We start from the raw sequence: 72,089 nt of genomic DNA, 5'->3' as shown, positions 1-72,089 counted from the left end.
ATTCCTTTTTCTTTCCATCTCTTTTTCTCCAAGCATCTAATAATGTTCTTGATTTCTGTGATTGTCTGCAATGGCAAAATAACAAGCCTTTATTCCTTTTTCAGGCTTACTTTGGCATTAAATATGGCCTTTGGACCTGGATAAAGGCACGTATCGTTTAAGTTGCCAATAAACTTCACTTGAATGTCTTAAACAAGCAAAAAAAAAAAAAAAAAATCAAAATATTGGGTTGTTGCTGTTGTTTTAATTGGGCCATGCTTTATTTGCATCTACTTGACATCCTCTGGCAATTCTCATGCTGCTAAGATTGTATCACATGAGATCCCTTTCATTGAGAAGTACACTTTCCCATTTAAATAATATCTCTTTGTTAATGCCTAATGCATGGTTCATGGACTTCAATGTTATTTGAATGTTCATGATAAATGAGCGCATTGATTTCCTTGTTCCTCTATTTTTGTGACATGGCCATTTTTTATCTAGGTTTGATCCTTTCTGATTTTAGATTTGGCCCTAGCTTGGACCTAACTTTGATCCCAAAACCTATTTTTTGTCGGTAGGTGCTACTTCTAACTCGACTCTAGTATAAGTGCATTTCTTGTTTGTCTTTGTATGAACTCCAAGTTGATGACATAATTCCCATTCCTTCTTCTCGCTGTTTGCTTTTTCAAAATAAATACATGATCATTTTGTCATTCATTCAAGATGAAAGATCACCATGTTATGAAAACTATTCGCAATTATAAAGATCCCTAATTACAACTCCTTCCTGTTCTCATATTCAAGGTTCTAGTTTTCATGCAGTTTCTGCTTGATTAAGAAGTTCATTTAATTTGCTGGAATCATTACATTTTCTGTCAAAAGGTTTTTCCAAAAAGTTTCTTCTACAAATTCTGTTAGGCCATAGGCTATTTGAGGGAAGATTTATGATTGAATTTAAGTTCTGTGCCAAGAAAGTCAACACAATTTTCAATCATTTATTCCTGTTTAGATGGTGATGAGCCATATATTACCAGCGCTAGAGATAGTGATGTTTGGTTTGCTTTGGAAACAAGGAAATATCTAACCATTTCTCACTGTTCTTTGAAGAACCAAGGGTGCTTTTCCTGTGATAGGTCATATCCTATATATCGTCTTAGAACTTAACCCATTTTTATCCTGTTCACCCTCCTCCAATGAGTGTGTTGCCATTTTTATCCTGTTCACCCTCCTTCAATGAGTGTGTTCTTTGACTGCAACATTTCAAGACCTGAAGGTGGAAGATGCTGATAACTTCATAAGTGATCACCTGGATAGATTCTTAGGAATTTTGGTGAAGTAGTATAGAATTCAACAAATTATTTATAAGATGAATGAGTATGCATATGAGGACCTTGTGATGGATATTAAATGAAACAAAGAGACAGGAGATACTTATTTCCTGCACTAGGCTTGACTCGGGTCGGCCCAACTTTTGGCATGGTCGGAAACTAATAGAGCCAACTATCTTAGCTGTAAGGTTGGATTCATGATTTTCTTCTTCAAGCATGTAAGAGGACCAATCATTCTTACATCAAGACAACACATTTGGCACATAAGAATCATTTGTGGAATGTTAGAGGAAATTGTTTATCTACCAATTTGGAATGTTAGAGGAAATTGTTTATCTACCAATTAGACATTGTAGGAGTTGTTTCTTCTTTTTATTTTAAGAATCACAAAATGTATTTGAGATGTTGATTCTTTGGCATTGTTCTAGTAGAGCCAACTATCTTAGCTGTAAGGTTGGATTCATGATCCTCTTCTTCAAGCATGTAAGAGGACCAATCATTCTTACATCAAGACAACACATTTGGCACATAAGAATTATTTGTGGAATGTTGGAGGAAATTGTTTATCTACCAATTTGGAATGTCAGAGGAAATTGTTTATCTACCAATTAGACATTGTAGGAGTTGTTTCTCCTTTTTATTTTAAGAATCACAAAATGTATTTGAGATGTTGATTCTTTGGCATTGTTCTGGAGAGGTCATGGCAGATGCCATGGTGGTTTAGACCCAAACCCTCCCATATGGTAGCCAGTATGGTGGGTCCAAGGCGAGCTTCATAGGCCTCTAGAGTGTTGAGCCAATTCCAAGTTGATTTTCTTTTTCCACTTTTATCATAATGGTATAACAAAGCACAATCTTCTTCTCCCTCACTTCTAACCATTTGTTTTTTTATTTATTTCTAAATATTTACTTATTTATTTATTGCCACATCTAAATACATAATATATTCTATTTTTGCATGCATATGAGCATATCATTCAGATTGATTCTGTATCTCATATTCATGTCCGTGCTTCATAGCTTGGGACTTTTGAGGGAAATGAATATGTTTACAAAAAAAATCCCTTTAAAAATTAGAATATTTCGATTGATAAGTTAAACTCTGTTGTTTAGAGCATTGTGTCTTCTTTACTTTGAACAAGTTCAGAATTATTCTGAGTCTTCTCTTAAAAAAAAAAAAATCCTAATTGAGATTGGCTTGCTGTGCTGGATTCTGCCCTATGAACTTGCCACTTTACCCTCTATTATTTAAGTTATGAAGATTCTCCTAGTAAGACAAATTGCAAAATAAGAAATCTTTTTTAGCATTTGTACACCATGATCACATCCAGTCTGACAAATGCTTTTAGGACTCAAGATGTAACATGATCTGAGAACCCTTGGAAGAGTAAAATGAAAAGGATGCATTGATCAGGTCTTTGATGAATATGACTATGAATATATTTTATCTTGCAAGGAAAAATATAGGGCATCACTATGTATTGACTGGATTTCTCTCCAAATGTCAACAATAGGGCATTGATAGCTCCAGATGGTAAGATTAAGTTTCTGATCTTGTCATCATGTTCTGCTGAATCAAAAAATGCTGATCTTTTTTTTTTTTTTGTAGCTATTTACTGGAAATTATTATTCAGACTTGCATTAATCATGATCAAACTCATGAAAGATGTATTAGGGCCACACATGATATTTGTGTACTTTGTTATGGAGGGGTGTACATACATGGAGATACTATGAAAGTTATTAAAATGTGTTATTTTCATTAAAATGTTGAATCAAAACTTATATAAAGATATGGCATCTTTGACTAGAAACTTGTCTCAAACAATCATGATCGTTGTCATTGTAAGCATCAGTAGAACAGGGCAAAAATTGTTGTGTTCTTGCATAATTCAGATCTGACTGTGGACCAGTGTAAGTCCTCTCTTTGTTTTGTTCGCATTTTTTTTCTCTTTTGAAGGAAGTGGTTGTTTAGTTCTCTACTTGCAGTATCTCAATGAATGAAGAAAACAGGCAATGAATTTAGATACACATGCAATATCACATGAATTATTCATGCCTCTTTTATCTTTTGCATAGTTGCTAAATGTAATGCCTATATGGAAGTCTAAGGCCAAATACAAGAAACCTTTATATTGTCAAGCCACATTAAACTCTGTTAAACATATTTAATTTGAACATGAATGCAACTGTAGAAAATCATACAAAATACACATTATTATAATGTTGCTTGTCATTTCCAACAAGGATCTCATATAGGTAGATGAAGCTGAAAGAGAGAGCCTAGTCAATGGCAATCCATGCCAACAAAGAAGACGAGGAAACAAAGAAGAAGAAGAAGGGACTGCATCTGATGGGGAATTCATAAAAGTAGAGAAGGAATTAATGGATGTAAAAGAAAGCTCCTACCTGCTCAAACCAATAGCAGAAGTAGAAGAAACCCTGCGTGGCGCTAATCTGGATCTGCAAGCAATGGAAGAGAAAATAAGAGCACTTGAGCTCCAGCTTGAAACTGTAACTAAAGAACTACAACATTCAGAATCTGAAAAATCCTTGCTAAAATCTGAGGTAGACCTAGCAAATGGGAAATTAGAGAAAATGAACAAGTACTGTGAGGAACTTGAACTTGATGGGAAGAGGATGAAAGAACAAATTTTGGAAGCTGAACAGAAGCATAATTTGCAGCTTGAATCACTCCAAGAAGCATTGAGATCTCTAGATATGAAGCAAAAGGAGCTGGTTGATGTGAAGGAAGCATTCCATGGATTGTCTGTTGAGATGGAGAGCACAAGAAAGAAGATGGAGGAGCTTGAATCAGAGTTGGTGTTGTCAACAGGCGAGGTGCGTAAATTTGAAGAACTTAGCAATGAGAGAAATACACATGCAGAATTAGCATCAAAGAGAGCCTTAGAGTTCGAGAAGATGCTGGAACTGGCAAAACTGAATGTGAAGGAGATGGAAGACCAGATGGGTAATTTGCAAGAAGAGCTGAAGGGATTCCACAATAAGATTGCAGATAATCAGCAAGTTGAAGAAGCACTTAGAAGTGCAGCATTGGAGCTTTCAGTGGTTCAGGAAAGTTTGGAGCTTTCAAAATCACAAGTGACAGATTTGGAGCAGAAGCTTGTTACTACGGATGCTGTTATTCGTGAACTGACACAAGAGCTAAACCTCCATAAGGCTTCTGAACACCAAATGAGAGAGAATGTGCTTGAATTAGAAAATATGCTCTCTGCCACCAAAGAAGATCTCCAAGCGAAGCTTGTGGACTTGGAGGAAGTGGAGTTCCAACTTCGAGGACAGATGCAGGAAAAGGAAATGGTTGAATCTAGCTTAAAAACCCAAAACATGGAGATATTAGCTCTGCAAGAGGAATTGGTTAAGTTGACAGGTGAAAGGGATACTCTTCAAATTGCTGTGGCTGACCTTAACACAAAAGTGTCAATGAAGGAGGAAACTTGCAGCCAGTTAGAGGCTAAGTTGAATCTTTCTGACCAGAACTTCACTAGAACAGACTCACTTCTCTCAGAAGCATTATCATATAAAGAGGAGCTGGAACAAACTCTAAAATCTCTCAAAGGGCTCCATCAAGAGTCCAGCATAGCTGCTAAGACTGCAACCCGGAGAAGCCTTGAGCTTGAAGATTTAATGCAAGCATCAAATGCAGCTGAAGATAACCTGAAAGCACAACTGAGGGAAACTGAAGTGAGATTGGCATCTACTGAGAAGCAGAAAATGGAGCTTGAGCAACAACTAAACCTTGCAGAAGTGAAAAACATTGATGCAGAAAGAGAAATTAAAGAACTCAGTAAGAAAATGACAGAGCTCGTCGCTCTGCTAAAAAATGCTGATGAGGAAAGTGCACTGTCAAAATGCCATTTTCAGGCATATGAAGATAGGATCAGCCAATTGGAATCCTCTTTGAGTAACTCTTCTTCTAGAAACTCTCAGTTTGAACAGGAGCTGAAGGATCTTGCCAAAAAATGTGCAGAACATGAGGATAGGGCTACTGCCATGCATCAGCGCAATCTCGAACTGGAAGAGTTAGTTAATGTATCTCATTCCCAAGCAGAGGATGGTGCAAAGAAAGTAGGTGAATTAGAGCTATCATTGGAAGCTGCTAACTACCGAACACAGGGGCTAGAACAACTGCTGAGCACCACTGAGGCAAAACGTAGGGATGCTGAGGTGGAATCAAAGCAGTACGGTAGCAAAATTTCTGAGATTTCTGCAGAGCTAGAAGCATTCCAGACAAAATCGGCAAGTCTTGAAGCTTTGCTGCAAGCTGCAAATGAAAAGGAGAGGCAGTTGACAGATATGTTGAACATCATTACTGTAGAAAGGAAGAATCTTGAAGACTTGGCAAACATTTCTGGTAAAAAGCTCTTAGAAGCTGAAAATTTGATTGTGGTCTTGCAAAGTGAGTTGAAATCTGGACAAGAGAATCTTAGAAGTGTTGAGAAAGAGCTTGAGGCTTCAGGTGTTAGAGAGAACGATATACTGGAGAAGCTTAGATCTGCTGAAGAAAAGTTAGAGCATCGACATAAAGAAGTAGAGCAAGCTGTTGCAAGAAACTTGGACTTAGAATCATTACATGCGTCTTTGGCCAAAGACTCAGAATTAAAACTTCAAGAAGCAGCTGTGAGCTTTATGCAAAAGGAATCAGAAGCTAAACAGTTGAATGAAAAGTTGAAGTCTCTTGAAGAGCAGGCAGCATTTTATCAAGATCAGGCAACTGAGGCAACTGAAAAAGTGGCATCACTGAAAGCAGAATTGGAGGCAAATGCCATAAAATTGGTTGCTCTTGAGAGTACTGTTCAGGAGCTCAAGCAAAGAGTCTCTGAAGAATATCTGAAAGCTGAACAGTCAGTTTCTGAGAATGAATTGTTATCTGGGATGAACTCAAAGCTCAGAGAGGACCTGGAAGCTTATCAGTGCAAAGTTAATGAACTTAATGAGTTGCTGAATTTGATACATGATGAGAAGGAGGCAACTGCTGAACAACTGGCTTCTCATGTGAAAACCATAGCAAAATTAACTGATGAACATTCAAGAGGCTTGGAACTCCAATCAGCAACTGAATCCCATATAAAACAAACCGAAGTCCAACTACATGAAGCTATTGAGAAGTTCACACAGAGAGATTCTGATGCCAGAAACTTGCATGAAAAACTGCTTGCGCTTGAAGCTCAGCTAAAGTCTTTCGAAGAACAGGTCAGAGAAAAAGCTGCTGTTGCAGAAAATCGGAAGGTTGAGCTAGAGGAGGCTCTGTTGAAGTTACAGAACATGGAAGGACTTGCTGAGGAAATGCAAAGAAAGGTCGATCATTTCAGATCTGAGAATGAAGATTTAGAAGGTACAAATCTGAGTCTGTCTCAGAAGCTGGCAACATATGAGACAAAAATGGATGAGCTACAAACAGCATTGAACATAACCATTGCGGAGAAAGCAGATGCATCTTTACAGCTTCGTTCTTCAAGGAAAACACTAGAGGATCTGATGCAACAATTTGATTCTGAGAAAGAGAAACTCCAATCCCACGTGAGTAATTATATACATCCATAATTTTCATATTGCATCTTTATAGAGTCAAACTTGTGGATATTGAAATTGAAGTGTGGTTTATTATCCTAAGAACATGTTGTACCATATAAAATGTTTGTACAAAAGCAACTGAACAAGAGAAATGTATTAACATAAGATATGCTATCGCAGATTACCTCTGTTATCGAAGAAAACAACATGCTCCACGAAATGTATCAAAATGCTAAGAAAGAACTTGAAGCAATTGTAGTCCAACTGGAAGGACAGTTGAATGCACAGAAAGAAAGGGAAGCCTCTCTCAATGCTGATGTGGGAAATCTCAAGGCAGAATTAGCTGAAAAATCTCAGATTCAACCAAAGATTTCACAACTTGAGCAACAACTGGTATTGTCCGAAAATAAATATATGGAGAAGGTATTCTTTTAATTTTAAAACTAGTTCTTGTTTCAAAAAGAGTAGGTTTATAACTATAAAGACCAGTTACTGAGACTGTGTTTTTCTATGGGCCCTTGTCTTTTCAGATTGAAAGCATGCAGTTGGCAGCTGCTGAGAAAGAAGCAGTGCTAACTTCTAAATTGAACGAGCATGAAAGCACACTCCATGAGAGAGATGCGTTATATGAACAGCTGAAAGCAATCCAAAAGGAACTAGATCTTGCTCACAAAACCATAACAGAGCAGGTTCCTCTTTCATTATAGTATCAAACTGATTTCCTGTTTGTCTTAGTTATCTGTCAAATGTGAGCAACCATCCATTCGATAGCAAGTCATTTTTAATGTTGATTTTAGTTGAAAGTTGATAATTGGTAGGAAAAAAGATTGTGAGAGGGTATTGTGTCAGCTCTGGTCGCCTATATAGTGTACTCATCAGCTACGATTTTAGATATAGATGCTAGCAGGATATAAAAGGCAGTCTAGTCATGAGGCTCCCACCACTGTGAGGTCTGGGGAGGGTCAGATGCACACAGTCTTGCCCCTGTATAAGGAGAGGCTACTTCCATGTTTTGAACCTATCACCCTCAGGTTGCAATCAGTGGCAGATGCATCCTAAGAAATGGGGGGTCAATTGACCCCACCACAAAAATTAAAAATATTAAACATATGCATATACATATATACATATGCTAATAAGAAAAGCCATAATTGACCCATTAATTTTATGAACTGATCCCATATCTCATGTAAAATTTTGAAAAAGTAAAGGATAAAAAAGATCACATAATAAAAATAATTATAATCCACATTCTTTCTCTTTAATAACGCACATGTGATGTCCTACCTCTCTCCCAAAGTTTCCAACCCTATCCGTCTACCTCTAATATTTAAATTCCATATCAATGTACCACATCAAAAGATAAAAAAAAATATTTATCACCTACATTTTCTCTCTCAGTGTTGTTAAAAGGCCTAGGCGCACCTATGCGCTAGGGGTCCTGGAGCCTAAGCGCAAGGTGTTGGCGCGCACCTGAGAGAAGTGAGGCACCAAAAACAGAAAAACAGAGAACTAGTTATAGGCAAGAATTCCAGCAAGTAAAAACTAGCATTCTGTTATTAAAAAGTAAAAATAGAAAAAAAAAATCTAACTATATGCAAGAAGTCTAGCATGTAAACATTAGCTCTAATCCAAAAACAATCAAATAAGTGCTTTCTAAATTCTTAATTGGCTAATTCTCCTCCTCCTCCTCATCATCATCAAGCAAACCAGCTTAATCATTTTTTTTCTTCTTCCTCGACATTATCTTTCTCATACTCATCATCTATCTCTTCCTCTGATTCATCTACAAGCTGCACTTGGGATTGTCTACTAGGGATTGTCTACTAGACTTGCAATTTCAAGAGCTTTATGTAGGTTTTTAAAGCCCGTTTGACTTTCAATAATGTCTTTCCAATCCCAATTTACTATAATTACCTTTCCTATATACTATAACTGATATTTCCTATATCTTAGAAACTAAAAATTAATACTTGCTGGAATCATATGTACTATAATTGACCTTTTCTATGTACTATAACTGACTTTTTTTATGTACTATAATTGATCTTTCTTATATACTATAACTGATCTTTCCTATGTACTTGACCTTTCCTATGTACTATAACTGATCTTTCTTATTTTTTAGAAACTAAAAATTAAGAGTATAACTGACCTCATTGCACCTCTGAACAGTGCAGAGGCGTGCGCCTGTGGGTTGTTGCATCATTTAGGGGGTACAGAGGTGACGGCCCCAGTGCAGAGGCGTGCGCCTGTGGGTTGTTGCATCATTTAGGGGGTACAGAGGTGACGGCCCTTGTGCCTAGCACCTTTTGTGCTTGAGGCACACCTTAATAACACAGTTTCTCTCTTTAATGACTCACATATCCCACCTCTCTTTTCCTAGGCACACTTTTAATAACACAGTCTCTCTCTTTAATGACTCACATATCCCACCTCTCTTTTCCTAGGCGCACTTTTAATAACACAGTCTCTCTCTTTAATGACTCACATATCCCATCTCTCTTTTCCTCTCTCACTCCATTTTCACCCTCACCCTCTCTCTCTCTCATTCTTTCTTTCTTTTTTATTCATTACTTCTCTATTTATTTTTTAATGCTCCACCTTAACCCAATGGTCCCTATTCATCCATCTCTTATATTTAAATCTCGCATCAATCTACTTTTCATGCCCTAATCAATCCAAATGTAATAGAAAACCATTTGTTCTTTTTGTCTCTTTCTCAATTTGAATAAGATATGTCTCTTTTAGCTTCTTTTATTTTTATCTTCTTCTTTTTCTTTTACTCATATCAAATAAGATTTTGCTACGATGCTCCTTTATAATATTTTATTATAAAGAATATTTAAGATATTATATATTATTTTTTATATATTTTATTATTTAAAAAATAATATTTTTTTTTCTTCTTTCTCCCCCTATGGCTCCTCCACCTGACTGCCTCCCTCTGCCTGCGGCTTCTTAGTATTCTTATTATTTGTCTTTTATTTTATATTGATCTCACAAAGCAAAATTTTTGGATCCACCACTGGTTGCAATGGAACAATTTTACTGTTCCGTCAAGGCTGACCCTCATAAATACTAAATACATGAGGGTATATGTTGATTAAATTCAAGTAAGCTTTTGCTCAAAGATTGAACAAGATTTTTGATAGATAAGTCTTACATGATTAAATATTTTAAATGGGTAAACAGAAATTAAGAACTTAATCTGCTGGCCGGGATGTATTTTTAATAGACTAGGTTCATTGTCAGATTTTAATGGATAGTGTCTAGCCTCAGATAGAAGTGCATTCTTTATTCCTCCTCACATAGCAAATAGATAGGAAGAAAGTTCTTTATTCCTCCTCACATAGAAATTAATTAGTAATTTAATGTTAAAAAGCACGTTTGCATCAAGTGGGGAAAGAAAAGTTAAGACTTAAGAAGGAAATTGTCATCAGATGCTTGCAGAAAATTAAAAATAAAATAAGACACATTCCAATGGTGTGTTATTGGCATCAACTTCTGGGAGGGATTGCTCTAAAACTTCTATAGCATTGGAGGTTAAAGTGAGAGATAAACCATTTATTTGTCTTAGGGAAAAAAATCCTGAGCAACAAATCTAGGAGCAAAGGAAAGAGTTATGTGACATTTTTGGGATGAGGTGGATGAAAAGAGTACAAGAGATGCTATATGAATAAAGGATGCTTTTCAGGTTGAGATTTGCAGCGCTAGACGTAGAATAGCAATAATGAGATCCTAAAAGCTTTTCAGAGAACACGGTTGAAAAGAGCTTGGAGATAAGAGTCCAACAGGAGATTTAATCAAGTATTAGAGCACATGTTTACAATCTAACCATACCAACTGTTGAGCCATCATTGTGGACAGGGGACCCGAGCTCATAATCAGAAGAGGAGCCGTTGGTCCTGATCCGGCAAAAAGTATTATTCGCTTTGGCCATGCAGGCCGCACGGCTTTGCCCCTCTGGGCTTTCAGCCCAAAAGGCGCCTCTTGAGGGAAGGGTGGACTCCAATCTTATATAAAGCAGTGTACCTCTGACTCACAGCTGATGTGGGACTAAAGTCCCCCCTCAACAGTAGCCTCTCTAGTCAGAGAGACACTATCTATCGGAGGGCCCCACGATGGGCGCCAGTGTCGAGCCATCGTTGTGGACAGGGGATCCCGAGCTCATAGTCGGAAGAGGAGCCGTTGGTCCCGACCCCGCAAGAAATATTGTCTGCTTTGATCATGCAGGCCACACAGCTTTGCCCCTCTAGGCCTTCGGCCCAAAAGGCACCTCTTGAGGGAAGAGCGGACTCCAATCCTATAAAAGGCGGTATACCTCTGACTCACAGCCGATATGGAACTAAAGTCGCCCCCCCCCCCCCCCCCCCACTCCCTCCTCAACACCAACAAAAATATTCTAAGAGGTACAGCATCATTTTATTAGCGTTTTCGAATTAAATCAAGTCTCCAATACGTTTTTGGTTAGACTATTTTCACCCAAGGAAAAATAAAGGCAAGCTAACATGCAAAGCACATGTATGTGAGTCTAGCTAGATGATGATAATAGAGTAAAATTCCATCTGATAGTACTTGCGCCAAAACCTATAGATGCAAATGTATTCTAGGCTGTATGGTGGACACTACAAGGGACTTACTTTTGAGGAAACTTCAGAGTTTCTAGGATAAGATGATTAAGTTATTGAAACTCATTAAGATGAAATGATCATGCAGATGAAGACTAGACTTAATCCAACTTAGAAGAAAGGCTTTAAATATCTAGGGAAGGGTTGCAAAGTGGAGACCTAGGAAAAGCAAGATGGAGTTGGTGATTAGGATCTGGACTATAGCCTGTGATGATTATGGATTAGCATTAGATAGAAACCAATAAGAAAAATTTACAGGAAATATGGAACAAGGTTTGTGGGTTATGATCACTATTTTTAAGTCAAAGCATTAACTGCAACATAATGATGTGACTATATTTTTATTATTTTCTTCATTTTTTTTGTGTTTTTTGAATTCTTTCGAAGCCCGTCAACCATCAGCTTATAAGCAAACCTGAAGTGCATTTTATTTTTGACAGAAAGAATTGGATTTGATGAAGGAGCTGGAAAGGGAAGCTTTGATGAAGAATTCACTTGATGAGGTGGAGGCTAAAAATCAGCATGCCACATTACTGGAAAACCAAGTTGAAGAGCTTAAGCAAAAGCTGCAATTAGCTGAAGTGCAGTACAAGGAAAAGGTTTTCTTTTGTTCTTCTCTTAGCGAGATTGATTAACTAGCTATCTATAAAGCATTGTGTGCAGAGGAATTTATGAAATTAGATGTCTCATCTACTTTGAAAAGAAGGTTGGTATAGAAAATAGGATTTATGGTTTCATATTCTCTACACTTAATAATATACCAGATTTCACAAGTCAATAAATCTTTACAAAAGTCCTCAAGCCATGAAGTCCAGCAAATCTCTTGGAATCTCCAAGCTAAGATATCATCTTCACATTATCCCTTGTTTGCATCTTTTTGATTATAATTTTAGATGTCAAAAACAAACTTCTTGTTTTTTTTTTTTATTATTAAAAAAATTATTGCAGCAAGCTTCCTTGACCTTCAATTTGCAAGACATAAAACTTGATTAAGGATGGAAACCCTTCTTCTTTTGGAGTCTCAAGTAAAACGAAAAATCCATCTTATGATAAAATCCCAAAATAAACAAAATTTCATGGATGTTATTTTCTTGAGACCCTAGAAGAGGTTAAATCTTTTGAAATCTTATGGGAAGAATATAATTTTGCAAGAAAAAGGGAGTTACTTCTGTCAATCATCATGAGGACAAACTAAAGATGTTATAATTAGTCATGAGTACTCCAGCAAACACACCTTTTCTCTATCTTCTCATGTATCTCCTTATCTTTTTAACTTTTGTTTTTCATGCATGGCACTTCTTTTTTATGGTATTAAGGTCTAAGAATGCCTTATCCACAATGAGTTAATTTAATCTTTTCTTCCACTCCAACCTGATCCATAGTTTTGTGTTCTTGTGTGTGGTTGTCATTTAAAGTTGCTTTCCTTGTATATTTAGCTTTGTGTCATCAAATGTATGTCCTATGAGGAGTCCTCTCTACTAAGGTAACCAATATAGGAAGAATTGTCGTACTGCAATCCTTATCATCAGGACTTTTTGCAAGTTTGAACAGTGAACAGTAATGTTTGCATGTATATAAAAGTTTCCCTCTCATCTCAGATGCTTCTGAGATCTAAGACTTGTAATACTATATAGTATTTATGTCAATTTTCTTTCTAAAATTGATAATCTTATTTAGAAAAAAAGTAAATAGAAATAGTGAAAGGCAAAGATTATATTTCTGCTTTGTTTAATGGGTATATTTTCTCTTCTAGTACAGTATGGGTACAGTCTCCAATTCAGAAACATAAGAAAATGAAGTGGTAGCAACTAGTTTGATCGAACTTTGAAGAATATATATTACATCCCCTCCAAAAAAATTAAAGTATACCTTCAGAAAATTAGTTAAATCAATCTCAAACATCTTTAATGAATATCTTAGATATTCGTTGTATTAAGAAGTAGAATTGGGCCAATTGGCTACGGTTGATCAGATTTAGGACTTGATTCATTTTACCTCCCAGCTTTCAAATTCTCACTGATTGTGAGGTGAAACAGGCTGTTAACTCCTCTCCTGTTCTGCTCAGACTGAAAAAGGAAAGGAGGGAAAAAATTAAAACCAATGGATGCTTGGTTGTGCCGAGAATTGCAAGTTGAGTTTCATCGCTGGGCTGGTTGTTGAGGTTACAATTAATGAGGTTTTGTTAAGAATGACAATTGATAGAACAGATAAATCCTGAAGTCAAGCAAATCCAAGAGTAATGAGGGTTTGCAATATCAAGACAAGATGGAAGAGAGGCTGGGATGTGTTTGTTTGTGTGGCTTCTTGGTATGATTAGAGTGGAATAAAAGAACTTTTTCTGCAAGAAGAACTTTGCGATTCATCTGATTCGGAGAATCAAACAGTGCAAAACTGTTTGCAGCACTGGCTTCAGATAAAGTCAGGAGATTTCCCCAGCTTTTCATAAACTGATATATTTTTTTTTTTGGTGATTCCAAGGGGTTGGTGTGTATTGTTAGAGTTGAATACGAGGATTTTTTCGGCCAAAAAAAAAAAAAACTTGGCCCTTCATCTCATTCAGAGAATCGAACAGTTTGCAAGGACACAACTACCTTCAGACAAAGAAAGTCAGGAGGTTTCCCCAGCATTTCATAAACTGGGAATTTGGTGTATTTTTTTGGTGATTTTCAGGGTTTTGATGGTTTGACCCTACCTAAGATGCATGTTATGTTTTATTCTCTGCATGGATGCTTTTTCCATCTCTTAATGAATATTCAGTTAGGCAATGCCCAACTTTCCCTCAAAAAAAAAAAAAAAAGGTAATCAGGGTTTGACCACTTTTAATCTTTTTCATTTCTTCTTTTTTGTTTTCTTTTTATTTTTTAATATATCTCAATTGTTCCAGGAAGCTCTTTAGCATTTATACAAGACGCTCGTTTGCAACATGCAGGTTATAGAAGAAGGCAAGAAACTTGCCCTAGTCAATACAGAGCTTGACGATTTGAAACATAAACTGAGTCAAGCAGTTGAGATGGAAATGAAGATTGCAGAACTTGAGAACAAGTTGGCAACTGCCAAATCTACGGAGGAGGCAAGTGTAACTCACTAATTTGAATTACAATCTTTCCCTTTTGTTTTGATGAGCGTGCTTGACAAAGTAATCAAGTGACAGAGGAATAAAATATGATTCTTTTCCTTGGCATTCTCCATTTCTGTTTGTCTGCAGGTTAAGGATGGAATCCTAGAAGCTGAACTGAAGGATGGAGTAGAGGTGATATCCAGAGATATCGGACTGAGTTCTTCAAAACCATCAAAAAGGAGCAAGAGAAGAAGCGACGGGGTGCATCAGACTGCACAGACTACTCCCACAGTATCAACCGTGAATGCTGCTCCAGAGCCTTCAGGGTTAATGGCCTTTAAGTTCATCTTAGGAGTAGCTCTGGTGTCCATAATCATTGGCATTATTCTTGGGAAGAGGTTTTAGCATGGTTTGTGAATTCCTTGCTTTTGTCTTTTATGTAAATCCAGTGCTTTTTTTTTCCTTGCTGAAAGTAAAAAACAAGGGGGAAGCCACAACTGTAGCCTAGCTGTTAAAGTTGGGGTGCAAATTTGATTTTCAGAGTCATCAGGGGACAGCTTTGACAGTTTCAGTGAAAGTCGAGGTTGGGGACTGTCTTTTGGCTTCAGCGAAAACCTAGAACTTTAAGCTTAGGTTAGGAATTTGTTTTATTCATTCCTACCCTATTGTATGCAGTAGAGGGGACTGCATGCAACTAGCTTTGCCGCATTTCGAGTTTGTATTCCTGTTTCCTTGTCAATCTGAGCAACCGTGCTTGAGAAATATAGTTGATATTTTGCTGAAAAGAATGCAGTCAACCTTTTCTATCTTTTTTTCTTTTGGGCCTAGCCTCTGGTGTAATATGGTCCAAAAGCTCGGTGATCGTCTTCAAATGACTTACCTCTTCCATGAGTGGTTTATATAATCGTCCATTGCCACAGATTTACTTTTACATGGGGTGTACAGATTGAGCATACTTCATTTTAGACTTTTTGTCGTCTTTAAGAGTTCTTTATTCGTTCGAAATTCTTTTATTAATTCTATAAAATTTATTTCAAAGTCTAAGATGGATGGTTGGTATCCAGCTACATCCGTAGCATATGCAATATCTGTTGGTCTAGCTTTACTCTTTTCCTTTTTCTGTTATTGGTATAGAAGCAGGGTATCAGACATTCAAGAAGAATATTCTTCTAGTGGATGAGAAATGTATTTTAATAACCCCTTCCAGAGTTTTAAGATTTTTATCCATTTTAGTTTCTTGTGGTTTCTTGGGCTCCACTATTTCCGATAAAGTCTATTTCTCATGGAGTATAATTACTTCATGTTTAAAATGCTTTGGGATAATAAAGTTGTTCCTATGGTTGGCTTGAAGAAGTGTTATTAATTCCCTAGGCTTGGTTTGGAAGCAGGGAAAAAACTCTGGAGTAGTTGGGTTAAATGGAGTAGTTTGAGGGGAAATCTCTAAGGGTGCATTTGGTTAGCCGTATTATATTTATTTTTTGATTTTTAAAAAATAAAAATTAAAAAATAATATTTGATAACAGCATGAGAAGCAAAAAGTGAAAATAAAAAAATTAAAATAATTATTTTATATATAAATCAAAAAAAAAATATTTTTTTTAAATTTTTTTTTATTTTTTTTTGTTTCTTCACGTCTAAAATGTCAAATCAAAAAATAAAGAGTCTGAATTTTTCTTCCTTGTTGAGCTCTTTATCTTCTTACTTTTTTCTCTTTCTTTTTGAATCTTTCTCTCTCATCGAGTTCTTCATTTGTCATCTTCAAATGTTAGTTTTTGCTTCATAGTAATATAGTTATCAAACATATTTTTTATTTTTTTATTTTTTTAATAATAAAAATAAAAAATATTTTTTAAAAATTAAAAATTAAAAAGTGTAACTAAATGCATCCTAAATTATTCTATGATTTTATAAGAGTAAGCTATTCCTAGGTTACATGAGATAAATAGGTTAGGAGATGAAAATTTTGAGCATTTTGATGTAATAATATTTTTAAAATATCAATTTTGCCTCTCTAAGAAAAATGATATATTTCATATGCTTAAATGATTGTTTGACTGAAAAGAAGTGGAATAAGTGGGTTTTTTTTTTTTTCCTTATTCTTCTTCCAAGTTAGTGTTAAGATGGATTACTTTTCTCACATTGCAATAGTGATCATAGCTTTGTAATAGTGTTAACATGGAATACAATAATATTTTTTTTTCAAGTTCTACATTGTATCAAATTTGAGGTTCTGCTTTTTAAGATCTATACATGGATCAGTCAAGAAGATGGAAAAATCTGGAAGTGTAGTGAAAGCACAAGACCCATTGCCTAAGGCTGGCTTCTATTAAACATGAAGTGAATAAAAAAAAAAATTATTCTTGTAGTCTCTGGGACAAACAAGGTTGGCAAATGATCTTACGGTGATGTGAATAAGTCCTATCAAAGATCATGATATTCATTCTTAGATAGAATTTATCTATCTCCTTTTTCTAACAATCAATGGGTTGTTAAGACAAAATCAATATAAATAATTTTTAATTATCTAATTATGGAGAGACGGTTTTGTTTTTGTAGGCTGATCTGACCTATTGCTCTTTCTCCACTATAATAATTGATTTTAAATAAAACGAAGACTTGATGACAAATTTGTCTAATTGATATTTTAATAAATTTTTTTTTTTTGAGAGCAATGATTTTTTAATTTTCAATATATTTTTTTTCGGAGCTCAAAACATGTAGAAAATATGTTCTTAAGAAGCATACCTTTAATGTAAACATTGGTCTTTCTTGATTATCATGCATATTATTGCCTTTAGTAAGGAACTTAATAAGCCTGGCCATAATATATAATTTGTATCAATCATTGAGTGATAGCTTGTCAATGGTAGTTTAGCTTTGGTAATAGCTCTAAAATGCCCTCTTGGTTTCATAACGAAACAATAAGCATCTACAATAAGGAGACCTTGAACCTGACTTTGAGGATTTCAATAGGCTATAGACTACTATTAGATATTACTACTTCCTTTGCAAGAAGGAAAAGTTTGGCTCCGATACCAACACTGCTCTTAGAGAAAATTCATTGCTCTAATTTACAGTAACTACTATAGTATCTTGAAGCGGGTGATATATTGCAAGGAAGCAATGCTGTACAAACTATATAATATATAATTATATATGGCCAGAGCTTCTTTCTCTAGAGAGGTTTAAAGAGAGAAGCTCTAGTAAAAATTTTCGAGCGCAGAGACTCCTTTGGCGGATCTTGTCCTCCGACCGACCGTCGGCCCCTCTCTTTTCTCATTCTCCTTTTTTTTCCCCTCCCTCCCTCTCTCTCTGTCCCGTTTCTTCCCATCCTCTCCTTTTCTTTCTACTCCGACTGTTCTCGCCAGAAGCTGGCTTCTCTTCTCTCCCTCTCCCTTGATTTCTCTTTCTCTTTCTGTGTTGTTGGAACCCACTTCTCCTCTCTCCCCACGGTTGAGCCCTCACCCTCTTATGGCTTCCTCCGATGGTCGGATGTTCTTGTGGACTGACGTCGGCAGTTGGGCCCCTCTCCTTTCCTCCTTTATCTCTCATTCTCTCTCTTTTTCCCTTTCTCCTTGTTCCTTTCTTCGGTGGCTGTCAGCCCCATCTTTTTTTTTCTCTTCCCTTCCATCGGTTGATGTCGGGTCCCGCTCCCTTCCTCTCTTCTTCTTCCTCTCACGATCGGCATCGGGCCTTACTTCCCTTCTGATGGCTGGCGTGCCGGACCCCCTGCTCTCCCTCCCCTTCTTCGACTGTCTGTTGCTAAATTGTTGCAGAGTCTCCCCCACCGGTGTTAAACCCCTCTCCTCTGACAGTAGGCTCCCTACTCTCCCTCCCCTCCTACGGCTGTCTACTGTCGGAATGTCGCAGGGTCCCCCCCTCCACATTGAACCCCTTTCCCTCCTCTTTCTTTGTTTGGTGCTGGGGTTTCGTGGGGTGTCGCCAAGCTCCTTTGGCGGTGGGTCATTCTTCGGAACCCATGCCGGCCTCTCTGCTTTTCCTCCTTTCCTTCAGCCATCTGCTGTCGGTGTTTTGCAGGGTCTTCTCCCCTCCTTTTCTCTTTCCTTCTGTCGGTCGGCATTGGGCCTCTCTCTCTCTCCCTCCCTCTCTTCTCTTCCTCTCACGGTCGGTGCTGACCGCACCGAGCCCACTTCCCCTTTGATGGTCGGTGCCGAGCCCACTTTCTCTTTGACAGTTGGCCCCCTGCTCTCCTTCCCCTCCTCCGGCTGTCTGCTATCGGAATGTTGCAGGATCCCCCCACGTTGAGCCCCTCTCCCTTTCCTTTCTCTGTTTGATGCCGGGGCTTCATGGGGTGTTGTCGAGACCCCTTGCCGGTGGGTCATTCTCTGAAACCCACATCAAACTCCCTGCTCTCCCTCCCCTCCTCTGGCTGTCTGTTGCCAGTGTTATGCAGGGTCCTCCCCCCACCCGATTGAGGCCTCTCCCTCTCTTGTCTTTATTGTTGTCGAGATTTTTGCGGGGTGTTGCCAAGCTTCGATAGGCGATAGATCTTTCCCTCCGATGGGCGTTGGAAGACAGAAGGCCGGGCTTTCCTTCCTCTCTTCGATGGACCAGCTCTCTCCCCTGTCCCTTGCCTGATTGTTGCTGTCTTCTGATCTCGGCTTCGTCTGGTGTAGTGGTTGATGATGCTCTTCTCTTTGCTTGTCATTCCAATCCTTTTACCATCTTAATCTTTGACGGTCGATGGTTTCATTCGGCTGTTTTGAAATTTGAATGAATGTTATAGGGAGAAATTTTTAAAATTTAATGTTGGTTGTTGGAGTGGTCGAGGAAAATTTGAAATTCAAATTTCAGTTGATGTTTTGGAAGATTTTTTTTTTTATACTCACTTTCTTCTTAATAAAATTTGATGGCTATTATGTTAATATATATTAATTATATATATATATATATATATATATAAAAGCACTACATCTGATCAATTACAAAAGATATGAAATATGCTACACATTTGCTTGAACTTTTTGTCTGCTACGGACCAGATATGCATTTATGTATGCATATCTATGTGTGTGCATGTTGTGTCTCTCATTTCCCTTCCTTCTCCAATGCCACATCCATCCGATCTATGCATTATTTCTTCATCTAAACCCATCAATCAATAATGTATAACCCTAATTTAATTAAACATGTATTTTTATTTTTTATTATTATTTTTTGGCTAAGACTTGTACCATATAAGTTGATCGTATTATTTCACTTTAAGTACTCATTTAATTGAGTTCCACCCATCAATAGTGAGAGAAAATTAACATATCATTCCTTTTTATAGTAATAAGAAAACTCACATTTTGAATAGCCATTTTATTCCATTTAGCAAGTCTTTTTGGTTTTACTTTTAATTTTTTATGAAGTCTACATTATTTTTCCTTACTAATAGTTGTTAGCTTAGTTGGTTCGCGCATTCTTTTTGGTATGGAAGGTCTTGAATTCAAACTTGAGTAGAGCCATTTTTATTTCTAAGAAGAATCATTTTCTTTTGAATAAGTGTTAGTAATAGTCTATGTTTTTTAAATCAACATGAGATTAATAAAAATCAGTGTGTTAGATGAAGTATTGATGTTGTGCAATCACATATAGATGAAGTGGATCCAAGAAGCTTGAATTTGATACAATCATAATTTTTCTTCTTTTTATACTTTAACTATTCTATTTGGTTATCGTTTTAGCTAGCATTTGAAATTTCTATGACTGCCATTTTATGTATTGTTCATTTTAATTTTACTTTCTCTGGATTTACAATTTGATATTTTTACTTACTTTCTTAAATCCCATTTAAATTTAAAATTTTATATTACATATTAAAAAGTTATAACTGTTCATTTTTACTTATTTTAATATCCATGTACCAAACACTTGCCGTTTAACTTTCAACATTTGATTTTCTAAAATTCCCCTCTGCACTGTCTTTTGCTTATTTCTTATTATTATAGAAGATATACCAATATAGAACAGAAAAGGCGCTGAGGCCTGTCTCATATAGCCGACCTCGGAAGCAGTGAGCCTCACAGTACGCATGCACCCCGCCCCCCCCCCCCCAACAGAAGAAAAAGGATTCGTCTTAAAATAAAAAAATTTTCAACTTTTCCGAATTAGAATTCTCAAATTCAAAACTATTTTATATCAAAATTAATTATCTAAAATTAGAGAAGCCTATGTTTTAAATTAGCAAATAAACTTTCAATTATTAATTCTCTTCAACAAAAAAGGCCCATGGATAAAATTGTAGCCTTCTTGCATGTCTAGCATTTATCTTTTATATTTTTCCTATTTTCCTAATCTTTTGGGCCAAGATTTCATAGAGAATATTCGCCCTCTATTTTTCCTGCCATTTGGAACTCTTACAACTCCAACCATGGATATTTTTTGAGTAATTCTTCTACTCTAACAATGGATATTTTTTGAGTAATTTATTTTTTAACTATATCTACACTTTAAATATATTTTCTATCTAATCAAAAAAAAGAAAAAAATTTCTTAACTTGCTTGACTCAAACATCTTGAAAGATTTAGAAAAAGATAGAAAGATGGTAAAAAAAAATGTTTAGATTCTCTTTTCTTTCATTGATCACCATAAACTAAGATATATAGTCTTCATTTATAATAGTGAGATCCACCATTATATAATTCGGATTGGATTTCTTTCTTAATTCAAGCAAGACCAATTTGTCTAAAATGGATATGACTAGCAAAGATAATAATGAGAAAAATTAAAATCCTATAGGATATAGATTTAATTAGACTTCTACATCGACTTTGTTTTCTATTACTTCCTTTAATTTTTTTTTGGATTAGGAAGTACAATCAGTCAATTTTTTTTTAAAAAAAATATTTAATTTGATTGATTTATTTTGAAGTCCAAATGATAGAATTTAGACTTGATTGTTAGTTATGCCATATTTTTTTAGATAAGATTATCTCAATTGGACGTTGTATATATGGGAAAATTATGATTCTCAAAAATTTGACAAGTGATTCAACCTCTTGATTTGATAGATTTCACTCATATTCCTATCCTAATAGCCAAGATGATCCGTATTGAATCTGATAATTATCCTAGATCATTCTTTCTTATATAATTATGAACATCTATTATGTGCTCTTTTTGCATAATCATGATCATATACAAATATAATTTCCATATTTTCTCATATGTGCATCTCATCTGTTCTTTTTTCAATCCTAGCCATCCGTCAAATGCTCCAATCCAACAATTAGCTTGAGCTGCAAATTGGTTGGGTTGACCAATAGTCCAATCCAATTAAACTTAGTTCCATCTTTTTTTGAGCATTTAAAGGTTCAGTCAAAGTCAAAAAAAATAGACCCATTTTAAAATATGGTAGAATTTGGGCTTTGCAGCTTCCAATCTAATTTGACCTGACTAGATTTTTAAGTCACTTCAATCTAAATTTGGTCAACTTAAAACATGCATGTCTTAACCCAAAGCCAACCTGTTCAACTTAAGAAACTAAATTCTATATAAATACGTTCAATGTTTTCCTAAAGCATTTTTCTCCATTTACAGAATTAACGAACTCTCGCCTAAACTCCATCTCCATTCACCTTGACAATCTCATCTCCTTTAACATTCTCTAATTTACTTATTTTTAGATATCATTATTTATTTTATAATGGATGCCTATTTATAAGATTCTCAAGTTTATTAATTATCTCTTTTTAAAATTTTAGCTTAAATTTGCATAATAAATAATATTTATTATCTTCCGTCGCATGACAGAACAAAAATCATATGGGGTAGGCATTATAGGCCATCATATGGGGTGGGTTTATTTTCATATCATGTTTCCTTTTTTTCCGCATCTTAAAGAGATTATAAAAATCAAATAGAGATTAGATTTCTCCTACTAGTGGAGTCCCTTGGTTCTATAACTGAAATAATAAAAAATATATATATACTAATAGAGATCCTTGATCGTCCATATCTTCTTTCTTCCTCATCAAGTCTCTCCAACCACTATCTTTCTCATTAAGTCATTTTTTTCATCCATGAGGTCTTCCTTCTAAGTCTCTTTCTTCTTTTTCAAATTTCATGCATTATTTTTTTTATCCATGAGGTCTTCCTCGAATCTCTTTGTTCTCTTCCATATCCTTTTTCTTTTTTAAGATCTTCGCATCTAAAAGTTCATAAAAACTGTATATCATTTTATCTGGAGGTATATATTAGAACATCGGATGAATAGTTTACTAGACCTGTATTAACTGACCATATACTATATACTAGTGGATACTAAGTTCGGTAAATTATGTATCAATTTATTTATAGATGTGTATTATATCATCACTGGATGTGTATTAAAAAAGTTTATAGTATGTATCAGTAAGTTTTCTAGTGTGTATCATTTGCTTATGTACTATGTATTGATGAGTATTATATTATGAGAACTATACATTACTTTATCTAGAACTGTGTATTAGGACGTCGGATGAATATTTTATTAGGTGTGTATCAACTAGTCATATATTATGTACTAGTGAATACTAAGTTCGGTAAACTATGTATCAATTTAGTTGTAGGTATGTATTGCATCATTGCTTGGTGTGTATCAAAAAACTTACAGTATATATCACTTGACTATATATTTAATGTGTATCATAGGTCATATAGTATATATCGTTAAAAAGTATATCCTGAAAATGAGGAAGAATGAGAATGCCTTGATCACAGGATTAATAACTTCATTAATTTAAAAAGTCTTTTATTTTTAGACTTATTCTTTAAGATTGATACTAAGAAAAATATGGCAAACTATGAAGCCCACACTATATGATATTTTACGGTGCCAGCTCCATATGATTTTTGTTTCACATGATAAGTATTTCCGTTTAAATGAGACTTTATGTTTAAGTTAGAATATTTAGATAAGTATTTCCGTTTAAATGAGACTTTATGTTTAAGTTAGAATATTTAAAAAAAATTTACTGAGTTTATTTTGGTCACCAAGAATTATGGTTTTAGGTATAATAGAAATGCTAAATGTTTGGCTCAAACTCAGATCCAATCCAACCTAGTCCCATTGTTCACATGACGTTTTGTGTTGGTTCCAATATCATGCTTCACCCTAAGTCCTAACCTATCTTAAATAGTCTTTCGATGCTTTTTTTTTTTTTTTAAGGGCTCAAATTGACCTAATCAAGATGGTCAGCAAAAAGATTTGGTTCGGATCCAAAAATCATGATCCAAGCACTAAATACTTGCTTGAACGGTACCATCCTTCGCCACTTGGGCAAGCTGGTGGGATTTGGTTCTGGTTGGCATCCATGGAAAGGATAGGTGGAGGATCCAAGGTGGGGCTTAATTTTAGAAATTATTAACTTTTCTTGGACAGATATTCTTTTATACCTATTTAAAAATAAATAGTTGATATCCGCAACAGTGGTCTCCTCCAGTCTGTGCTTCCACCAAAAAGCTCTGTTCTTTTCGCACATTGGCTTTGGCCCATCAGTGTTGCTCTTTAAAAACCCCCTTCTCCTTCCTCCTCTCTTCTCCCTTCTTCCCAGCACCTCCCCTCCGAGGAGCTGGCCCTCTCCACCGATCTCCAACACTGCGATCCCTTTTCCCATCCACCGAGCCGGCAGAGTCCCCCAAAGCCTCCGAAATCCCTCTGCGAACCCCGACGAGACCGGTCTTTGGAGCCCAGCACCGGCCATCGCTTTAGTGGTCATACCTCCATTGCGTCCGATTTCTCGGTGAGCCTTTCTCTTACTCCTCTTCCTCCTCTTTCCTTCCAGCAACCCCTTAAAAATGACTTTTTTAGAGGGCAATACCCTCGTTATAGACGAGGGAGCTCTATTTTTCCGATCATTTTCGTTTCTTGGATGGTTTTGGGTTTCTTAGTTTTGGGGTTTTGGAGACGAAAATAGGCGGGTTGCAGTTTGATCGCTGCTTTTTGTTTCTTCTGGGTATACTGTTGCTGGAACGTATCAAAATGCTGCCTTTGGGGTTGGAATTATTTGGTTTTCGGATTTTTGAACAGATTTATCTGGTTTTCCTATTCTAGTTGCAATTTATACGGGAAAACTGGGGGGAAAAAGGTTATCGTAGTGTTTTTTACTCGTTTTCTCATTTCTAGCTTGCGTTTAAATATGAAAATGGTGGAAAGGGGAGATCTTTTTGTAGTTTAGATGGATGTTCCCCTCTCTTTTTCTTTTTTCAGCGGGTTACTTAACTCATCATGAAGCACCAATTCGCGATTCTGATTGTTCTTTCCTGTTGCTCTGGATTCGAGCGTTCTCAAGGCCGACCATACATTTGGGATTTTTCAGTCTTTTGTTTAACCGATTGCAGAAAAGATTTTTAGCTGGGACTCTTCTTTTAATTTGAGCTAGCTTTCTGATTAAGTTGCGTGCAAGTTGATTTGACTTGAAGGTTGTGGACATAGAAACATTGAAGAGAGGGGGTGACACAGACTTGGCCTTTTTCTATTCAGACTATTTCATTTTTGGCTATAATGTTTGAGTCTTTCCCTTTTACTCCATGGTTTGGCAAAAGAAATTTATTGAATGCTTTTCCCATATCCCTCTGTGTTGCGCATATTTTAGTACCTTTGTAGTAGCTAGAGAAAGATATTTCTCTAGCTTTCAAGTTGTACTCTGACGTATGTTTCAGATACTCTTGTTTTCTTTTTCGATGAATAATTGAAGCTAGCACTTTTGTCATTGGTAGCCTTGTTCTCTTTTACTTCATTCTGAGATCTTGCTTGGCCTATGTGCACTGCCATTTCTTCCATACGGTATGCTCTATCTTCCATTTTTCTTCTTTTGTTCGTGAATTGGATAAGCATTTATTGATCATCTTCCTTTTGAATGGAAAGTGGAGGCCCTAAGTGATATTCATCTCTACCCACCTCACATGTTTGTTTTTCAGATGAGTCTTTAGACTGTGACCCAGTTCTCATATGTCATCCATAATGTACGTGATAGTAAGTACCTTTTCTTCGTAGTTTGTTTGCATCTAATTTTCTTTGCATGCAGATGCTGGACTTATTATTGTTTTATTTGGAAGACACTTAAAACTAATATCACCATGTTTTTTACCTGAAAAATTCATTACAGCGCCACTTCTTCTGTGGAAGGGATATTTCCAACAAACTTGTTATATGGGGTTATTGCCTTTTTCTGAGACTATATCTTCCTCATTTTCAACATTTTTAACAATGAGATCCTTTTGGATTCTTCTTGGTCACTAAAATTGTTTTTAGAAAAATTGATGGGATTTGAGTTCCAGGTTTTCAGGTTTTGCTTTATTGGACCCATTACCTGAGCATATCTAAGAGTTCTGGAATTAGCTTAATGTGGGATAGTATGTAAATCGCCATGAGGCCTTTAGACACACAAGGGCATCACTCAGGATCATCACAAACAGAGGAATCTGCCCTGGATATGGAAAGCAATATATGCAACCACCCTTACCTTCCTTCTTGTTGTCCATCTCCTCTCCAACCAATTGCATCAGGTGGTCAGCACTCTGAAAGCAGTGCTGCATACTTTTCTTGGCCTAATTCTACCTTAATGCATGGTGCTGCTGAAGGCCGGGCAAATTACTTTGGAAACCTTCAGAAAGGAGTACTGCCAGGACATCTTGGCAGACTGCCAGATGGTCAACAAGCCACGACATTGCTTGACTTGATGACTATAAGAGCATTCCACAGCAAGATCTTGCGTCGTTATAGTCTGGGTACAGCAGTTGGCTTTCGAATCAGGAAAGGGACATTGACTGACATACCAGCAATTCTTGTTTTTGTTGCACGAAAAGTTCACAGGAAATGGCTCAACCACAACCAGTGTCTGCCATCTGCCCTTGAGGTACATGATGCTATGTAGTTTTCTAATTTTGTATCATTTAATATAGGAAGTACTTTGATATGTTATTTTACTACTGTGATGCCCTCTTGATCAAATTGGTTTTGATAATATACCTTTATGGTTTCAGAGATTTGTTTTTCCTGTTTATTGAAAAATTCACTATATTCTTTTTTTTGATAAATAGGGACCAGGTGGTGTATGGTGTGATGTAGATGTGGTGGAATTCTCTTATTATGGTGCACCGGCACCAACTCCTAAGGAACAACTGTACAATGAGCTTGTGGATGGCTTACGTGGAAGTGATCCATGCATAGGTTCAGGTTCTCAGGTATTTCCTCACTTTTATCTACATTACTATATTTATGCTGTGTTATTCTGATAAGATCTGTGATGCATCCTGGTGGTATGATTCATTAGTTTGAATTGATATGTCTGCAAGCATGTGCAATATCAATGGAGAACTAAAGATTGCTTTACATATATTATTAGAGTTCCTTATGGTGGTTTGGTTAGATGTTCTGATAAGCATCAAACATTCTATTACCTTTTGAGAATTTTCCACTATTCTCAAATCAATTTTTTCATATCTTCATCTTATGATCCTGTCATCTTTGTGGTTGCATTCTGACTCTGTTACAATCTTGTTTCTAGATTGCCATGTCCATTGGTTGTATATTTATAGCACATGGAAGTCATTTAGCTATCTAGAAAAAAAGATTCATGTAGGTGACTGAAAGCACTATTGGTTGCACGATGGTGTTAGTCCTAAAGTAGACTACTGCTTACTATATGAATTGCTCCACTAGTCCTTTTGGTCTTCATATTGCTGTATGCTTGGCCATTTTTAGCACACCTGCTGTTGCATCATATGCATATAATCAGCTGTTACATTCATCAACAGTTTTGTTGAACTCTATGCTACTTCATCGTATGCATATCACGTCTCTTGTTTGGTTTAGTTAATATTATATCCCTTCCTAGCTTCATGAAAAATTGCTGGGAATTTTGTATATACTAATCTTCATGAAAAATTGCTGGGAATTTTGTATATATTAATCTTCATTTCCATACTCAAGTTTGTATCCTTTTTGCTGGTGCTTGTCTTATATCTACACTGGCCAATGGAGCCAGTTCCAGTGGTTTGTGTGTTGGCTACTGTTGGAAAGTTTGGTGGATATCTATAGAAACAGAAGGTTTTCAAAGTTCCTTTTGAGGCTCATCTTGTACGGTTGAGATTTGAAAACAGTAGACTTTATCATGGCATCTGTTGCAGTTGGTGCTCATAGTTTGTTATTGAGTGTTGTTCTCATTTGCTTGGCTTGATGTAGCTCTCCTTGTGCTACTTTTCTTGATTTTATAGACATTTCATAGAGCTTTCCAAGCTTGGTTACAAGCAAATTCATCAGCCAGAATTAGCAAGTTCTAATTGGAGAGTTACTTCTGCACTAAAATAATTCTATTTAATAGTAGTTTCCACTATTGCTCATCTTTGATGGGCGTGTTTCTTCTCATTCAGGGCTTATTGTTAGCTTCTTGAACGTGTCTATTGCCTAATCAAATGATTCCTGTACTTGTTGGCCTTTGTCATGCCTTAAGTGTTTACTTCAGCACTCATGGATCATTCTCTTATCCATGTCTTCCACTTTTGGTATAATCCACACTAACCTAGATTCTTGACCAAGGTGCATTGCATCTTGTGGATTTTAATCCATTTATCTTGTGGATTTCATGGCATAATTTTTTTTTATGTGATGCACAGTGAAGTTGGCAATCCCATAGTACAGAGAGCGAGCTGGAGAGAGGGAGAATTGAAGAGAGGAAGAGAGAGAGGGTGGGGAGGCCAGTGGTAGCTGTCGAAGGGCCGTGGAGGCCCTTGGATGATCAGAGGAGTGGGGAAGGGGAAGAACTGAGAGAGGAAAAGAGAGGGAGAGGGTGGGGAGGCTGGTGGTGGCCGTCGGAGGGCTGTGGAGGTCCTTGAATGGCTGGATCTCCCTCCTTTCCTTCATATGGATCGAAACAGGGACGAGCGCCCTTGCTTCAATTTGCAAAAGTGTGGGGAGGAAGATCCAGTCATCTGCGGCCCTCTGACAGCCACTGCCAGCCTCCCCGCCCTTTCTTTCTCGTTCCCTCCCTCTCTCTCTCTCTCTCTCTCTATTTTCCTCTCTGGAGGAGGGCGGAGCTCTGGAGGCCTCAGCGGTCCTCCGGTGGCCTCCTTTGCCTTTCCCTCTCTTTTTCTCTCTTTTCCTTTCTTTCCTTCTCCCTCTCCCTATCCTCGTCGGTGTTTTGTTTTCAATGTTGTAACCATCTTAGCTGGCGTCGGATGGTTCGGCATGCCCTGAATCGGGCGATTTTGTTCCATTCACCTTGCTTTCAACTGTTTGTTTGTATTAGTATTCCTAATTTATAAATTATTTTATTGATATTTAAAAAGTATAATAACTGATAGATATTTTAAATTTATCAATTTTTTATATATTATATAAGTACTAATTTGTAATATTTTTATAATATAACAATGTTATGATATTATAATATGCTTATTAGAATATAATAATGATGATGATAATTTATTTTTGTTATAATATAGTATATTATAATATTATATTATATTGTTTTAGGATCGTTGAACAGATACCAGGATCTATACCAGTTGGCGACTAGTTTGATACGATTGGACGTGCTGGTTTCAAATCGGCATGTCAATTTTTTTTGTTTTGTTTTTTCAATCCTTTTTGGTTTTTAAGATCTCTAATCAATCTTTTTTGGTTCTTGAATGATTTTAAGTTCAAATAGATGTTTGTTGATATTATTTGATGTTTCTATCATTTCGATACATCCTTCATTGCACGTGATATGGACATGAATCTGGCATGATGGTTAAAAAAAAAAGCCTTGCAAGTTACAAGGACTAGCCTAAGGGCAGTCTTACAAGGACTAGGTATTATTGAAACCTAATATGCTCAAATAAATTAATAAGATATAAAACATAAAATGATCCAATCAATTGCATATATTTAAAGTATGCATACTGAGATCTAGAATCTCGTTGAGTGTCGATGTTTCTCATAAATGTTTGGTTCATTTGCATAATCCTTTTTCTTGTCATTTAATAGTATAAGTCACGATACCATTAACAAACCCACCTCCACCATTGTTAGCTTCAACCTTCCCAGACTTGGAATCCACGTAGTGCACCTCTTCTATCATTGAATCCTTGTTGGACGGACAAGGAGTCCCGATAGCATCCGTAAAGTAATGAGCAGAATCAAAGTTGCACTCATAACAGCTATAATACCTGTCAGCTGCTGAGGACTCTAGGAGAAGCATAGGGTGAGAGTTTGATGGCAACAATACTGTATGGTCGAGGAGTAAGTTCTTATCATGGGTGGTCTGCAGGTAGGTATTGTCCAATCTCCCTATGCTCTGGTAGATGTTAGCAATGGAACTTACCACGCGTTCCTTGGTCCGGAGTTTTATGATGGTACCTACCGGCATATCCAAAAGCCCGAAGAGGAAATCCGCCACCTTTTTGCTAGCTTCAACAAAAAGGTTTTTTTGGTAGGACTTCTCTATAAGAAGCTTCAAGCTCATTTCGTGGCCACGTTTGGGTTCTCTTGGGGAATGGCCTGTGCTCTAGAGAAAGCCTCATGCTTTATTTGTGTAAAGGTAGCCTCTAGTACAAAGGACCGTCCATAAATTTCTACTTTTTCGTTTTGACTAACATTTTTCACACAGAATTTCAATTTCGCTCCATCCAAAAGATAGGGGTAATAATCACACATGCGACGTGGATCTGAGTCTGACATGTAAGGACAGCCTTATGCTAGCCTAGGGAAGGTGATAGATCCAAGTCATAGATGGTGGCTCCTGGTGGAATCTCTCTAGAGGACTTCTTCCTATTGCCATACCTAGTGAAATCTCTCTAGAGGACTTTTTCTCTAGAGGAAGGGAGGTGAGGGAGAGGGGGGAGGAGCTTACATATCTTGAATCCAGTGTTTTCCTTCGTTTTTCGGCTGTTTTTCCCTTCCGAGGGGCGGGGGTGGAGATTTTGAGGGAATTAGCTCATTTTTGCTTGAGAAGGCTTTGGAGTGAGCCTTCTTAAGCTTCTTCCCATCACTCAAATAATTGAGTGATGGGCTGAACCACTCCGAATTGGGCTGAACTGCCCAGTACCTATCCAAACCACTCGGTTTGGCTGGTTCGGAGCGGTTTGGATGGGTTTTTGAAAAAGGGCTGAACCAATCCAGTCCCGCATCAATTTGATTCAGTATAGGGTGAACTGGACGGTTCGGCATACTGTGATATTGTTATTATATTGTACTATCAAAAACTATTATTATAAAGTATTGTGAACTCATATATTATCCTAAATTATATTTAAAAAATTTCATTAGCTGGACTTGAACCCGAGTCTTTTGTCTAAAAAATAGCTTCTTGACGTATCTCAAGTAGAGCTTTCTGTATAAAGCCCCAAATTGGAGTTTTTCCTTAGTAGATCTTTTCAACCTTTTCAGCTCCAAAATTTAGACCAAACATCTCAAAATCATCAAAAGAGCTTCCGGCTCTTCAAGGAGCATTTTTTGGCTCTCCAAAAGCAATGCCAAAGAAGGTTATAATCCATTTAAAAAGTTGTGTCAGCAATAACTTGCCCATGTCAATAAGCAAATGGCTACTAGAATAAGTGTGGGCACTTCAACTTTTAAGAAGGCAGTGCATGGACACAACACATTTGAGAAAAGGGAGGAGGCATATGCTTGCCTCCTTGGTCAAATGAGATTCTTTTCACTCAATCCCATTCTACCCTTGTAAGATCAAATGTGGTCTGAATAAACCTGTCTCTACTAACATCAGATCCTAGCAAAAAGTGTATGGCATATTGAATCTTCCTCATAAATTTGGTAGCCTAGCTGAGTTTGTAGTTGTTACTTGACGAGTAAATAAATCTCCATTTTCTTATAATTTCGGCTCTGAAACCAGTTTGAGTGGGATATGGCAATGTACATGCCTAGACTTGACCCTGCATGAAACTTGCACCCCTGGTTCCAAAGCTGCATCCAGTCAAAGCCCTTTGATGAATCCAATGACCTTAATTTATTTTTGGCAGCATCGATCTACTTCATTTCTAGCTTGTGAACTGATATGTTGGCCTTATAATCGAACAATTTTACATAGTCATCACATTATTATCTACATTGCCACTTAACTTCATGAGCAGCACCACTCTTGAATTCGAATTCGCTGGATCACCACATGCAACGTCAATGATTTGCAACTGCTCTTTTCAAGGTTTTAAGTATTGGTTTCAGTAATGTTATTGGTAACCAACTGGTATCTTGTCGGTTTGGGAGGCATACTAGGTGCTGGTTTCCTTGCTATAGCATGATACATGTAGTACTGCTAAGAAATAGAACATTTGGGTCGGGTCGGGTCGGGATGGGTACGAGGTTTTTACTTGCGGGGCGAGTACAGGTATGAGCGGCCGACTTGATCCATACCCGACCTGTTACCATCTCTACTCTTGGTAAGTGCCTGATATTGCTGCAAATGGATAAGCATGATTTTCGAAGCATCTGGACCATTGTTTTAAGCAGGGTTCACCGTATCAGGCCAAACCGGCCGGTACGGGGCGTATCGAATCGGATTGGCTGGTTTTTTCAAAAAACTACTTCGAATCGCACCGAACCGTTCGGTTCGGTTCGTCTTGAACCGAACCATACCGACTCCCCATGTGAAAAAAAGGGGAGGAGTTGGGTTTGGGCTGTCTTTTAGTGACAGCCCAGGTGGGTTGTTTCTCTGAGAAGCTCGAGAGCTTTCAGAGAACTCCCGAGGCTCTCAGACTCAATGAGACCGTCGAGACGTCGAAGAAATAAGAAAAAAAAATTCCGTCAAATTGTAGCACTGGTTCGAAGAGACGCTGATTTTTGATCGAAAGTAAGGTAATGTGTTCTTCTTTTAGTAAATATTTTATTTTTTATGTTTTTGTTAAAAAAAGATAAGAATGAGGAAGTATGAAAATAAGAGGAAATCATGTCAAAATTTTATGATTTTGGTATGATTTAATTATATGTGATAGATCTTTGGAAGATCTACATGATGACACTAAAATCGTTAATTTTTATTAATTATATATTTTTTAAATATTTATATATATTTATTCATAAAAAATTATTAAAAAAATAAATTTAAAGATATAAAAAATCAGAGTTTTAGAATCATGTTTAGAATGATTCAAGTTACTTAAATCTAACCTCGATTTTTTTTGAAATATTTGAAATTAAAAAATATTTTTATAATTATTTAAATAATAAAAAAATATTATCAAATAAAAAAATATGTAAAAATAGTGTTATATTTTAGTTAATACAAAAATATTATTTGAAGCATATAACATATTTTTTTTGAATTTATTAGTTTTAAAATTATTATTGAATTTTTTTGAATTTATATATAATTTTTTTAATAATCATTAAACTACTGTGTTTTGTTATACTTGCAGATATTTGTAAGAAAAAAAATTTAGAGCATGACGTTCATTGACTTTAATTAATTATATATTTTTAATATATATTTATTCATAAAAATATTATTAAAAAAATAAATTAAAAAATAAAAAATTAAAGTTTTTTTTGAAATTAAGAATGATGTTTAGAATGATTCAAGCAATTGAAATATTTGAATCTAAGCTCGGATTTTTTTTAAATTTTTGAAATTAAAAATATTTTTGTAATTATTTAAATAATAAAAAATATTATCAAATAAAAAATATGTAAAATTAGTGTTATATTATAGTTAATTCAAAAATATTATTTGAAACATATAACATATTTTTTTGAATTTATGAATTTTTATTTTATATATAATATTTTTTAATAATTATTAAACTGTTGTATTTTGTTATACTTGCAGCAATAAGTAAGAACAAAGATTCAGAGTGTAACATTAGTTGGGATCATGGCGAGATGTTCTTGATTTGGCATCATTGGAGATGCAAATGGTACAATATAGAGTTCAAGGAAGGAGGGGTGATTAGGTTGAAGCAACACATGACTGGTGGTTATCCTGATGTGTCCATATGTCGAAAATATTCGTAAGAGGTCTGACAGTTGATGAAAAAGTATTTTGCTGATTCGAAAGCAGCGAAGGAAAGGACAAAGCAGAAAAAGACAGAAGTGGACTGTCGAGCTGCAGAGCCACCTTCTTATCACTTTAGAGAGTCAGAGGAGGCTTTCGCTCCAGATGATGAGGCACAGATTGAGGTTGTCATTTAGGTGAGCTTGGCTGATCAGTACCGATAGGAAGAGATGGCTCGGTATAGAGAGTGATTTGGACCATCATGCTATGAATCGGGGTCTGGATCAGCGATCAGTGGGAGAGAATTTGATTTCAGGAGGACTACATTAGTCAGAGAGCCTGATGGTAGGGGGAGCAGACACAGCATATCATTTTTGTTGGGAGCTTTTGACAATAAGAGGTCCTCCAGAGATATTCAAGCAGGAGCCACCATCTATGATTTGGATCAGCATGCTTTGCCCAGTAAGGATTCAAAGCAACAGAGGATTGATACTATGGTGAAAAAGATAAGAAGGATATGTGGCGAGCTATTGGATATGGTTTCATTTCAGTCATATTCCAGCAAATACAGCAATCAATTTTTACTATCGATTTGTCATTTCAGCTATAGAGGCTGTTGGTCAGGGTGTAGATCCGTCAGGACCTAAGGACATCTATTATCAGCTTCTTGACAGTAACAAGGAGGATCTGCAGAGATGGATTACTTCTTACAAGAATAAATGACCTACATACGGACTGACAGTGATGTGTGATGGTTGGACCGGTCCTACTAGACAGCATCATTAATTTTTTGACGTACTGTGATGGAAAAATATTTTTTCACATATCAATTGATGCTTCAGATAAGATGCACGATGCCACATATCCTTAGTCTGATGAAGGAGGTGATTGATTCAGTGGGTGAGCAGTATGTCGTGCAGGTCATCACAGATAATAGACCACAATATAAGACTATCGGAGAGTTGCTGATGGAGCAGCAACCGTAGATATACTGGACCCCATGTGCTGCACATTGCATTGATCTTATATTGATGGATATTGAGAAGATTCGTAGGGTGCAACAGGTAACGGAGATTGCCCAGACTATTACTAGATTCATCTACAATCACACATGAGTTCTTTCATTGATGCGGACGTATACTGGAGGGAGATCTTAAGATCGAATATTACACGATTTGCTATCAATTACATAGCACTTGATAGTCTTCTTCAGAAGAAAGTAGTCTTACGTCAGATGTTTGTCAGTGCTGAGTGGCAGGAGAGTAGATATGCAAGGGCCGGCATTGATGGAAGTCATGTGGAGAACTTGATGACGAGTCAGTTATTCTGGCAGCGGACTGAGAAGGTAGTGAAGGCTATTAAGCTATTATATGAGGTGCTTTGCACTGTGGACAGTGAATGATACCCTCAAATGGGCTTCTTATATTACATGATGGAGAGGGTAAAGAAACAGATCAGTGAGAATGATCCGAAGCATGCTCAAGAATTCATTAACATCATTGAGCATCATTGGGACTATCAGATGGGTAGAGATTTGCATCTAGTCGGTAAGCATGGATTCAAAAATATTTTAAAATATTTTTTTTTATATTTGTAAAAGTGTACTTAATCAATTGTGAAATGTATCTGCAGCTTATTATTTGAATCCGAGATTTCAGTATACCATTTCTGAGATAGATATGGATAATGAGCTTCTTGCTGCTCTTCGTAATGTGATATATAAGACGGTGTTCGATCAAAAAATCGCATCGTTGTATCTGCAAGAGGTATACTAGTTTAAAACAGATGTGATTATTCAACTGAATTCTATCTGTACTCAACGATATATTTATAAATTTAATAAATATATTTTTTAAAAGATAAAATAGTTTAGAGAGGGATTAGATAGCTTTGAAGTCCCATCAGCTGTCGTAAGCAAAAAGCAGATGAATCTAGATAAATTACATATCAATAATGAGTAGTATAGATATGTAATTTTGCTTAATAATATCATAAAATTTGATATGTAATTTTGTTTTTACAGCTGAATGGTGGATTCATTTTGGAATGTCTGCAGAATATTTGAGAGGTGTAGCTGTCTGTATTTTTCGCAGACGGTCTCTGCTAGTGGCTGTGAGTGCAATTGGTCGACTTTCGTCCTTATTCACAGCAAACAGAGAAATCATTTGACACAAAAATGTCTCAATAATCTTGTATATATTCACTATAAGCTGAGGTTGAGGCTAAAATGCATTCAGGAGGAAGTACAACTGAAGTACACTGATTCGACACTAGATGATTATGCTGACGAGGATGACGATCCGATCATCGGATGGCTTGCAGATCAGCAGCAGGAGTTAGAGCTTGATGAACGGAGGTCCTCTCCACGACCAGCCAGTGTGGTAGCTAGGGAGATCAGGGTGGATCCAGGGCAATGGGCAGAAAGAAATATTCCACATAAGGTTTCAGCTGATCAGCCACAGCCTAAGGGGACAGAGGACTCATTCACCATATGACTTGATGTCCGATACATCTTCACAGATATTCGAGTGACAGATGTTTAGACGAGGTCGACAGTCAGCAAGAAGACATTCATCCTCTCAATCACATGAAACTCAGTCACAGAGGAGCACAAAGGGAAAAAAGAAAAGATAATTGCACGTGTGCCACTCTCGAGAGTACAGAAGTAATCTGGTTTAGATTCGGAGATCAGAGAGAGTGATGATGATACTGGTAGTAGTCATGGATTTGATGATCAGGAAGGAACTGGAGGATAAGATATCACTGTTTATGAGATACAACCGCAGGGTGATATTCAATTCACCAGTGAGTTTCAGTTTACACATGCCATACAAGATAGGGACCATGGTGGACGAGTTGGTAGAGACTGTGAGGAGCCGATTTCATATAAACGATGGGCTCCTAGAGGTCGTCCAGCATACGATGCAGCTGCAGACGATCTTGCATGTGGAGTAAGATCCATGGATGTATCTGGATCATCCTCGCATTATGGATCCTATTATCCGCAGCCACCTTATGATCCATATGGATATGGTGCATTCGAGATATCGTCTTCTAGTGGTTATTACCCTATGCAGCTTGGAGCATCTTACGGATCAGATTTTACTACCGACATATTCGGATGGACTCCTCCACAGCCATACCATCATCCTGAGGATACTTCTCAGAGTCAGAGTTTGAGTGAGAGATATGAAATGTCTTATAATTCAGAGAGGATGCCTTATGGGATGAATATTCAAGAGTATAGTGCATCTTGGTTAGAGAGTGGGACTGATGTTCTTCCAGATTATGCTAATGATCCAGATATCTACGAGCATTACAAACATTCGACAAAAAATTAGATGTAGAGCAGATCTTGAGGTTAGTATATCATTTTTTGTGCTTTGTACTTTAAAAATTTAGATACATTTTAATGTACATTTATATATATATATTTTTTTTTAATTTTAGGATGATATAGTTGTAAATAATGTAAATAAATATATATTTGAAATTTTGGATCAAGAGTTCCTGTACCGCTACCGAACTTAAAAATTGAATCCAAATATGTCAATAATATGCAATATAATATAATTTTGGGGTTGTATTTATGAATTAATAACTTGAACATTCAAAAAAAAAAGAAACAAAAAAAAAATTATACCGATACCGAACCGGTACGTCGAAGCATACCGTTTGTCGGTATGGTATGGTACGCCACCGGTATGGGGTCTGGTACCGGTACAGCGGACATTGGTTTTAAGTCTTGATATTAGACCTCATGTCTGGACCTTACTGGTGCGGGTTAGTATGGTGCAGTATGCCCCCTTACCGATGCATGATACATTGTTGGAGTTCGCAGAGCACCCTTACCATGTGTTGGTGCAGGGGTTTTCTGAGCCGCTGCATCATATTAGTGCAATACTGAGTCAGTATGGTACATCCACACTGGGTGGTATGGGTTGATACTTAAATCCTCAATCTAAACTAAGAATTCACCTTTATGTACTTTATGTGAAGGCATGGGTATAGGCGCTTCCTGATGGTGCACTCTGAGCGTTACCCACTATTGCTGTTGCTTTGCATTGTTTTTAGTTCATAATTTGGCCAGGATTCCTCCAAACAACATCGTTTATAGGAAAAAGTTTTCCCTAATTTTCTTTGCCATCAACAATCATGTCATTGACACTTCATGTATCATAGCAGATTTTCTTTTGATTAATAAAACTTTTCAGCTGCAAACAAGAGGACCTTCAAAGTTGTGATTGGCAACTAGGTTCTTAACTGCCTTGTAACTGCAGCCATGCAAAGGCCACAATGATTCCCCAAATGATTCAAGTCTATTGAACTGCCAAGAATGGATCCTGGACATTGTTCATGACTCATGAATAAAAAAATAAACACATTTTCTCTTTACACTAAAGTTGCCCCATGAAGAAGAGAATCCTCTGGTGCAAGTTCAATTAGTTGCATTTGATTAATAAATTATTTGCTGGTCATTATGTAACTTGTGTTTCTAATTATTGACATGCAGTCATTTCTTTTATTTTTGTTCTTGAATTCTTGGCCAAATGTCTATCTGAGGATGAAATATTGTTCCACTTTGTGTATAAAATAGCCATAGTAGTGTCAGTTGAATTGTTCGATGCAGTTGCAATCTCCACCATCAGGCATCTTCTGCTCATGTGTTAAGTTACTTTTGCTCTCCTTATATACTTATTTAATGTGACCTCTTCAGTTGTTATGACTCCACTGTCGTGGTCAGGTGGCAAGCCAAGAGACATATGGAACCCTAGGGGCCATCGTGAAAAGTCGCTCAGGAAACAAACTAGTTGGTTTCCTCACAAATCGGCATGTTGCTGTTGATTTGGATTACCCTAACCAGAAGATGTTTCATCCTTTGCCGCCCAACCTTGGGCCTGGAGTTTATCTGGGTGCTGTTGAAAGGGCAACATCCTTTATCACAGACGATGTTTGGTATGGGATCTATGCTGGAACAAACCCAGGTAACAGAATTCCAGATTATTTTTGTTATAATCTTATTATATGGATTTATTTATTCATAAATAAATAGGTCTTTTATGGGAGTTTTAGTCTAATATGAAACAAATATATCCCTAGAGCTTGCTAGAGCATAAACAAAAAATTTTAGTCTGATTCTGCTTGATGCTTGTTCATGTTCCTACCATTCTTGTTAAAAAACTGTACAGATGATTTTGACATCTAGATCATGCATTTCTTTTACCATGCGTATGCATTGATCTAGTAGATTTTCTTTACAGTGATGTAAAGACCATTCGATGCAAATGTGATCTTTAGACCAATTATTTAGAAAGTGAACTTAGTGGTGTTAACTTCAGCGGATGTTAACCATTAGCATTTAGGCTGGCATAACCAAGCACATTCTTTTGTAATAACTTCTGTCACTGAGTTTATGTGCTTGATTGTTCAATGGCATTCTAATTCCCAAACATACCTCTTACCTTCTGATGCACCTGCAGAGACTTTTGTGCGAGCTGATGGGGCATTTATCCCTTTTACTGATGACTTTGACATGTCCAATGTCACCACTTTAGTGAAGGGTGTGGGTGAGATTGGAGATGTTAAGATTATAGATTTGCAATCACCAATCAATAGCCTTATCGGGAGACAAGTGGTGAAGGTTGGAAGGAGTTCTGGTTTGACAACTGGAACTGTAATGGCTTATGCTCTGGAGTACAATGATGAGAAAGGAATATGCTTCTTCACTGATTTTCTTGTTGTGGGGGAGAACCAACAAACATTTGATCTGGAAGGTGATAGCGGGAGCCTCATTATTTTGACGGGCCAAGATGGTGAGAAGCCGCAGCCTATAGGAATTATATGGGGTGGGACAGCTAACCGTGGAAGGTTAAAACTTAAAAGTGGCCAGGGTCCAGAGAATTGGACAAGTGGGGTTGATCTGGGTCGCCTTCTTGATCTTTTGGAACTTGATCTTATTACAACCAGTGAAGGACTCCAAGGTTTCTAGCTTTCTATCTTTCTTCCAAGCTGTAAAAGATTTCATATTACATTGTGATGCTGTCCTTTATTTTTTTTTTCTCCTGTGAAATGTTTAATCTTTTTTTTTTTTTTAAATTTTGTGATGCAAGATGCACTGCAGGACCAAAGAATTGCTTTAGCTGCAGCAGTTAATTCTGCAGTTGGGGAGTCATCTCCTACCGTAGGCACCATTCCAAACGAAAAGGTTGATGAGATTTATGAACCTTTAGGTCTTAACATTCAACAGTTCCCTCATGAAGGTGCTTCTGGCTCAGCAATGAATCCACCATTTACACATGGTGAGTTTCCAGTGGATACAAGGGAGGCCGCAAATAATGTTGAAGAGCACCAATTCATTTCAAATTTCATCAGCATGTCCCCTATGCATCGCAACCAGGAGAACAATCCAGAACTGAAAAATCTCTCCGAACTAAGAAATTCTACTGATGAAGATCTTTCTGTTTCTCTACATTTGGGGGATCGAGAACCTAAAAGACCCCGTTCAGATCCAACATTGAGCTTAGATTTGCCAAAATGAAAGGATTTTTCAATCAAAAAATTCAATAGCTGCCCTATAGTTGGCAACAGTGTTGAGCAGGAATTTTTTACTACATGAAGATGCATCATTATGCAGGCATAGTTATGAATTTTGAAGGAGATTCTGCATGATCAGTTCAAGTAGGGTTTAACTCACTGGCTTACACAGAACTAATGAATGGCCTGCATTTGAGAACTAATTATTTTTCTTTGGTGATCATCATGTTTATAAGTTGTGAAATGGCACTGTGCTGAGTTTAAAAGTTGGATATTCAACCAGTCAGTGGTTTTGCATGCCCAAGTGATTTACAGATGCATTGGTCCTCGGTTATATGGAAGAAGTGTTTATGGTATATTATTGCCGCGCTCTGTTAGCTCAAGCTCCATTTTGTATTTAAGTTATTATTAGATGAATTTTTAGTTTGGTTCATGTTCTTTCTTCTAAAACATGAAATATCATTCAATATTATATTCTTATTTGCTCTATGGTCCAAAAATCTGTTTATATCCTTGGAAAATATCTAGAGAGTTTATCTAACATACATACTTAGGTTGGAAATCTAGATTTATATAAGGGTTTTCTCGACATATCACTTGTGTTACACCATAATTTGTACTTTGGAAATTCATCTCAGATTCAAATACCGTGGGCCCATAAAAAAAAAAAAGAACTCAGACAAGAATCGGTGATGTATCTTCCATTTTATCCTAGAAAAACAGAGAATGTGCTGTTCTTTCTTTGTATGATGAAATAACTTGCTTCTCAAATTCAGAAGAAATATTTAAAATTTCTTCATATTTAATTAGATACATAAATGACATGTTAATTCTAAGCACCAATGATTTTTGATTTAGAACAATAAAAATAATGATTTTCAGTTGCAAATGGTAACTTAGAAGTTCTGTAGATGGGTGAAAGTATAGGTGTCTGGGTTTCGCGTACTTTAAGATATAGAGCTAGCTTGTCTGGTTCAGGTAGATTAAGAGAATTTGGACAGAGCCAAATCAGCGTTCTCCTGCACTTACTGTTCATGGATGCAAGTATAGCAATATTCTTTGAACTTGCTGCAAGTTGTTTTCATGACTTCTCATCAGAAATTACACTGGCTTGCTCGTTCATTTCATAGTTCTCTCATCTGTTAAGGTATATGATTGTTTCCATGGCTTCTCATTGGCATCTACACCAGCTGGGTAGTCTCATTCACTATCTCCTTAATTTTTAGAGCCTGTGTTAGATGCTTGATAATTGAACTGGCTGGATTTGCCTAGACCCAAGGAAATGATTATTTTAAAAAAATGCAGAATAAAATTAAGGGTCATTCAGGAATGTATTTTACTGTAATGATCATAAAAACATGTTATAAAATTTTTTGGCATATTTGTGATTGGATTGTTGGAACATTTTTTCTTTGCACTGGAAAGGACTTATGTTACTGGTGTTGGTATAATACTCAAATGAATCTATAACCAACTGCAAATATAAATGATGAGATATAGTGCTAATAATAGACAACAATCTTAACCGATTCATAAACAATAAATGTGGAGTCCGCCATTTACGTGCCACGCTTGCTGTAAATAAAACTCATAATTTGAGGTGAATTGTGATAATGCTCATTGTCATCTTGACATTTATAAAGGTGTAATAGGGCCATATGATGATTATGAACATGGATGCATGGATGCCCTTGCCTTTGTGCCCTGGAGGTGTGCGTATGGTTGCTTGCTATTATCAAATGAGCTAGTGTGTTTCTTATGGATTTGAAGCATGTTGAGCGCCAACAAGATTTCCTTTAGAATGTGCTTTTGGCTTGTTCTTTGCAGGAAATGTGTTCCCATGAGTCACATTTAACTATTAGTCAATACCTCTCAGAAAAGAACATTTGATTTAGAGGTGTACTATTAATACATCCATCAAACAAATTGTAAAAGAGACAATCAGAACACTTACTGCATGGAGTTTTGAAGGGAGACGGAACTGACATTGTCAACTGCTATAAAGGACGTATATTACAGCGGTCATGACTAGTGTTGATTGTCATATGTGGAAGAATGAAACTGTCTGAGCATGTAAAAATGCATCTTGAACCTTATATGCTCTTACATCTATTATACACTTTTTCATGTCTGCAATAGTATTTCAGCATAGAAATCATCTAGAAGAAATGTTGTAGCTTCCTTTGTTACTCTTGTTTCAAGTGAAAGATTTAGATAAGTGGAACAACTTTGCAGATCAGGTTGAGTTGCATCGATGTTAATATTCTTCAAGTGTGCTGAGAAGTCTTCCATTTAAATTCTATGATTCAAGTGGAAGGAAATTTGGCGATTCTTATTTTGATGCTGCAAGGTATATTGTAGGATGAGGAGTCAGAGAGTAAGTTGGCCTTGTCAATGTCACTGCCAACTATTGGTGGTGTTATGGTCCCTGCAATTTCAAGCCATGAGAATAATCTAACTTGGTTTGTCATCATCAATAATGTGCGGTTGTGTGATTAATTGCCTCTACAATAAAAGGAATATAGTCTAGTTATATGTCAAGTATAGGTTGGAGGAAGACCAAAAGGAGGGAAAAGAATCAAGGTAGTGTATGTTGACTATCTAGGTGTCGATTCATGGAAAAACAATCTATTCTGTGTTCTTTAAATTCTTATATGGTTTGGATCTTTGAAAACTATCGGGAAAAAATTTTGTCAGAGAGACTTCGATGCTATGAAAAAAAAAATCAGAAAAAGAGTGGCTACAAGAAAGATGTGTTTGATGGTAGATGGAGCATCACCATTTAGAGAAATTGGGGATTTTGTTGTCTTATTTCTTGTTCTCTCTCTCTTTGTACTTGCGAATCTAAATATTAGCTAAATTTTGGGCCTTGCTTTTTTGTGACTGAATATCTGACCTATAGATGTTTTAACTTGATATTAGTAGTACCAACTAATAGAAATGTTATAACTGAATCCAGTGGTCCTACAGAGTGAAAGATAAAATGTTTCTTGCAGGATGGAACTTTGTATATATATATGGTTGATTATGCTAAAGCATTGGAGAAGACTTCTTACTAATCAGTAGAAGATGAAAATGCCTAAATACATGAGCATACTTTTCGTGATTACTTTCTTTACAATTTTCTCTGGTGGAATCCTACCATCGCAGTATTGCCACCAAGACTCAACTGTCCACTATTAGTTATTTAGGCCCTCCCTACAATGTTACCAACAAGCATTATCCCATGATACATTTGGATTACTGAATCCTGATTCATCCTCTCTGTAGGTTTATATATTTGTCATCGAACGTTTTACGTTTTTTTTTCTTGTACTTTAAAATGAGCATGCAAGATTGGAACCATGAGCCTGATTCATCCTCTCTACAGGTTTATATATTTGTCATTGAGCCTTTTGCATTTTTTCCCTTTTACTTTAAAATGAGCATGCAAGATTGAAACCATGACCTCAGTATAATATTATCCTTGTCATCCTCCAGAGGTACGAAAATCTGATTGATGTTGGCTAAAAAATTTTGTACCTGTGGCTTCATCAGCAATGGTATAAACTCAAAAAATTTGTTGGTTGTTGCAAACCATCGATCTGTAAACCTACTTGAATCAGCTGTATGCATCTGGAATTCTTGCGCATAGTATAAGCCTGAGAGGAAGCTCATTGGAGGTAATTTTACCAAAAGGAAGATCAACAGTGAACAAAGATGGTGTCATTTGCCATACAGTGAATTAGACAGCTGGTCCTCTATTATTGCATTTAAACTTTAATGGGCATAATTAATGTCATATAATTGCTAGGCTTAGTGATGAGGACAAATGATTTCAACATTAATTGCTGCTCTTGGCAAGCATGAAATTTGATGGATTCCGGCTTACGCAGTGGTAAATTTGAAATGGAGGGAAACAAGGTCTCTCTAAAAAGAGTTGGAACTTGATTTTGGATGGTGGAAAATAAGATCAGCGGATGCTGTTCATCAAAGAATGCTTCTAGCTTCACTCAATGATCTTTGGACAGATATTTCTTTATATTTTGTCTTTTAACTCAATCTTCTCATTGTTATGCACAGTATGCAATGTTGCCGTGTTGTATCTGTTCAGGTAAACGCTATACTCCTGGAGATGGCTTTTGGTGTGCTCCTACCAATCTATGATCATCCTAGAAAAGTCATACGAGGTATATAGTCTCTCACCAGTATCGATCTCTGCTTAAACCAATGCAACCTGACAGCATCAGGTGAACTCAGAAACAAAATATAATGCAGAGGATAAATCTCAAATCCTTCTGATCATTTCCCATATAAATACAGAAACTCTGAATTTTGTTCATTTTAGCCAAATTAGTAGTTGCCTTTCTAATGGCCACGGATCTTTTTCCTCTTTGCACAAACTAGTTTCCATTTGATCTGTTCATTCGATTTGCTTTTACCAAACAACCTTGGTGGCTGTATTGTTACAGTCATGAAACACTGAGGGGTGATTTTTCTACTTCCAAGTGAAGCTTCTTTTGAGTATAATGGTAGTATGATTTGGGATATTAATTGCGCAAGAATTTGCGACAATCTCCTGGACCTGCTTTGTTGGCAGACTGCTTGTGGTCAATGAGTCATTCGCTTAATGATCTAGGCTTTGCTCTTTGAGTGCTGGGTTGTTCTTCTTGACCATTTGTTTCTGAATTTCTGAAATAATAAAAATTGTGTGAAGGTGTGTGAACGTGTGTAGTCTCACATTGATTATATACTGGGTAGATCTTGGATACTTATATATGATCAAAAAAAATCTAAATAATATCTTATGCTTAATCTTTTTGATTGAGGTCCTGGGTTGTTATTAAAGGATTAGTTTTTCTTGTGAAGTGTAGCTTAAGCATTGACCATGGTTACCCTAAGATGCCTTTCCGTTTGGTAAATGTATATGTTTTGATGATCATGCATTTTTTTGAGGGGAAAAAAACAGAAGAGGAAATCTATAGTGAGTGGTTATGGTTATGTATAGCACTAAAGCATACTTGCATAAGTTGCTCAGAGCCACCATAATTTGATGGCCAACACAATTATAGTCAGATGAAAGAGTGGTTTTCTTTCTCTGTGAACTAGTGTGAAGACAGTCTTGTGATTTTCCTCACTCTTAGCAGCAGCTTTAGATTAGCATGGCACCATCCGTGGTTGCTCTCATCAGATTTTACTGAAGGCAAGAAAAATTGTGGTTTAAACATTAAGGAATTCGATAATAGGAGAAAAAAAGATGCAGGGAGGAACTATTGGCAATTGTGGATGGGTTTTCTCAATAAAAAGTAATCTTCACTTCAATCCGATAGATGGTGTTTGCCATTCATTATTTAGGATATGACTCAGATATAAATGGGCAGTTATTCTTAAAAATTTTTATTGGCTCGTTGTTATGCACTCAACAGGTGCTATAATTGATGGCTGAACAGGTGCCACAATTAAATTTTATTCTGTATAATTACTTTTAGCCTGTGCTGCATTGCATCTCTTGAGACCAAGACTTTGCATTACATTGAACTATAGATTATTTCCTCAAACCAAGATTAAAATTTCCCTTGGAGATTCCTCCATGGAAATTAATTGAAATGGAGGTATATAATGACTAAAATTTTTTGTTAACTTAGCTACTGAATTTCTGTAGACTTTTTTATTACATTAAACTGACTTACAAATTAATTTGAAAATTATTTTGCAGTTCTGGCTCAAAAGGCATGTTCTAATCATTCATGAACATTGTCAAACTACTACTACTACTACTACTACTACTACTACTACTATTACTAATCTGAATCATTCAAGACAACCGTGGTAAGCCGGGAAGGAGTCAAAGTGATAGGATCAGTAATTAGCTTTAGAGAAAGGTTTCTGTAACGTTATTATTTACTCGGCATTTGGAGCCGAAAACTTTTCATGTAGTAGCTAAAATAATCTGTAATATATAATAAAACAGAAAAATGCTTTTTTCTAGTACAAAAGTACCAGTTATTGCTGATAAGCTGACTATTATATGCTTCTTAAACTGACTGTAATGATATCATCGTGAGAAGCATCTTCTTTTGAGATGATTAGTCATGTGTTAGTGATAAAAAAATAATACAAGAAAATTGATGAATATGCGATATACAACAGTTATGACATACGCTGTGAAGTGTGGTACAAATAGCATTCCAGTAATTTCAGCGGAAGAGAGACAAAGTGAAAGTAGATTCAATCAAGTGCACATGTTGAGTTCAATCGGCTTTTGGTATGATTATGTTGCTAAGCTATTTTAGGTGGTGTTTGGTGGTCCAAATGGAATCACCATGGTAATCTAAGATCACTAGTGATCTAAATCATATGGTGATTTGATCTCTATTGATTAAGATTACTATATTTGGTAGGTCATGATCTAATTATTAAAGATCCTTAGATAGCTATAAATAACTTATTTGATATTCTATAGGAATTCAAGGTCATTAACCATAAAATATCAAAATTGCCCATGATATATTTCATAAAAATATATTCATTAATCATATAATATATTATAATAAAATATTAAATATATTTATTAATATGTTAATAATTAATATATTTTATAAAAATATAGTTATTAGTCCTATAAATTATTAATCCTATAAAAATAATATTAATTTTTATTGTAGAATTAATATTTTTATTTATACTTATAATATATTATTTATTAATATGAATATTTATTTTGATTAGAAAAATAAGGCAAATAGAAATAATGTATTAAGTACTTTTATTAGATAAATATAAAGTATAATAAGATATTTTTACTCTAATTTAAAATTATCATTTAATTATTATATAACAATATTATGATTAATAATATATTATAATGTAATATATATCATAAATATAATATATAATATCAATAAAATATAATATTAGATATATGATATTAATATAATATATTAGCAGTGTATTGATTTATCAATTTTTTCGCTAGTCTAAGGGATATTTTTGTCTTTGAGTTTCAGTATAAGATTACTATCCGGAGGTGATCTTGGATTCCTGATATTAAGGATGAGTATTGCATTGCTAGATTAAATGATGATTTGATGAGTGGGAGTGATTTGAGATCACTATCACATAAGATCATCATGGTGCAACTAAATACGGTCTCATCATCTTCATCCACAGCACTCTTGATCTTAGATGGATCATCCTATATCAAACGTTTCTTTAGAAGTAATTACAATTAGTCTTGCAATTTCCAATGTAATCTTATGAGCTTGAAATCATCATAGTTCATTTGAAGTTGCCCAAAGAATCATTGGTAGCATTATTTGTCTTTTGATGGGAGGCATGGCATGTTCCCTTGAAAGCTATCTCCTAAGCTTTTTAAGGTGAGACAGTGGGTATTGTGTGAAATCACAAGCCACAAAAAAGAGCCATGATAAACATGTTTTCACAATTAACTACAAACATATGGATGTTATTAAATATTTTGTTAGACACTGGAGTCCATGCGCTGCCTTAGCTTTTTGAGGCAAGGGAGGGAATGCACATGTCGGATTAGGCTTTTTTGTCACCAACATGATTGCATCCTCTCCTACCACATGCCTGTGCACGCTATCTGCCAACACAGACACAGAAAAACTTGGCATGTTTGCGACACCATGAAGCTGGTATGTATGTTTGAGCCCTTCTTGTGTTTGCTTAGTATTTTTATTGCGATGAATATGAAAAGCTTCATTATTGCAGTATTCGGTCTTGTCATAGGGGTGTAAATGGGTCGGATCGGACTGGATCTTGAGTAATCCCGATCCAACTCATTTTTTTGATCGGATCTTGATATTAGATCCAGATCCAGTCCAATAAAAAATTAGATCAGATTGGATCTATGATCAAATTTTTTGATCCAATGGATCATTCAGAACGGATCGGCTCTATATATAATCTAGTTCTAATTTATAAAATATGAGTCCGATTCAGATTTGGATCGAATCCGGGTCGGATCCAGGTCAGACTACAATTGTCCGTTCACTCTATCGGGGAAGCACTAGCTTGTGAAGGTAATATCAGGTCTTTGAGTTTTGTTAGGTGGACCTGTAGAAATGGCTTTCTTGAATTAATACCTCACTTCACTTGGTAACAGGCACATTTGAACAGAGTGCCACATCAAGAGATGGTGACAAATGAAGGAGAAGAAATAGTAGTCAACTTCATATTCTGTAGTGTTTTATGCATTCTTTCCTTCAGTTTTAATACATATCTTGATGACTAATCACAGTCAGATAGATGATAATGGTCTAGAATCCACATTTCACCGTAAATTAGTATAGCAAGGACACTGAATGGCAAGCTTAAGAATGTTAATGGCTTGAAAGTAAAAATTGATTTACAAACTATCCTTGTAGTCCTTAAGTGATAAAAGAGTATGACAGGTGAAAGCATTCTCCAATTGGAACTTTTGATAATAAAAGGTACTAACTTTGCTCTCATGTAAGCATAGGCCTTAGAATATATTTGGGCCGTATATTGGGTTCGGATCGGATCGGATCAGATCGGATCATTTATTTTTAGATCCAAAATAATCCAAACATTTCTGCGGGTCGTGTCGGATCGGGTCCGAATTCAATAAACTCAAACCCGATCTAGAAAATAAAACGAGTTTAATTTTTGATCCTGATCCAGATCTACGGATCCTTTAAAACAATTCGGATCGGATCTAAATGGATCGGATCGGATCGGGTCGAGTCACAGGTCAACCTGCCCTATTTGCAGCCTTGGTCTTGTGTTAAAAGCATTCTCCCATTTCTTTTTCTGCTTGGGTATCTTTGAGTTAGGATTTCGCATGGTCTCCCTTCTGAGCAAATATGAACAGTGAATGGAGCTATGGGTTATAAATGGCAATAGTGGAAATGGTAAATAGTTGTCAAGACTGCAAATCATAAACTCAATGAAAAGAATACCACTGTTACATATAAGAAGGAAAAAAAGTAAAGAGAGAGAGTGGGGGGTTCTGATTGGACATCTAGTATATTATAGTTTGAATAGGACAAATTATAGGAATACCCTTTCAAATTTAGTTTGATTTCACTTACATCTCTTGTACTTTAAAAAGTATCAAATTGATCCTTCTATTTAACGAACTGTCCCAATGTGGTCCTACTTTTTATCTTCATTAATCGAATGGTGTCACGTGATTTTGACATAATACCATATTTTTATAAAATGACAATAGTACTCTTGCTATCAGTTGCTAGTGTGGTGTTGGTCATAGCACCAAAAAACTCAAAGCACATGCCTTACGTGATCTAAGATTTTGGATGCCGATTATCCTAAATCAAAAGGGGAGGAAAAGAAATCTATATCAATCCGGTGGAGAAGAAGAAGTCCTAAATCAAGCTAGATGGAGAAAAAAAAATACTAAATCAAGCTATGGATGGAGAAGAAGAAATCCGAGAAGGAAAGGGAGAGTTGTAGAGGGAGAAGGAGACCATGGAGGTTTTCCAATCAAGTTTTTCCAATTACTCCTCTTAAATTGTCGATTTTTGTCACCGTGGAACCAGATCGCTTTTTGAAGACCTTATGGATCGGTGGAAATCCTGGCTAACATTCCTTTGGATGGGGGATGTACGAGATATGTTGCCGTTTCCCTCATTTTCGGTTTATTATTCGATTTTTGGCTTTGATCTCCCACCCCAAATTATTTTTCCAAGTAAATGGGGGCTTGATTACTTCCATTGGCATAATCTACCTTTCGATGTAAGGGACAAGGATGTTATTAATAGATTGTTGCAATGGAATAGAAAGCTTGAGGATCAAATTTTAAGCTATAAAAGAAGGGCCAAATGAGCTATTTATTGTATGATAGCATATTGGATTGTTATGGCTTTTTATGTAATCGGATTCGAGTTTTAAATGTACTAAGTATGCTTGGTTGAATATTTGAGGTTTGTCCCAGAAGTGGATGTTTTGTTTTGGAGATATTTCTAAGTTAATTTGTAATCTCTAATGATTTATGTAATGAGAAATCTTTTTCTAATTTGTCAGCATATATGCTCATTGGAATTATTACATTATTCATTCTACAGATGCATTTTGGTCCTAAGTAAGTTCTAGGGGCATAGTAAAAAGACAAATATGTAATGCATTTTCTCAATTAAGAATAACAATTCATATGGGTAAGCAATATATTTCTTGAAGTAAGAACTAGTGGTATAGTAAAAGAGAACTAACATAGAATTAATTACTTGAAGTAAGAATACTATACAGTAATGGAAAGAACTAATTTATGAAGTTTCGGTGGCATCCCTGTTCTTTTCTGAATATCGCAATCTTATCCCCTCAAAATTTGAAAGATTTGATGACCTCCACTAAACTCTACCTGTGTTCCACTTACACGCTTTATACTTTTAACTAGTCGCATATACACCCCGTAGTTTTAAAATAAAAAGGTAAATAAAGATACATTAGTAGATACATGTAACCTATAAAGAACCTATATGTCATCCAATTATATTTGCTATTTTCAATTTCATAGCCAACTCAACACAAGATGATAAATCAAAATAAAATTTTAAAAATTTCTCAATATATTACTATGTAATGCCCAAAAATAGAATCAAAGCATCATGTATCATAATTGATGACAGTAAGCTATCTTGTATCACACTGTATCAGAATGTATCATATTATATCACAATCTATAGCAATGTATCACAATATATCATAATGTATCAAAATGTATCACAATATTTTATAATGCATGACATTGTATAACAAGATATCATAATCAATCAAACCTTTTGATAAACACAAAGTATCGCAAGATATCACATAATAAAGAAGGTACCACGAGATATCATAATAAAATGTACATTATATAAACACAAAAGGTATCACCCCAAAAGCTTGATATACTCAAATCGATACCCCAAATGCATTATATCAAAAGTAGAGCTGTTGCTGCTGAGATGTGCTTCTGTGAGGCTGGATGCAAGCTTTTGATAGAGTCATATTGATTAAAATTCTGAGATTGCAAGTCATGGTTGTGATGCAGTAAGGGAGGCTACTAGTTGAGAGGAAGGAGGCTAAAAGACAGCTAGCTAGGAGGAGGGAGGTTGGGAGGCAGCTGGCTGGGAGGAGAGAAGCTGGGAAGCTGCTATCCACTGGCTGCTAGCCACTACATCCACACTGTTGGCTGAAGCATGGGATGGTGTAGGATAAAGCTAGCAGCTATCTTCTTTGTTATCCTACTCATTTGAGTTTGAAAAATAGTACTGAAACATAAACAAATATCAGTTAAGTCCATTATTGATTATAAATGAGGCATAATACCTGTGATCTCTCTCTTTCTACTAACTTGGCTCTTGGTTTGACTAGATACAATATTTTATTCTTTTTTCTTTGCCTTCTCCTTTCTAGAGCCTTTGCAAGTCCTAGAGTTATGTTCTCATTATTGGCATTTTCCACATCTTAAGGATGTACCCCTTCTTTTGATTCTACTAGAATCCTTTGGCTTATCTTCTTCTTTTCTTCTTATCTTTTTGGGTCTATCTAGAGAAGCCCTTAAGAAGGGGGGACACAATAAGATACTCTATCTATAGGTAAGATTTTATACTTAGAACCGGCTCATCTGCTCATAAGCCTTAAAAAATATATCTTTAGTGCACCATGCACTGACAAAGTATTCTACATCCTTTTTAACAAATATAATAACTGCCCCAGCATGGCAGCATAAGATGCTAGTTGAATTTCACACCCTATATCCATAAATACTCTCTTTTAAGTTCATAACAAATCTATCATTGTGATGCTCAACTTCAAATCTGTGGCCTCCTACCCATAAGTAGCGGTCCATAGCCTTCAACTTAGCCCTGTCTATTTTTTTTTTTTGAATTTTAGGATAAAGAGGGCTAATAATTTTGTCCAAATCTTCTCTTTTAGCTTGGAACTGCTGCCTCAAAAGCCTCCTGATGGTCCCCAATAAGATAATAATAGGCTTATCTCGAGCATCCACTATTTACTTATTAAAGGACTCATATATGTTGTTAAACAACATGCTGGATTTTCTTCTAGGGCTCAAGGCTTGCTTGACCATAACTCAGGTGGGTATTGTTTGAGCCATTACCATATGGTCTCATGAAAGTGTCACATCTCTTCTATGACAGCTTTAAAGTAATGAAGCATGGTCATCCCAACACACTTTCAAAGGGCATCTCTATTATTCTTGCCCTTGAATCCAATGCTTTTAGAATTGGTGTGCAACTATCGCATACAAATTCTATGCTCTATGCTAGGAATAATAGTTTGAAAGATCTCAATAAGATCTTACACAAATATTGAATAGGTGAACAAGTTATGAATAATTAAGTACTTAAAAGTAATGTATTGAACAATATAAACTGATCTTTTATCTATCCAACATAAAAGTCCAACTATGCTCTAGTAAGGCCCAATGTCTTCTAATAAGCATGTCAAAAATCAGCTGCAACTATCTTTCATCTCTACCTTGACCATGACCCATGCGATAGGGAATATATTTTTCTTACCATCATTCTCCATTGCAACTAGGAGCTGTCCTTCAAATAAGTCATTTAAGTGACATCCATCCAGTCCAATAATAGGTCTGCAATCTTTGATAAAGCTATATTTGCATGTTGCAAGACAACAGTATAACTTCTTAAAGATAGGTTGATTAGGCTCATTAGCTTGCTGACATCCATCAATATTGTACTTCCAAGTTTAGTTTGCCTGATGATCTAGTAGTACTCCCACAAGTGGGCATATGGTTCCTTATGGCTCCTTTGAACAATCTCTAGTACTCTAATCTTGGCTCTATGGTACTATGATCTCGAAATAGAAACCTTTACATCCCTCCTTGCTCTTTGAAGCCCTTGACATTCTATTTTGCATCGGATCTAATCTCCTTAAGGTACTTCTCTGCTAGAAACTTGGATATGATATTATGATTTTGAAATTATCTTCTGTAACTATGCACAGATTGAAAGGTCTTTATCTGATAAGTATTCTTTCTCTATATTCGTGAAGCATGAATCTTTCATCCACAGTGATGCTTGCATGTAGTAGTAACTCAACTTGGCTTATTCTTTTTGTATACAAAATCAAAACCCTCTTGTATGCTATAAAGCCGTAGTATCTTTCTAAATTGTGTAGATTGCTAAATCTCATTGCAATCGAAAATTTGATAGTTCTTTTAATATCTGTAGGCTTATTGAATTTAGAATAACTAGAATATCGAATTTCAGCATCTGAATCACTATCACTACTCAAGCTGCGGAGATGAGAGCTATCACCACTCTATGGTTTCCTATGATTAGGCTACTTCTCTCCAAAAAAAAACCAACTCTTCTATGGAGAGAAGAATGCTATATTCAAGATCTCAACTCTTTGTCGATAACATCTCTATCTATATACTCATCAAATAAATCATCATTATCATCGTTTGATTCACTTAGCTGACTCAGTGATGTATCACTAATACTGCCACTACCAAGTATAGGCTTCAAAGTGGCAGCTGCAACCTCTTTCAGTTTCTCATCAACTATATATAGACCTTCCAAATGTAGGTGGACTTCTTCCACCAATCCTTTTAATGCCACTCTTGATTTTGGTCTTTGGTGTGGATGCAACTATTTCCTTGATAGGGAGCATCTCTACAGTAGTGATCTTGATATCTACTAACTGGTTCTCACTGTCCCTTGAGGAGGTATCTTTGCAATAGTTGGAGGAGATGTAGTAACTAGAGGCACCTCTGCAATAGTTGGAGTAACTTCTTGAGCGGCACCAAAAGTGACACAAGTAGCTGCATCCCCTCGATGCTCTATATATACTTGCACTATATTAGTCCCTCTTATGGAAGCGACATCCATGGAATATCTGCATCACATCTTAATTCCTTCAAGCTATTTTCAAATACACATTTAGGCATGAGGTAATAAATTTGAATACAATTTATATATCCTAACTGATCTAGCATATCCTCCAGCTCTATAATACTAAATCTATTTGGATCATAGTTATCAAAGTATCTGACGTATCCTCTACTGTAGTAATAGTTCGGATGGTATTTGATTGATCCACTATAGTGGACCTGTACAATAAAGAAATCACTATCTATTCCTACAATAATGAATAAGTGATGCATGAAGTCCATACATATATAAGTTCAACTTTTAGTTGAAAAATTGAAATAGAGTCATTGGGCATCAAAAAAGTAATGCTTAACAAACTAAGAATATTAGTCCAAATAGAATTTTGATGCTTCCAATGTTAACAAACTTAAACAACAGTCCAAAAAGTAGTGCTTAAGAAAGTGAAACATCAGCCCAAAAAGCACTAAATATCAATCCAAAAAGTGGTTAAAAAATTGCTTTCACTGTGATACATGAAGTTCATATATATATATATATATATATATATATATATATTAGTTGAAAAAACTAAAATAGAGTCATTGGGTATCGAAAAAGCAATGCTTAACAAACTAAAACATTGATCCAAAAAGAATTTTAATGCTTCCAATATTAACAAACTCAAACAACAGCCCAAAAAGCATGGAACATCAATCCAAAAAGTAGTCAAAAACTGCTTTAACTAAGCATTGCGAATTTTAAAATGTTAGAAAAATCAGTCCATACTTTAAAAACTGAATCTGAACATGTTTGGATACTTTTCCATGCTTCAATTGTGCATTGACAAAAAAAAGACATGACATAAGTCCACAGTGGAACCACAACAAAGGGTATTAAAAAAAAATACTTACAACAAACCACATCAGTCCAACAATAATTATTTATGCATATGCACAATAAAAATAAGATCACAATATGCGCACAGAGGGACGACAATCTCTTATCAATGGATGGTGGAATAATTAGAGTAACGACTATAGATAAGAGGGACCATTACAGAATATGTATCAATGAATATTGTATGCAAAAAATAAAGATTAAAATATGATACCATATCCAAAAGTCAATGGCATTGCACCATTATGCAAGGAAAAATCTAAATTCTATATCTAAGTATATGGTTATGAGGTCTTAATTTAGATTGGCTTGTAAAGAAACAAATAACAATATAATATTCACTAAAATCATGCTTTTATAAGAACAAATTTTGAGAAAAGAGGCATAACCGGTGAAAGGAGAAGAGAAAATCCTTCTTCACTACCATGGTGGAGAGAATTTGAGTTCTTGAGAGGTTGCCACACTTGTGCATAGAGGATGAGGGGCTACCGGACTCGATAGGAGGGTGGGATGGTGGTTGTCACCGAAATTTCGTCAGAGAAAAGCAGATAGAAGCAAGGGATGCAAAAGGAATAACCCTTGGAATTGGGAGAGTTGCTATCGAAATTCATTTCAAACGAGAGAAGGGTATTTTCATTTTTTGTAATGATAAGCTAATGCCGTCAGCAATTAAGTGAATGTTAGTGCCATATTGGAATAGTTTGTTAAATAGAAGGGTCCATTTAATATTTTTTAAATACAGGGGGTGTAAGTAAAATTGGGTTAAATTGGAGGGGATGTTCTTGTAATTTATTCTTTGAATAAAGATGGCAGTATAACCTCCATGATCACCATAAAAGAGAGATTATTCTTTCTAGATTTTGTCTTATCCGTTCATAGGTGATGGAAGATTGCAGAAATTTGACTTCTCCAATTAGATCTATTTCAAGTACTCCAAGCGTTTACCAAAAAAGTGGTCCAAGCCAATTATTGGAGTTGCTGAAAAAGCTACAGAGGGATTGTCCATAACCGTTTCGTAGATGATTCCATCATAAATATTGGAGAAAGACCAAGTCTTTTTTGATGTAAAGAAAGACCAAGTCTTAATTCCAGCACTCGTAAAGGGTTATAGCTGGTGATTTCATAATGGCCAAGCTTTGTGGGCATAAATTTGCTTCAACTAATATAAACAGTGCCTTACAAGGGTTTACAATTCTAGTTCATAAACAGTAGAGATCGAAGGGAACATTACGAAAAACGGCAGGGTAACATGAGAGAAACACAAGGAGGTGGCTCAAATTGTTTTATGACAATAGAAAGGACAGGCAAATGGAATCATTCATCAATTAGTATGAACAGAAAGTGAAAGTTTTGGTCGAAGGCACATGGATTGCTTATGGTTGATGATAATATCAACAGTATTAAAACTGTTTATGCAGTTGGTATTGTGAGCAGATTTTTGGAAGCTAAAATTTTCATAAATAAATTTGATGCAAGTGGACCACAAGCTACATACTAATCCGTGAGCTTACTCGAAGCTTCTAGAAGTGCAATGTGGGATCATGACCTAACAATTAGGGGCATATATAGTTCTTCGGTAAACTGGTTGTAATTAATAGAAACAATGAGTTATAACAAGAAAAGATATTTGGAGACCTAGGATAAAAAAGAATGAAACGAAGACTTAGGAAGTGTGGAACAAATTATTAGAGACATATTACTAATTATATGCTGGTGAATTGGACATCTACGTCAAGTTGGCCTTGGCTGGAAATACCTTCGATTACCATAACCTGGTTTGAGAAAGGCTGCTTAAGCTATAGATCCAATCCCCGACACATCTAATACATGACACACATTTGTTATGGTAGTAGAATAATTGTCATGGTTTTGACCTCACAAAGTCTTGAGAGAAATATATTGTCCATATATTAAAAATACCATTCCTTAAATATTATATGGTTACAGAAATGCCTTATGCCAAGTCTACCATCAAAACCTTCATACATCTTGAGCAAGGAGCAGAACATTTAGTTGCACATGCGGAGTAACACCGGTGCCCTATGTAAAATTTTTATCAATGAACATGTCCATCTAGCATTTCTCCTTTCTACGTTTCATGGTATTGTCATTTCATAATAAGAAATTAAGGCATAAATATTTATTTTAAAAAAAAGAGAGAAAGCCTAAATATATATTTTGGCTTGAATTTCTAAAAATGTTAAATATGCATTCTCTTACCACTTGGAGATATCCCTTTTCTTCCTCCTCACTTTGTAGAAGATTGCAGTGTAACATTGTCTCAAAACCATTTTCACCTAATCAAATAACTAAAAAACAACAGATCATGGGGTTGAAAATTGAATATGATATGCAGAGATAATAAATTCTGGAAATATTATATGGAAAACAAGGGTTTATATCAAAAAAAAAAAAAAAAAGAGCACGCATGCACCCTAGCAGTGCTCTAAGTGACTTTTTTTTTTTTTGGTTAAGGTGGTGCTCCAAGTGACTTTTATTGGTTTAAACAGATAAGGGTATACAAACTATAATATGTTTAACTATTTTGTACTATATTATATTTCAGTTATAATTCAATGAGGATTTCTCATAGAAATATGTTCTGCAGCATTAACATAAAAGTATGTTACTTTGTATTAGTCATCTAACATTGTGATATATGATCAACATGGCTATGTAATCTCAGCATTAACTTTCACCCATTATCCGTAATCTACTAGTCGATTGTTCATAAATGGAAGTGAGTTAAGAGACTGTAGACATCCTTTCTTTTCTAGTTTGATTAAGCTCTCGTCTAACTATTTCTACTGTGGAAATTTACTAATAAAATAAAGCATGAGCAATAACTTCTACACACACACATGCACACATATACAGATACATGCATTCATATAAATATGCATGCATGCACGCACACGTACATCATTGATTATTAACTAGGTTTGGTGGGAGACACAAAAGTAGCACTCATCTTTCTGGAAGTGTAAGTTTATTGTGATGTCTTATAAGGATCATGCAGACGTGCATTTAGTCCCACATTGATTATACATTGGATAGATTTTGGATACTTATATAAGGCTAAAAAAAATTAAATAATACTTTTCGGCTAGTCTTTCCATATGAAATCCTAGATTGTTATAAATTATATTAGAGAAAACTCGATCTATGGCCCATATGGATTAGAGGAAACTACAACATGGGTCAGCCCAATTATTGTGTTTATGATTAGATTTGAATGAATTTAAACCTCTAGTTTGGTGAGGATCGATGCCAAGATTTAAACAGAAGGATTATATACGAACTACACGGAGGTATGTTAGTTGCACATTGGCTATTTAGTACATAGATTTTGAATACTTATATAGAAATAAGAAACCTAAATAATATCTTCCAATTAATTTTTTTGGATAAGATTCTTGATCAGTACACATCTATGAGAATCTTATAACAATATAGGAGGCCGATGCAAGAGCAGGCAAACTTGTCGTGAAGTTTCTGTGGTCGTAATTTTGGATTATTTCAAGGCCATGGGAAGACCTGAGCAGTTGTTAGGCTTCTTACCATGTAAATCTACGGTGATATGTGTGGGTAGGGTGGAGATGACATGAGATCTTATCTGCACTGTGAAATGTGCCATGCCTCTGACCCATTCATTCTGTAGGACATGGAGGTGAAGACAGAGGTGTTGATCCTACTGTATAGTCTATTCTACATATGTATGGTGGTGGTGCTTAGAAGAATGTTGGGGCAGTTGGAATATCAAATTTGGTCTGCTTGCATCTTGTGACATGTAAAACAAATCCAAGGACAGTGATAAGGGAACACTGACCTCAAACTTCTCTGTTCATGTCTTTCACTATTTATTTTGCCGTATAAAGCCAACTTCTCTAATATGATTATGTGTGAGACATGTCTGACCGTCTATGTTTTCTAACCTGGTTAATATGATAATTACCGCAGTTGTTAGCCGGGAAGATAATTTCCATGGTTCACATAGAGAAGATATACTCAGAGCAAAATTCAATAGCATAACTTGCAATTCTGAAGCCTACGAAGAGATAAAAAAGGCCATTACCTAAAGTAAATTGTGTACATGAAAAAGAAAAGAAAAAGTAAAATAAGCAAAACTTGTGTAACCTTTTTGAGTATGATTTTGCAGTTGATGAGAGAGTAAGCAGACATGGAATGAGCAGTCTCAAGAAAAATTTTGTGATCTTCTGTTGATGAGTGAGTGGTTGAAGCTGCAAGATGATCTGATGGAGTCCAACCCATGTTTCCAATCTTATCGACGGAAACTAATGCACTCTACAAACCAAAATTACTCCATTCTGCAAACTAGATCCCCATGAGAGAGAGGGGAGGAAAGGAGGATTGTCTCTCTATCGTCTATATCTATTCACTTACCTTCTTACATGCTTCCCAATAGTTAAAGATGCTCCCAAGTCAGAACCATTTCTCCATGCCTTCCTACAATCTGAAACAACCTATCCATTCACATGCCTCCCTCTCTCTCCCTCCCACCCATCCATCAATATACTTTCTATGAATTTTGGATGATGTTCTTTACGGTTTTAGGGTCTATCGAGTATCTATATCTATTGATCTATTTGTATTTCTACATAGTTCTCCATTTCTCATCTATAAGATTACATGCCAATCAAGTTCTAGAACATGTATATGGTGACCCATATCTTAGCAACCCACACATAAAATAAAAATAACAAGAAATATCAAAGCTATCTATTCTCTCTCTATCTATATTTCTACTTGTACCACACTGTGATAGGAGAGATGCTCATAGTATCTTCCAAACCATGAGCTGATATCTTGGTGGATCCGGACCGGTGTTTGATGACCAGATCATGCTGGCAGCTTCAACCTCTCACATCAACAAAGCAAATTTAAGCAGGGGATCAAAACAAAGCGATTGGTGGATGGATCAAATTGGTTATAGATAGGTGGGGAGGGGAAAGAAGAATGGTGGCTGGGCTCTCAGTATGTAGTAATCATAAGTTAATGGAGTGTGGGAGAGGGAGGAGATCCCCCTATCCGGAACGAGCTATGCATGGTTGTGGTTAATAGGAAGGTCCATCACCCAACCCCCACCATCCCTTGTCACACTGCTTTAATTAGCTCCCTCCTCTATTCCTGTATCTCTACATAAATGGGCCCAGATCCTTTGCCGTACTCAAAAAGTATCGTAGAGTACTGTACATGATTGGACATCATTCATTTTAAAATAGACAGTTGCGTGCAAGCATTAAAAAAAATTAAAAAAAAAGAATACATAAATCCCAGAGATATTTGGATAGTTTGGACAGCTATCCATTTTATGATGGACGGCATCTAACTATGCACAGTACTCTGCGGTACTTTTTAAGTACGGTAGAGAATCCCATTCCCTATATAAATAGTACACCTCATCATCATTCCTCTCTATTTGCACCATAATAGTGTTTTCAACGGTGGACTTTGGTCCCTAGCTATACTGACAGTGACTCTCTCTCTCTCTCTCTTTCTTTCTCTCTCGCTCTTGCGCATGCTTGGATAAGCTGGGATTAAATCGATTACCTTTAAGGCCTGTTCTTTTGTGGATAAATATCATGGCCTCATGAGAAAGTTGGTCAACTTTCACATTGACCAACTTATTCATGTTCTCACGTTATTCAAGATAGATAAGTTATTTTGCAATGGATAGTATTTATCTATAAAATAATAAAAAATTTTACCCACCTAGGGGTATCTAAGTTATTTTCTAATCAATCGAAAAAATAATCTTTTTAATTCATTCATAATTTACCTTTAATCATATAATAATAATATAATATAATATAATATAATATTTATATAATATATTATAATATCTTATTATAATATAATATAATATATTATATAAAAATAATATATTATATAATACTATAATATAATAAGAATGAACATATTATTCTATAAAATATAATATAATATAATATTAATATAAGATATTACCATAATATAATATAAGATATTATAATATACTATAATATATATTAATATAATATATTTATATAAAATAATATATACTAATATTATATAATATATTATACTATATTATTATATATAATAATATCATATAGTATTAATATAATATAATATATATTATTATAATATATTATATTATTTTAAAAAATATTATAAAAAATATGGATAGATCTTAGCAACTTATTTAGAAAACTAGTAATATAAAAGAACATAGATAAATTATTTTTCTATCAAAATATTATATGAAAAAAATTTACTCTGGAACATATAGATTCCTGAGTAAATTTTTTACTTTCAAAAGAACAGACTCTTAGGACCATTTCTTGATGGATAAATATCATAGAAAAATTGATCAACTTTCTTATTGACCAACTTATACATATTTTTATGCTTATCTAGATAGATAAATTATTTTTTATGGATAGCATTTACCTATAAAATAGAAAAAAATCTTATCCACCTTTAAGATGGGTAAGCCATTTTCTCATCAATTGAGAAAATAATTTTTTTATTTCATTTCTAATATATCCTAAATCTTATAACAATGATAATATAATATAATATAATATAATATAATATAATATAATATAATATAATATAATATAATATATTATTATAGATAATAATATAATATATTATTATATATAATAATATAATATAATATAAATAGTATAATATATTATTATAATATATTATAATAATATAATAATTAATAATATAATATATTATATTATATTAAAATATATTATTATATATAATAATATTTATATAATAAAAGATATTATGAAAAATACCGATAGATCTTAATAACTTATCTAAAAAACTAATAATACAAAAGAATATGGGTGGATTTTCAAATCATTTTTCAATATATAAAAAAATATAAATAAATTATTTTTTTATCAAAATATTGTATGAAATATGTTTATCCAAAAAAAAAAAAAAAAAAAGGAATCTTGGTTAAGTTTTTGATGCCCAAAAGAACAGGCCCTTATGGCCGGACGGAAAGCAACTTTTAATCAAAGAATCTGGCTAAAATGATTTTTTCCCCGTTTAGTAAATCTCGTCTCCAGGTTTGTATTTTTATTGTTATTATTGCCACTATTACTGTCATTATTATCGTATTAAATATGGGGGAAGTTTATGGCAAAGTCCTTAGATTTGACCAGTTTTTTAACCCTTGGTCCGTCTGGAAAAGTTTTCTTAATGGCCTGTTCCTGTCAAGCATGCACGCCACGGTTGTCATTGTCGAGTGGCGACCGAGGGACGAGGGAGTGGAAACTGAAAACCAAAGGACCACTCGGCACGTCCTTTTCCTTACGCAATTATGTCCCTTTTGGACGTGATTTAGTCCTCAGTGATCCAAGTTCATCATCTTTGATATATTATATTTTAATAATTAAGTATATATCTATAAATATTTTTGATTAATCTATTTGATATATTATAAGAATAAAAGATCACTAATCACGTAATATCAAAATTATTCTTAATATATTTCATATATCTTGTTATTAAATAGAATTCTAAAATAAATCATAGAAAAACATATAAGAACATAAATCAGATTATCAAAATACATGATTTTAGATTAATTCAACAAGACAAACAATTAATCATAATTTGTTAAAGTAACTCTATGAGATTATCAAAAAAACTTTTAAATTAAAGGAGTTTTTTCATTTAATTATCAAACCCTTCTCAACTAGAAGATCTTTGATTAGTATTTTTGGAAACAATTTTTTCTGTTGGATTGAGATACATTTTAATTCTGAAATTTTAGCTTGACATTATTGTCCTGAGGTGATTTTGAAAACCTATCCTCAAGGATGGCTATGATAACACTGGGTTCGATGATGATTTTAGGAGGGAGGATAATTTGGATCACTATCACCTACGGTCATTGAAATACAACTAAACATGGATCCCATTACCTCTACCCATATTATTGTTGACCTTGGGATCATTACTCTATGCTAACATGCACATAGCGTAATTTAATCCCTCCAAGGCCGCATGTAATTTTGTTATTTAATTGAACTATAGAATTGAAAATCTTAATACCTCTCACGGTAATGAATACACGATTAGCACTTCTAATAACAAAGCATGATCCACCAGAAGTTCCTGATTCTTGTGCATTGCCATCAAAATTGATTTTGCAAGAATAAGGGGTGGTGGCTCTTAAGAGAAATATTACTTGTGAAAACATAGAACTATAAAACACGAGCCGCATATTGCTCTTTCCGTCAAAGATCCCTTTGTAGCAATCGCTCGAAGGAATCCCTTTGTAGAAATTCATCTAGGGATTGAGGCGAGAAACTAGATAAATTCTGCAACGAGTCTTGTCTTTATACTCGGGATGCTACTCTGTATTGAAGTATGACATGAGATAAAGATTCCTCCACCTCCAGGCAAATACCATAATAACTCAAAATATAGAACCATGTTGAGATAATAAAGCCCAGTATGGTAGTTGATGCCGTGCTAAATTTCACGTTAATGTATTAACCTAAGGATGGACCTCTAACCGCCAGAACCCAGCAATATTCTAAATTGGTTGGGGTTTGGATACAAAAGCTCGACAAAGATCAGATATCTTAATAGTCACACCAGAAGATGGATCCCGGTCCAACGTGTCTCCAATATCACTATGGGGTATGGTAATATGCAGAACTTTATCTACTAATTCTTCTAAGAAGGCTTGAGTGAGGCTGATTCCATTTTCTTTCGTCAAAACATTGAGATCTTTAACCATAGTGCCTTCAAATGCCAAAATATAAACCAAAGGCGGCCTTCAAGTGCCATCTTTGATTCCACAGGAAAGCATCTTTTAGTCAAAAAATCTGGCTAAAAATGATATTTTCCTCTTTCTATAAATTTTGTTTCCACGTTCCACCGTCATTATTATATTAATGACCGGTCCCCCTCAACCACTTAGGGCAGGTTGCCATTGTCGAGTGGTGACTGATGGGGGAGGGAATGGAAACTAAAGGACCAATCAGCAGGCCCTTTTCCTCGCACGCGGGCCCTCATGTTCAAATATTCTTACATGTTTGTTAGGCCTTAAATGGTCAATTATGAAGGACCTGCAGTGATTTTAAAATCGTGATACAGTTAAATGCAATTCAAATCCATGAACAATAAAAGATAATCGTTCAGACTAAGCCCCCAATCAATAGGAGGCTATATGAGGGTGGCAATCTAATGTAATGTACAACCCAACTTTTGAATTGCCTATTTGTTTATTAATTCTTCATGTTTATGGGCCTCTCATATACTTGATTTTAGTACTGATAGTGCTAACAAAAACAAGTGATAGCAGCAGTGGTAGTAGTAGTTCTAGTGGTATGCCAGCAATATCACTAGAGCCTTTTGTATCAGCCAATCAGACTTCAAGACATGGTAGGACATTTACATGTGACTTACTATGTGGCTTCTATTTATTGCTCCTATATAACGCGGATGTGTAACATACCATGATTGTCCCCACTTGGACACAACCTTTTCTTAGACAAGAGCACATGCATTGCCGATCAAACTTTTGTGATGCATTTTGTAACGGAAAATGCTACAGAATTCAACCCTATTATCAAAAAGATGATATCCATCCTAGCCTACCGCATGGCATGAGAGGGAGCGGGAGAGTTGTTTCCTGTTGGTCCATTTCCTTCTATATGAATCATATTAACCCATGAATTGCACCAATATCCTTGTGCCATGAGTCATGAAAGTTAGACTTTTAGCTGTGGCTAGACTGCTGCCAAAAATTTCAAAAGCTGCCGGCCGATAGTGACCGCCATACTGGTCACTAAAAATCACATCACTCTGCGACTGCCAATAAAAGAAGCACTTTGGTGGTGACGGATTCTGGTCACTAAAAGATCATGATTTAGTGGCGCTTATTTTAGCTGCTACGAAAGAACTTTTTAATGGTGGCCATCATGCGGTCATTAAAAAGATGCTTTTTATAACTTATGTATATGGCCGTTACTAAAAGCTATTTTTTTAGTGGTGGGAAGTAATGGTTACGAAAGAGTGATACTTTTGCATTTATAGCATCCAATGATTATATCTTATGATCCTATATTGACCATAGTCCCATTCTTTTGCTCGTGTGTGAAGCAAAATATTTTCCATTGAATACGCTTATATCTCTGCTTCGTAATCTGCGTACGTGATCAATAATTTAATATTATTTATTTAATATATAAAATAATTTCATATATGTTAATAATAATAAAAAAGAGAGAAAAAAAATATAATAAAATTAAATGCATTCAATAATATTATTATAAATACCTTCTCAGCTCTTATATGAGCATAACTTTTTGTACCTGTAGTATGATCTAAATTTTATTTTGATTTATTGTGCTTATTTTGATCATATTTTAGCTATATAAAAAATCAAATAATTTAGCATCATTGTCAATACACATTATTCTTCTAATAAAATATTAAACACATGAAATTCTGGCGTGCCTGGTACCCATCCAAAGCAACCTTACTATGTGCCAAAGCTCACCCTCTTTTAGTGTTTCCTTCCAAATCACAAATCCTTCAACAAGGCAGCACCATTTAATATGTCCAAAAAAAAAAGGTTCAGCGGAAAAGAGCCTACTCATATCTACAACCAAATGCATACGACATATAATCAAATATATGTTACAAGAAAAGCTAGTAATTCTCATGAAATATGAATGAAAACCTCTAAAGTTAGATGCATTTTAACTTCCGTTGTTCCATGATGCTGGTAAAGCACCCAGCCTTAGATGAATTACTAGTGGTCCACCTTAAGGGAAATTTTCGTCTAATGGCAAACAAAAGTCCATAGAAATAATTCAAAAATACATGACGTGCAAGAAACAGGTATACAGTTCATAGTATCACAGTGAAATCAAAGCAAGTAGCACTCCGCACTTGACCTAATTTATTACAGATGCACGAGTGAAGAAGTCTTCCTGTAACCTTCCATTGTTAGGCATTGACTTCCATTTAAATCAAACTGAAGCAACAGAGAAGTCAACAATAAGATGAGGGAAGATCAAAGGGAATTTCTATTTACAAAAGATGAAGTCATTAGAAAAGCCATATTCAGATATCCATATTGGCACATAGGATTGATACTTTAATGCAATAACAGAGCAAACAATTTGTGAAAGGATAGACAAGTCTTCCTATTGAAATGCAAAAAGGTCTATGCTTACAACAGTAAAAGCTTATATAACTTTGATGGCCTCAAGGCACAAGAAACAACAATCACTCTGCCGCATACCACATATGCTAAAAAAGGTAATTGGATGCATTAGCGTTAAAAACAGCTATGAAATATAATTCTATTCTTATCTTTATGGAGGTAGATTAGCTAGGGCTGAAAATGGATTATATACTATCGTATCCATATCCATATTTATTTTATTCAACGAATATACATATGGATATGGATATTTATTTTAAATAGGTACTGATATAAATCCGATACTGAAAATATGGATATAAATACAGATATAAGTCGGATGATTAAACTTTACAATCATAGAACCATAAATATTACTAAGTGGATGACAAATCAAGTCAATAGCATATTAATGTGGTCATTTATTTGCCTGAAAAATTCATGAGCATTATATAAAATTAAACAGGATTATAAATGGAATTGGATATTCAGATGTAGATCGGATGGTTGTCTGTTAATATCCATATCCATTTTTTTTTAAAAGATATAGATATAGATATTAGTCGGATACTCAAATTTCTAGCTATATCTAGAAAGATTCGGATAAGAAAACAGATCCGCATATTATCTGATCCACTTTCACCCTGAAACTCAGTATTATGACTGAAGCATTTAGCACATATTCTGAATTTGGCATGACTGCAGAAGGGACTGTAAACACTTTAAAAATTTGCACAAGAATACCAAAGTGACATAGACACGAAATCAACTTACTGCACCAGAATCTTGACCAACAACCAAAACAAATAGCATGGGTTCGAATACTTGAACAGCTGGAGCAACCAAATCTTTCATTGCATATGCATATCCTTCATCTCCTGTTCCATTGGGTAAAGGTTTATTCAGATTGCACCAAAGCCAATTGTCTTCACCAACTTCATCAATGGAGCCACTCTGAGGACCCCAGGAACCATGATTTCATGTGAAGGGAAATAGTAAGAACATCATCTGAGCGATAAAATCTTTCATCTGTCCCACTGCCATAATGGACATCAATGTCAATTACGGCAACCTTTCTGAAGCTAGAATCTAGCGCAAGTGGTACTACAAGCTCAGCATTATTTAGAAAGCGGTAACCCTCAGCTGGACAAGGCTGTGCATGATGATCAGGCAGACGTAGTAGAGCATAAGCAAGCTTCCCGTGTCCATCTATTGTATACTTCATTACTGCTAATGTGGTTCCAGCAGCTAAAAGGGCACCCCAGGATCCAGGACCCAGGGTTCAGAAAAGTTTCAGCACAGAGCTCTTTGCTTCCAGCTTCGTTGGCTTGTACAAGTTCCCCTATGTATTCTGACATACAAGTTTGAAAACATAAAAAAGTGATTTTAACAGAGCAAGTATGAGGCTTGGGGCATTACCACATCAACATACCGCAAACGTTGCACAATTCCTCTATGCATTCTGAGTTCTGACATATAAAATATGAAACTCAACCAGCTAACTTTAAGGGAGAAGATGTTAGAATTGGAGAAACCTCCCCGTCAATATAATTGCTAAATGGCATGAATGTAGTTTGATACATCGATCAGATAACCTTTGAATTCTGTTAAGGCAAGAAACTTTTCTGCTCTCTTTGTTCATATCGGAAAGAGGAAAAATTGAATATGATAGTGGATGTCGTATCCGGTTGTACTTCAAACTGCAGCATTTGAACCTTCCAACATCCTGGTTGATTTCTTTCAGAGCAGCATAGATATATGCATAAATAAATAACTAAACACTCAATAGCTCCTTTTTTTTTTTTTCTCCAATTTATACACTACTGTTGTTGCAAGACTCCCGTCCGAGATAGATGCGGATGAGGGGGGACATCGATGGGGGGGGGGTTGTGGAGGTGCCGAGAGGGAACCTGCAAGAGAAGTCCGCTCGCACCAGTAGTTCTCCAATGAGGGATCCTTTGATGGTTAAGTTAGTTGGAGTTCGAAAATAGTAGAAGAAAGAGAGAAAATGATGAGTGCAAGAGTAAGAGGTGATATTCTCCATCCAAATTAGGCTTATCTGAGGGCCCTCTTAGTATCTCTTTATATTGAGGTGGAGCCATAAGCCGTGAGCTGGAATCTGTAGACCATTAGGCCTGATCCTTTCGGCCATTAGGCCATATTCTGATGGGTTGTTAGGATAGGAAATCTTTCCACTCTCGTGGGAATCAAAGTTATTAAGCAGTTGCGGATTTTGCCTATGTAGATGAATGAGCTGGGGATATGAAGTCAAGCTGAGGCCTCGTGCTAATAACTATGGCCAAGGCTCAAGGATGCCATCTCATCAGCCGCAAGGCTTCGTTTCCGTCTTCAGTGAGAACCAATCATAGCATCGGTGAGCATCCGACCGCGGGATCAGTTAATGTCCGGGTAGATGTGGCAAAATGTATATACCTCCTGCATATTATACAATATCCATATGAGAGAAAGAATTTTTTTAATAGTTTTAAAGAATATCAAGGCTCCTGATGGATATACATCAAATACTTCAAGATGTATAAACCTGAAAGAGCGAAGCTTTTAAATCTCAAGAGTCATGATGATCGTATTTTGATGCAAGATATTTTTTTTCATTGACTTTAAGGTCATCAATGCCAAAACAAATTATCGCCATTATTGCTCAATTAACATTATTTTTTAAGGCATTATGTTCTAAGTCCTTGATCCACGAGAGCTTGATAAATTGAAGTCTCATGTTGCATATATTTTGCCATATGAAAAAGATCTTTCCTCCAAAATTTTTCATTATCATGGTTCATCTACTCTTTCACTTAGCTGTGGTAGTTAAACTTGGTAGATTGATACACTACAAATGGATGTATTCTACAGAGAGGTGATGTTGCTAAATTATATGGTGTAATATTAGAATTCTTTTGTATAGGCAATGTCATACTTATTTTGATGTTTCAATAAATTTTTAATTTTTGAAGGTATCTTGTACATTTAAAAGAGTATGTATGAAATAGAGTCCATCCAGAGGGCTAAATTATAGAAGGATATATTACTGAAGAGTATTTGATATTTTGTCCAGAATACCTCAAAGATGTAGAGATCATTTTTAATCGGTCTCAAAGAAATTGTGATATCATGAAGAACATACAATTTTGTAAGTTCTCAACTGCTGGAAGAGTTTTAGAAAAAGTTGAAAGTGTTATACATTCTTGATAAAAAATCTTTGATATAAGCACAACGTTATACGTAACTACTCCATGCTTCCATTTCCAACGTTTTTGTGATGCTTTGAAAAGCTTCAGAGTCTAATTTTGCGATGTTTATAATTAAACATTGGCAAATGAATCAATTATATGGTGTCGGAAATGGTTTGCTTATTATAGTGGATGATAGATTATGGCTATATATACCGATCTTTTGAGCGTGACCTTGCCTCCCCATTAGCTGATCCAATCGAATAGATTCATTCTACTTGGAAAAGTAGATTCATGATACTTGAAATCAAATTGCTAGACTCATGATCATGAGGAGGAACGAAAGCGTTTCAATAAGTTCCCCAGTTTTCTTTTATTAAAAGAAGTTCTAGATGGGATGCACTGAAATGAGATGGGGCCAAGAGATTAATTTAGAACATATTTTATTTGATGAAAATTAACTGCTGGAAAATATTGCAACGAGTATGAGAAGGACAACAAAGTATATATATATATGTGTCATCTTGCCAGAAAGATGACTCATCCTTCTCTTTATTTCACTGCCATAACAACACCAAAGCACGTGCAACAGCATACAATTGCTGGTCAACAATCAAACAGCTTCAAGCAATAGAGGCAAAGACCGCTGCGACGGTGAGCCCCTTCTTCCAGTCGATGCCATCGTCGTTAGTTAAACTGAACTTGATCTCCCCATCACCACCAGCCGGAAACCCTCCAGCATTCAGCTTTACCCAGCCCCCTGGTCCGGGAATCAGAGGGACGTGATTCACAATGGGCTGGCTGTGAGGCAGCTCAAGCGTCACGGTCACCACGGGCTGAAACCCAGCCGGATCCTTCATCCTCAACCAAAACGTGATATTGTAGTTTCTCCCCGGAGTGAATTGGTCCATCCTGAGCATTCCCTTCACCCCTAGCTGATACGTACCAACCTTTAGCTCGGCAAATTCCACGTCAAAAGGCAAGCGACTGCGCGGAGGAAACAACAAATTATTAATAAATAAATAAGTAGCTAGACGGCACAATAACTGGTGTTAGAGCCTTCTTCGGCTTCCAACCTTTTTTTTTTTTTTAAGCAATTAAGTCTGCTGAAACTTACATTCCTGACCAAAACCAACGCCAGATTGTCGGATCATCTCCTCCTGCAATTTCTAACGCCCTTGGGTACAGCACCAAGTGGTCGATGCAGGAAGAATCTCTTTTCTTCCAATACCTCTGATCAATTAAAACAAGAAATTAATTAGAAATTAAAATTTATTTTTTCTTTGGATACATCATTATCGGAAATTCTTGGAGAATTATATCATCAAAATGCTAAGAAATGAAGATCATAAGACTATTTGATATATTACAAAAAAGAAATAGACATCCATGCACGGTGCTCTTTAATTTGTTAGATCTGCTTTCTTTCTTCGGTTTTGTGACTAGAAAATCGGAATATATACAAGTTCTCCATCTGGTGTAGAAGATTGTATGTTGGATATTATCGATTGGGACAAAATATTCAAAAGCTTAATTAATACATGAGTAATGCATTCTTTCTGTAAGATGGATGAAATATAAGCATAAAGGGGCCGATCGAGAATGAACATACACCGAGCACCCCATCTTCCAGGCCCGAAAGTTTGCTGAGTAGCTCCTTTGGTGCTTCAGCCGCCATTCGTCTCTCTCTCGCTTGCTCGATGCCTTAATTACTTGATGGCAATCTATCCGCAGGGTACCCATATATAGCAAAATGGTAGGCTGGATTATTGTCATTATGATAAGACCGAGAGACATGCAGGCTAGATTATGTGATTATTTTATGACCTGGGAAGTCATCTCTCGAAAGGTCAATTTAAAAAAGCACGTGAAAATCTGCTCCAATAGGAAATAGAAAAAAATGTAGGGCGAACGTACAACAAGGATCCAGAGACTTCCGCATAAAATAATTACAATATCAATTAATCAATTAAGGACAAATAGACTTAAAAACATGCGTGCTATTGATCTGGTATAACTAGTTGTTGAGTCATTACAGGGTAACGGTGAAATTTGATGCTCGACCTAAAAACAGACTATGCGTTTTTTTTTTTTTTTGATGAAAAGGGAGGCAAAATGCCACCCGATTTTTATTGATAAGTGCATATTTACAGAGGCTATATATACAGAAATAGAGAGAGGGGAGTGGAATCAGAATAACATAATACATGAACAGATACAGCAGCTGATTGCTAAAGAGACCAAGTGCAAAATCAAGATTTTCAAGAACAGATTGAGGGATCATCTTCATTTGAACATCCACACCCAGCATCTCTCATTTGTCAGATAACCCGATAATTTTCAAGACAACAGAAGCCTCCTTGATCGGAAAGAGTCTGGCAATTGGTACCGCGACATTCCCATAAGCTTCCTATCCTGTGGAATGGGACTCGATCTCCAATTATATTGAGAATATAAAAGCTTTCAAGACTTGCAAAAGTTATGAATTTCGGGTGTATTCAACTGAATTCCATATCTTTAATGTTGATGCTCCGATGGTCCTTTTGGTCAGGAATGGATCATCTGACAAGATGATGTTCACCATCCGCAAAACATCATTTTTTTTTTTTTTTTGGAAAAAACATGCATTCAGGACCTTTCAATTCCTAAGATGGTCGCTGTTCCTCAGATGGTTGTTTTGGACAATAAAAAAAAGGACATTACGGCCATTATCGCAATCGATGATTGTTTCTGATTTAGTGGGGATCTATGGTTGTAGCCCAAAGGATGCAATATCAATAATGCAAATCTTGATCACTAATTATTAGAGGGTAGCCAACAAATAAAAATAGTGGTTCGTTAAACTAAAACTCCATGCATTGCCATAATGAGTTGATCGATAAAATGTAGACAAAATTTTAATCCACCCAAAGTGATAATTGAGCAGAGAATCTAAAACATGAAATTGCCAAATGCAATAACCTCAGATCTAGTCAGATCTACGTTGGATAATGGA

General features: G+C 35.7%; 3 protein-coding genes, 1 long non-coding RNA gene and 1 pseudogene across 14 annotated transcripts in view; 2 read left to right on the top strand and 3 right to left on the bottom strand.

The window, feature by feature from the left end:
* LOC105059865 (uncharacterized) overlaps positions 1-15,322 on the top strand; it is a 20,156-nt gene extending 4,834 nt beyond the window's left edge. For 2 of the 5 annotated variants that reach the window (XM_010943344.2, XM_029260399.2), the window contains 6 exons: positions 3,570-6,851; positions 7,026-7,268; positions 7,376-7,534; positions 11,917-12,075; positions 14,406-14,546; positions 14,682-15,322. In XM_010943344.2, the coding sequence (XP_010941646.1) occupies positions 3,570-6,851; positions 7,026-7,268; positions 7,376-7,534; positions 11,917-12,075; positions 14,406-14,546; positions 14,682-14,939 (4,242 nt within the window). In that variant the 3' untranslated portion in view covers positions 14,940-15,322. Of the gene's footprint in view, positions 1-3,557; positions 6,852-7,025; positions 7,269-7,375; positions 7,535-11,916; positions 12,076-14,405; positions 14,547-14,681 lie in introns of all 5 variants that reach the window. The other 3 variants (XM_029260397.2, XM_029260398.2, XM_010943346.2) reach the window with 2 other exon arrangements.
* An 8,635-nt stretch (positions 15,323-23,957) lies between these two features.
* LOC105059864 (protein NARROW LEAF 1) lies at positions 23,958-40,472 on the top strand. Of its 7 annotated transcripts, none has more exons than XM_010943340.4 (9): positions 23,958-24,263; positions 25,240-25,306; positions 25,441-25,485; positions 25,629-25,677; positions 25,801-26,378; positions 26,563-26,706; positions 38,194-38,434; positions 38,930-39,430; positions 39,560-40,472. In XM_010943340.4, the coding sequence occupies exons 5-9, from the start codon at positions 25,890-25,892 to the stop codon at positions 39,985-39,987; spliced, it is 1,803 nt and encodes a 600-aa protein (XP_010941642.1). In that variant the 5' UTR covers positions 23,958-24,263; positions 25,240-25,306; positions 25,441-25,485; positions 25,629-25,677; positions 25,801-25,889; the 3' UTR covers positions 39,988-40,472. The 7 variants fall into 7 exon arrangements, with proteins under 7 accessions (XP_010941642.1, XP_010941638.1, XP_010941641.1 ...); XM_010943336.4 differs by having other exon boundaries at positions 25,441-25,495; XM_010943339.4 differs by lacking the exon at positions 25,629-25,677.
* Positions 40,473-44,942: 4,470 nt separating this feature from the next.
* On the bottom strand, positions 44,943-59,738 carry LOC140852027 (uncharacterized). Its single transcript, XR_012134930.1, has 3 exons — positions 58,850-59,738; positions 56,933-57,021; positions 44,943-45,159 (listed from the first exon to the last, which is right to left on the bottom strand). It is a non-coding gene; the product is annotated as an uncharacterized lncRNA (long non-coding RNA).
* A 5,928-nt stretch (positions 59,739-65,666) lies between these two features.
* LOC140852198 (histone deacetylase 8-like) lies at positions 65,667-67,474 on the bottom strand (annotated as a pseudogene).
* A 2,046-nt stretch (positions 67,475-69,520) lies between these two features.
* Positions 69,521-70,823, bottom strand: LOC140851968 (protein PHLOEM PROTEIN 2-LIKE A1-like). The gene is made up of 3 exons (XM_073244462.1): positions 70,707-70,823; positions 70,212-70,327; positions 69,521-70,081 (listed from the first exon to the last, which is right to left on the bottom strand). The coding sequence occupies exons 1-3, from the start codon at positions 70,770-70,772 to the stop codon at positions 69,718-69,720; spliced, it is 546 nt and encodes a 181-aa protein (XP_073100563.1). The 5' UTR covers positions 70,773-70,823; the 3' UTR covers positions 69,521-69,717.
* Between the last annotated feature and the right edge of the window lie 1,266 nt (positions 70,824-72,089).

Source organism: Elaeis guineensis, chromosome 10 (genome assembly GCF_000442705.2).
Source record: "Elaeis guineensis isolate ETL-2024a chromosome 10, EG11, whole genome shotgun sequence".
Taxonomy (NCBI): domain Eukaryota; kingdom Viridiplantae; phylum Streptophyta; class Magnoliopsida; order Arecales; family Arecaceae; genus Elaeis; species Elaeis guineensis.
This window is presented reverse-complemented; position numbering and strand designations above follow the sequence as displayed.

Excerpts from the sequence above, each read along its gene's own strand:
- LOC105059864 (XM_010943343.4), top strand. The coding sequence starts at position 25,890 with ATGAGGCCTTTAGACACACAAGGGCATCACTCAGGATCATCACAAACA. Across the intron at positions 26,707-38,193 it reads GCATAGGTTCAGGTTCTCAG|GTGGCAAGCCAAGAGACATA; the intron begins GTATTTCCTCAC and ends TGTCGTGGTCAG. Across the intron at positions 39,431-39,559 it reads AACCAGTGAAGGACTCCAAG|ATGCACTGCAGGACCAAAGA; the intron begins GTTTCTAGCTTT and ends TTGTGATGCAAG.
- LOC140851968 (XM_073244462.1), bottom strand. The coding sequence starts at position 70,772 with ATGGCGGCTGAAGCACCAAAGGAGCTACTCAGCAAACTTTCGGGCCTG. Across the intron at positions 70,328-70,706 it reads TGGAAGATGGGGTGCTCGGT|AGGTATTGGAAGAAAAGAGA; the intron begins GTATGTTCATTC and ends TTAATTGATCAG. Across the intron at positions 70,082-70,211 it reads CGTTGGTTTTGGTCAGGAAT|TCGCTTGCCTTTTGACGTGG; the intron begins GTAAGTTTCAGC and ends TCCTCCGCGCAG.